The sequence below is a fragment of the Drosophila obscura genome, unplaced genomic scaffold, assembly GCF_018151105.1.
Source record: "Drosophila obscura isolate BZ-5 IFL unplaced genomic scaffold, ASM1815110v1 contig_37, whole genome shotgun sequence".
NCBI lineage: Eukaryota > Metazoa > Arthropoda > Insecta > Diptera > Drosophilidae > Drosophila > Drosophila obscura.
Window position 1 is genome coordinate 1,611,563 of NW_024542825.1, and position 66,495 is coordinate 1,678,057.

At 38.9% G+C, this 66,495-nt stretch overlaps 1 protein-coding gene and 1 long non-coding RNA gene across 2 annotated transcripts; one reads left to right on the forward strand and one right to left on the reverse strand.

The window, feature by feature from the left end:
- Positions 1-40,718: 40,718 nt before the first annotated feature.
- Positions 40,719-41,911, forward strand: LOC111079796. The gene has a single exon (XM_022375103.2). It carries the CDS (start codon positions 40,781-40,783, stop codon positions 41,858-41,860), a length of 1,080 nt encoding a protein of 359 aa, XP_022230795.2. The 5' UTR covers positions 40,719-40,780; the 3' UTR covers positions 41,861-41,911.
- A 15,176-nt stretch (positions 41,912-57,087) lies between these two features.
- On the reverse strand, positions 57,088-60,580 carry LOC121404724. Its single transcript, XR_005968160.1, has 3 exons — positions 60,460-60,580; positions 57,572-57,787; positions 57,088-57,519 (listed from the first exon to the last, which is right to left on the reverse strand). It is a non-coding gene; the product is annotated as an uncharacterized LOC121404724 (long non-coding RNA).
- Between the last annotated feature and the right edge of the window lie 5,915 nt (positions 60,581-66,495).

Consider the following 66,495-nt stretch of genomic DNA (forward strand, 5'->3'; position numbering starts at 1 on the left):
TGCAGAGCGCATAAATAGATTTAATCTGTCTAGAGAAACTCAATAAAGTTATAGCTAAAATTCTTCTAACTAAAAACTCAAAATCACGTGACTCACGCACCTAGCCCATCTCCAGGCCCAGCTCCAGCTCATATGCATGTCGAGGTCTGCGAGTCATCAGCCAGAGCAGCAGCAGCAGCAGGAGGAGGTGAAGGAGGAGCAGCAGCAGGTCGAAGCGGCTTCAACTCTCTGCGGCTGCGACTGCGGCTGCCTTACAACGTCATCAGTTTTTGAAGGCGTTGCCAAAGAGCAACCGCCGAGGAGACTGTGGGAACTCATATTGCATGCTGCACACATACAACTCAACCGAAAGAGCAGGGCTCCAGCTCCAGCTCCCTTACCATACCGATATCGTGCCTTTGAAATCTGCATTTGGACCGTCTCTGCGGCTTGGCAACTCGTTTGCATTTCTTATTTGCAACGTTGCAGCCAGCCTCCGTCAGATTGGCTGGCGTAATCTGTTTTAACTTGACTTGAACTTGCCTCAGCCCTCAGTCCCCCATTTCACATTGCACTTGATGGCCGCAGCCGCAGCCACAGCCGCTGCCTGCTCCATGGGGTCTGGTCTGCTCGCTTTTGACGGTAGTCGTGCTTTGGTTATAAAAATTGAAGCCGCCATTAAATTCTGACAGTTGTCAGCTCTGCATGGTTCTGGTTGGAGTTCGGGTTAAGTAGCTCTGGGAGCTCGGGTTTGTTCCCCCCACCACCCTAATGGCTGCTGTGCTTGGCCAAATGGCTGATGATCGTTTTGGCTAGGGATTTGGTTACAGGAAGAGCTCTGCAGCCCCGCCAGCAATTGGCAACTTCAAATGCCTAACTGGGCATTTAGCTGGTAATAGTTTTTGGGGGCATAATAACCAAAGGGGGCGGCTAGGCCAGGGGAAATGATTTGATCTTTAATGCACAGGCAGGCCTATCGCAAATTGTCCATTTCAGTGAAGCTTTTGAGCGCATACGAATTCTGTCATAATTCATAATTGATTGATGATGCGGCGAGTCGATTGTGGAGCACATTTTAACACAATTAATAAATCATCAATGGGCGCACGTGGCAAATGATTTGGGGGGAACAATTGAGATTTTTTTTAATAATTAGAATAATTTTTTAATTATTATGGGATCCAATATAAAATTTAGTAGAGCAAAAATAGCATAAAGAAAGAATTTAAAAATATTTTAATGGAAAATCTTTTTATATATACATTTTTTAGGTAAAAACAACACATAAAATCAGTTCTTATTTTACACCTCACACAGAACACTAAAACTATTTTCCCTTAGCCCCAAAACGTTTGAATATTTTGAATACTCGCCGATCTAGTGCTGTTTATAATATAATATATACTAATATATAATTAATAATTATACTACTTTTTGTAATTATTAAGGGATCCAATATAAAATGTGGTAGAGCAAAAATAGGATAAAGAAAAAATTTAAAAATATTTTAATGGAAAATATTTTTATACATATACATTTTTTAGGTAAAAACAACACATAAAATCAGTTCTTATTTTACACCTCACACAGAACACTAAAACTATTTTCCCTTAGCCCAAAACGTATATGTTTTGAATACTCGCCGATCTAGTGGTGTTTCTTTATCTTCCGCCTGGGCCTGTCACTCCTTTTGTGAGCTTTTTTTCAGGTAGCAATCAGAGCTATCACTCAAGCCTGCAGCAGCGGGCCGCTTGATGAGTTCAAATTGCTACTGCACTCGGCACCCAGACACGAACCCATCTTCATTTATCATTTTCAATAATAATCAAAAGCCATCAAAAGCGATGAATGAAACCAAAAAAAAATAAAAATAAAAAAAAAAGGCGTCAGAGGCCTCAGATCGTACCAGACAATGGGGCTGACAGACTGCAATCAACTTGTGGCGAACAAAAGATGCTGGCAAAGAATTCTACGTCTTACGGGGAGGGGTTATTAAAAAAGAATTTGCATAAAAGACAAACCGAGGGGCACGAGTCGCGGGCCACAAACCACAAGGATTAAGCAATAAATAACTGAGAGAGTGTGAGAGTGTGAGAGAGAGGGGAGCGGAGAGGTTGATTTTCTATGAAATTATATTCAAATTAGTTTGATGTTTGCCGTCTTTTAGTCTTTCTACGGAGTGCCTCAACACGGTTGTACAAATGGCATAATTATGGGATAGACACAAAGCACTTTTGAGATCACTTTGAGGGCACTTGAAATTATGCTAAAATGCCGAATGGGGTGGAGGAGGTGTGACCAAGATGGCTGCACAGAGGCATAGACGGAGGCCAGACCCAGACCCAGACTCGGGCTTGGCTCTAGCAGAGGCTGAGAGACTGAGAGACTGAGGCTGGAGTTAGACTTGGAGTTGGAGTTGGCGGCGCTCATCAATTATCCACGTGCTTACAGAGGCTGGCAATTTGTTAGATGTCTGCGGCGGCAGTCGAGAGGGTAACGGGTGGGGTGGGGGGGACTCACTTTTGACACCTCTGACGTGATTATAACACTTTTATGGTTGGTTATTAATGATTTTCATATTCAGTAGATGCACGGCAGCAGGAGATTTTCAAACGGGTGCGGGGAACTTTGTATTTTCTAGGCAGTGGAAACTGAGTTCCGCATGTACTGTGAAAAAAAAAATTGAATTAAAACCGAAAAAAACTAAACCAAATATTGCTGAAAATCTGTAAAAAATGATGCATTAAATTATGCATAAGGTCAGCGAAACGTTGAACTAATTTTCTTAGCAAAATATAAACATAATTTGAATGGCCAGTCTGAGCCATGGATTAGCCACAGTCTGGCCCACACATATTAGCCCTAAGGGCGACCAAACTAATTTCCATAATATCACAGAAAAAAAAACCATTTAATTGCTCCACATGCAATATCATTTCCTGAGCTGTGGGGGCCATGTAAATTTTCTTCACCGGCACCGAGTCATTTATCAGAGCAGAGCAGATATTCAAAACTTGACCATAGAATATTATTCATTCCGGTTCACGCTGCTGGCACGTCAGCCCACTATCTGTTGGCCTAAAACCAGCAAAGATATACATTTATATATATATATATAAATATTGCGTGCAGACAACAGACAATTTTATAAAAGGAAAACGAACAAAAAAAACAGACAGAAAAAAAGGAAACAGAAGTCGAGCAGAGACGACGACGACGACGACGACGACGACGATTGGCTGATGAGAGGGGGCGCTCCGATGATGTTAATGTTGCTGCTGATGATGATGTTTAAGACTGCGCGCGGACGGAACCTGCTGTAGGGAGGAAGGGAGGGCAGATGCACGGAAGTGCAGCAAACGTGTCTGCTGATGAGGCTAATGATATGAAAATGAGTCCCGGCCAGGCTGGGCCGGGCCGCAGATGACACGAAAGTGTGAGCGAGCAGCCATGTATGATGTGGAGGCATAATCATTTCATTTTATGAATGAAATAAAGGCCGCATAATAAATCAAAAGACACACACGTTGCCAAATAACTGAGCACATTTGAGAAGAGCTGCAGGCAAAGAGATCAAAAGAATCGTGAGCTGGACAGGAAATGGAAATGAGCTTGCATTATCGAAAAGGGGCGAGAGGGCAGCTCAAAGGACTACCGAGAAGTACTTAAAAATCAATAACGAAAATGGAATTTTTTGGTGAGGGGAAACACAGGAGTTGCCGCTGTAATTCGTGATCAATCAATAAAAATCAAAATGTTCAAAAAAAAACCTATACAAAATTATGCTGAAATAATACACAAAATACAAAATCTGCAATTGGCGTGTAAATATTTGTTAAATATTCGTACAATATTCGTAGAAATATTCCTTAAATTTTCGTAAAATATTCGTAAAATATTCGTGCAATATTCTCCTGCCTTGCCACAATTTCTCGAGCGCCCCTAGCTTGTTGCTGCTGCATCCAAAAAGTATCCAGAAAATAATCATAAAACATCAAACTTACCGCCTGGATTTTGCATGCTGTTGCTGTAGCTGCTGTCATCATTATCATTCTCATCCTCGTCTTCGTTGTCGTCGTCATCGTCAATTGTTTCTCCGCAGGCTGTTGATTCTGCTGTGGCTTTTGGCGCCTGCAATGGTGCTGATGTAGCTGTTGTCGCTGTTGCTGCTGCTGATATTGCTGCTGCTGATATTGCAGTTCTGTGTTTCGGTGTGCACGGCATTTCGTTGGGGCTGGGCACCATTGCTGAGACGGCAACAGGATCGTTTTGCTTTAAGGCGACTAACGAGGCTGCCAAATTGACGTGTTGCTGAGGCGTGAAACCAAAGACCGATGTTGCTGCCGCTGCCGCTGCTGCTGCTGCCGCTGATTGAGTTGTTGGCTCGCTTTTAATTGTTGTTGCTGCGGTGTGCTGCTGTTGCTGTTGTTGCCAATACTCGGCGGCTATCAAATGCTGCAGACTGTGCGTAGGCAAATGCTGGCCAAACAGATTGCTCAGATGCTGCAGCGGCGAGCTGCTTGCCACATGTTGCTGAAGGAGTTGCTGCTGCAGCAGCAATTGCTGATGATGATGTTGCTGATGTTGCTGCTGCTGCTGCTGTTGTTGTTGTTGCTGCTGCTGCTGCGTCTGATGATGATGATGATTATGAAGGCTGCTGAGCTGATGATGATGTGGATGATGATGATGATGTGGATGATGGTAGAGCAGTGTGCTGGCAGCAACGCTTTCGTTGATGGCCTCGCCATTGATTTTGTATTTGGTTGTTGTTGTCGGCGTTGACATTGTTAGTGCTTCCGCTGGACACAGCTGTCGTTCGTTGTTGCTGCTGCTTCTGCTGCTGCTGTTGCTAGCCTGATTTGTATTGCAATAGCTTTTGTATTCAAGTAACATGCCGTTTTTGCTGGCAACCTGCTGCCGCTGCTGTTGCTGCTGCTGTTGCTGCTGCTGCTGCCTTTGCTGCTGCCGTTGCTGTTGCTGTTGCTGATAGTAGTTTACTAGCAACAATGGCATAATCAGTTCTTACAGCTAACTGTGCCAACAGCAGCAACAGAACAGCATAGAGCACACAGTTAATCACTTTCCAAGCTAGATAGCCAGCAGTCCAGCGCCCAAAGAAACCTCCAAAATATTTTACTCCAAAATGATTAGCCAGCTCCGATAGGGGGGAATACTCCAACCCAAATGTTGGTCAAGTGGACACACAGTCGTCGTCTGTAATTAGGCAAAGAAGATTAATTAGCCATAAAGGGTGTGCCTCTGCTGTGTTAGATCATAAATTATACAAAACACACAGAAAACAATTGTCACCGCAATAAATAATAAACCTTAAAATTTAAAACTATTAGAAACTATATTTCGCTGCTGTTTGGATTTATTTATTGTACATTAAGAAGGTCGCAGAAGGTCTTTGGGGATTTAATAGGTGTGAAATATCAGCAAAATAAAATCTTAAAAATCGAAAATTAAAATCAAAATGATAACCAAAATTTTGTTAGACACGAAAACACTTCCTTCCTCCTGATGAATACAAAAAAAATAAATAAAAAAGTCTACCCTTCAACACTCTTAGTACCCCTACAGTAGACACCCCTCCCCCCACCCAGGGAATAAAAAATCTCTTCCGCGCAAATAGTAAATTCTGGTAAGGCCAAAAGCCCCAACAATTAGAAATTCAAAGACCTCAAATCGCATTTTCAGCTTAGAAAGAAAAGAAAAAAAAAGAACCAGACAAGCAGACTCAGATTTATGCATACTCATCATTCGGCACGCAAAGAGTTTGATGGACATGTGAACCCGTTTATCTACAGGTTCAGACCGACTGCTGAGCTTCTGCTTTTCTCACTTCTTTTCTGTATTTTTATTTTTTTTTGTCATTTTAATTAGTTCAATTTCTGTGTTTGGGTAAGTTTTTAGTTAAATCTTCTCTTTTTGCGCCTCGAAATTTCACCTGGCGACAAGAGCAATAACATGACGGGGCTGGAAATTAAAATCCAAAAATGCCAACTCATTCTTACTTTTGGTTAGCTTATCGGGAGCTGGTAGGAAAATGCAGAGCGGAGAGGGGCTAAACGGCAGACAAAGTCTGTCAACGGTAGCAAGGCAATTGAACTGAATATTCATAATCGCCATCCGAAGATAATAACTACAAATAACTCAAGATGCACACTAAGGGAAAATAGTTGAGCCAGGAACTTGTTGTGCTGCTGAAATAAATCAAATGATTTATGAGAGAAAAAGTGAAGATATTCCAATTGCAATTTTATTAAATTCTGATTCAACCCCTCCTCTTATTGGCATCTTAATGCACCTCCTAATACTCGCATATGGATAAATATCGAAGAAAGTAATTTTGTGATCAAATTTGTACAATTTAATTAATTTTAATACCTACGATCCTTGCAGATGAGTTCTCTTTTGCATACAAATTCCATCTGCTTCCTTTGTATGCTGAAAATATTACCTCTACAATTTATAGTTTTTAAATTACTTTTTGTCAGCTTAATTCCACATTAATTTCTCTCAGTGCTGCAATTGATACTCGTATAAAGTTGAAGACTTCGACGCTTCGTACCCAACTACTTCCAGCTCGGCTGCCCTCCCCAACTGCGTTCGGCACAGACTCCGATCACCGCAATGTAATTACAAGTCATCTACCTGATGTTTTTGACCATTTAAGCCACAACGAAACGAAGAAGAGACCCAAGCGGTAAAGAGAAAAATAGTTGAGGAACAGTAGCCGGTAGTTGGTAGCCGGGGGGCTGGTGGTAATCATATAAAAATAAAATAATAATCAGACAATAAACACCGACAGAAACAAATTTCCATTCATGTTTGGGGCATAAACACGCATAATTGCTAATGCCATTTAAATGTGGAATCGACCCAAGAAAAGAACACGTTGGGTTAACCCCCAAGTCATCTTCTATTATTGAGAGAAAAAAAGGAAGAGGGCTCCCAGTCTCCAGTCTCCAACTCCAGTTCCCGATCGAGATAGCTGAGTGCAGCGGAAATGTGGAAAGTGACGATGGTGATTTCTCTTTGCTCTATTGTTCAGAAATGAACCCCGTAATCGTATTACGAAACCTATTTCGATACCAAAATGAGAACAAAACTGTTCTCGCAGTCAGTTTACAGTTTAAGCAGGCAGAACCTCCTCTCTCCTCCCATGGAGCAGAACTATGTCAGCAACTATATTTATACACATTTGATTAGAACTATGAATAGTTGTCATTTATGGTTGAAAACTTGGCATACATTAAAGGAAATGATTGTGAAAATGTGCAGTGGCAAGCACAGTAAATACCCTCCAGCAGGGAGGGCTTAAAATATTTCCAATAAAATATTCAAATGAATTTGGAATTATAAATTCGAAAGATTGTTCGTTAGAGACGCACAAAAGTCATACAAAAATTGTTATATTTTTTTATACATCAAATGTATTTTTTTAAAATTTATTTTGATGTTTCTAAGAGTGTTAGAGGATTATTGAATTATTATTATTATTTATATACAATTTTTAAGAGATGCAGTGGGATTTTTTGTATCTCCAATATACGAAAAATAATTCGATAAATTTATATATGTTATTGACCTTTGTCGACTTTTTAGCTTTCAATATCGTGATAATATTGATAAATAAAACTTAGGTACATATTTTTCACCATGAAGATGGTTCTCTTCTCGAAATTGAATGCACATTTTGGGCACTTAAATCGCACATTTAAAAGCTCTTAGTCTGTGTTCACTTTAATTTGAAACTTGTCATAGCCATAGCCATCGCCCAAGCAGCTAGCGAGTACCTCAGTTACACACACAGTCCAAAGTTATATGTAAATATTGATATACAAAAAAAATGCATGCAATAGATCGGCCGCCTTACATATGGTTACAGAGCGGATGACCTTTACCCACCCAAGCAGACAGACAGAGAGACAATGCCTTGGCTTACATTTTGCTGGGTTTTGGGTGTGGGGTGTCTCCCCCTCGGGCCAAGCAATTCCTGCGAACCCAACAGGTAATCAATTTCATTAGAAATTAGATAAATATTGGGCAAATAATTTTCTATATATGAAATAAACAATAAATAGAAAATAAACGAGTATTTTTAGCTATGCGACTTAAAATGCTAATTGAAGTTTAGTGGGAAAGTCCACGTACTGCGTACTAAATATTAACCAAAATTAAAAACTTAATTATACTTAATGCACAGCCAAATAGAAGAGGTCTCTCTCCCATCGATTTCTGTCAGCGGCTGCATTTATTGTTGCGGTATTTATGAATAATGGGGCGCCATTCGTAAAGTGCCAAATGGGGGGGTTAACTGGCGGCTCAAGTAAGCTTAGCTCTGGCCCAAAAAAAAAAAAAAAAAAAAAATACAATAATACTTAATATAGGAAAATATGGAACTCCCGCAATGAAACAATTTGTGACTTAGCAACTAAGACAAATTAAACCCCATTGCAGCTCAATTATAATTAGCAACATTTTTACTGATTGCCCCTGTCGTCGCGAGTTCCAAAGTTCCAAATTCTAAACAAATTGGTTGTCACCCTATCTAGACATCATTTCCACCTTTTTTTTTTTGGCACTTGCTGACTTTGCCATGCCATTGAGTCATTCCCGATATATGTACGTATCAGGCCGTGCTATCTTGAGTAACTAGCCTGGTCTTACTGTAATTGACTAATGAATGCCATTCATTGTTCCTGCGTTTATTATTTGTCAGCAAACTCTGCTTTTGGGTTTTGTTTTTGTTTTTTTTTTTTTTCGTTTTGAGTTAATTTGGATTGTTATTGGTGCGATTTATTGGCCAGGCGCTTTCACAAGAACAGAACAGAACGCAGGTGCAATCGAATGGCAAATCACGTGGCAGTCAGTGCTCTGCCAAATGATCGATTTATTATATACATAGAAGAGTCACTTCAAGTGCGGAAGTTGAAAGGAAAAAGAACAGACATTGGACTAGCTCAAGAAGTGTTTAATGGAAGTCATTTAGATACTTGTAGATTGCAATATTGTTTGAGGGTGATGATGTCAGTTGCTGTATAAACTGGGAAGGATGATCTCATTTTAAATTACAAAATTTATAGCTGATAATGCCATACACAAATCAAAAAATATAATTTAGAATTAATGCTACATTTATTTCCTTGGAATAGACACCCTAAAAGTTGTGCCAATCTATGAAATCTTTCCCAGAACTCTGCTCAATCAAATCCTGGAAAAAGGGGAATTCCCTTCCCCAAAAAAAGACTGCCCCATTCCGAAGATTGTCACCCATTTCATATCGCCTGCAAATCAACCCATGGGGCACTTGACTGGAGAATACTAGTGTACTATCACACCAAGACCTTACCCAACTCGAACATCGAAGCGACATGAAAATCAAGCCGAAATCCAGAATGAACCGATTGCGCGGCGATTGTGAAATTTGCGCACAGGCAACAAGCCCCCCAAACTGAACTTTGCTCGCACCAAAAAAACATCAGCCCATATTCCACCCATAGATTCCATTGTTTACACCCCCATTCAAAGAACTGTGCAAATTCCCAGAATTGTGGAGCTCTAGAGAGCCCTCTCCAGAGCCAGCACGCAGAAACTCAAGTGTCCAGAGAGTGCCGAACGAAGTGCTGGAGTGCAGAGCGCAATAAACGAAATCAGGTGAATTTAATAAACTTTAATCACGAGCCTTCAACTTATTTGTTAATTTTGGAAATTATATTTTATTGGATCGCTCCTATCGCGCTTCCGATTGTATCTCGGGTTAAGAGAGGTGTTTGCAGGACTTTTGTTTTTTTTTTTTTTTGACGAAAAAATTACTTTATCAATACCACAGAAATCAATAACTCTTATCGTCCAGTCGCTGAGTTGACAAGCCATTCATATGTACATTTTTATAAAGATAATGATTCATATTTCGTATGTAAATTAAATGGAAAATTTCATGGCTTGATAAGATTTCGGTCAGTTATCTCTCATTGGCTATGTATAGCAGAATGAGCACATAATGGCCTTAAAGCGACTAACCTGTATAGTTTAGCAAGCCAAGAACATGCTGGAAAAGTGTGGGAGAGAGCTCTGAATGTGATCCAAAAAAAAATCGGCACCAGTGGGAATTACAAATATCTACTGAAATTTCAATTATTATATAATTTTACTTTATTTGTTATTTTTCTTCAAGCTCTGTTAAGTGTTAAATTAGCTGTTTTATTCTATTTGTTTTACTGATTAAAACTTATTATTTGATCGAATTTTCAGTTCCTTTGAAACTGTTTCCTCTATGATAAGTAATGATAAGTTAATGGTAGCTAAAAGCAAACATAATTGTTACAAACTGCCTTATCTGTATACCCTTTTATATGTACATATATTATATTCTCCTTGCTCGCAAAATAAATGTTCTTTTACCAACAAACTATACATTAATAGATCCAATTTTCGTATATACTAATTTAATTAAATTAAAATAAATAAATATTTATTTATTTAGATTTAATTTATTCCCTAAATCATTTCTAACTGGTCAATCCTGTAAGTACAATATATAAATTTACCACAGCGTGTCTCCCCATACCCTATTTCAGAGCATACAAGTGTCACCCTGGCGCACTTCACCCATCCAAATTGTTACCCATCCAATTGATTAGTTTTTTTTCGTGGGCCCTGCGACCGAGTCTGTGTCTTGGGCAAATGCCAATTGTCGAACACGTCAACGATGATATGCAAAGTGTTGAGGTTGGTTCCATGGCAGGTCTGGGGTCTGGGGTGACTTTATCTCTCACCTCACCTAACCATCCCCAGTTGTCTTATCAGGTGGCAGGCCCGGGGCAAACAAATTGAACTCATTTTTCTTTTAAACAACAGCTTCGACGCAATTCTCGACACGAGTCGTGTCCCCACATACTATAAATATTCCAATAATACCTAACCTGTCTTGGTCTGGTCTTGTCTTTGGTCTTTTGGTCTGTGTACTGTTCCGTTTGGTTCTGTTCTTTTCTGTTCTGGCTTAATCAGTTCAAGAGGCGCACCGAATATGGTAAATGGGAAAATGCAGTCAAGATAATGCCAGCTAACGTACACACCAAAGCGAAGAGCAGTGTAGAAGAGGCCATAGAAGTCTGGTTTCCATTCCATTTTTATCTAATTAGGCTAAGCAGGCATGACCAAGAACAAATATTTATTATTGTACTGTAAAAATAATCAATCACTTGATCGTTACAGCAAAATGGTAATGGTATCTGTATGGCTGTATCTATACGGTTATACGGCCAACCCAGATAACGGCATTTGAATAAGAGAAAAATGAAAAAGAAAAGAAATAAAAGGAAATGCACTTCCAACTTGTCCACAGACACTTGAACTCAAAAAAAAAGTGTCAGCGCCCCACAAGTGTTATGCTAATAAATAACATATCGCGGCGATCGCGACGATCGCGACGATCGCTCCATACCCTGCCCACCTTATCACTAAGGCAACAAAGTACAGACACACTCGTGCATATGTGTATTGATATAGATATAAACATCAAACAAATCGAGAAGGTGCCCACAAGACGACAATATTTAAAGTGTAAATCGATCGGTTTTTTCTTACACTCTTGTTTATTGTATTTATTTCAATTTCAATATTATTTATCGCCTGTTGGTGGCTGGCTCTTTGCGGCGACATTGCGAAAGGTGTCGTCTGGGTTGGGGAGGGGGTATGGGTATGGAGGAGAGGTGCCACTTCAACTCTGTAGAGTAAACTTTGAGGCAGGTACACACACAGCACAGCACAGTCCAGTAAGTTCTGTTTGCCTTCAGGCTTACCAAGAGGGAGCAGGGCAATCAGTACCAGATGGAGTCAAGGGAATGGAGACCCTGTTTCTGTTTTCGACTCTAAAATATCTAAATAACATATGAGTTGTATATCTCCACATAAAATAGGTTTTCCTTAGCTCATAATAATCTAATGACTGTTGAATTTTTATCTAGTATGTATTGGTGTGGTAAAACGCACGATCGAAAATCGGAGCAACATAAATTAAAGACGGTTTGGTTTCATTTATTAAAGGCTGTTCAAGATTAGAGATTAGGATTGTGAAATTAAATTCGTGTTTTTTCAATTGTGTGATTCACGATTAGGGGTCCATGAATTCTGGGGAACTACTATCATAAAAAAAGGCGGTTCGCAACAGAAAGATTTCGTTTTTTCGAGAAATTACTTCAATTAAAAATTACAAAGTAGGAAAATTTTGTAAAATCTTCCTTAAAATGAGTCCATAAATATTTTTTCATATTTTTTATGTTGTAGTCAAGTAATATTTACATAAAACACCCCTTTGTGTACTCATATAACCGGGTGTTATTTATCTAAAGACTTTGTTAACGATTAGTAAAAAATATCATTAACATATCAGTAAATATAGTATAAATATAAATATATATGATATATATATATATATATAAATATAAATATAAATTTACAACCAAAACTAACGGCAAAGGGGAATAAAACTACTCGTATAAATTGCTAGAATTCTCCAACGAAATTTCACGTATCTCATTCTCATTCGTTCTTCTAATGCGAGAGATTTTAAAGGAATTAGTATTATAGAATTTCCCACTAAATATTAATAGACTATTTATACAAATCAGAAGGTGTCCATAAGTAACGAAAGGTTCGTTAGTTCTTGTGAATGGAATACGAGGTATACACAAAAAGCGGATTGAGATCTTCAGATGTATTTAATAGTTTAATAGTATTTCATTATTCTATTTTAATATTCTTTTAAATTAGTAGTTTAATAGTATTCTAATAGTATTCTATTTTAATATTCTTTTAAATTACCTTTACTATTATTCTTATTGGTTTTATGAATGGCAACCTTAATGTGCCAAACAAAAACTCTGCTCACTTTTCCGCATATCCAAAAATCAGTTGATCATATTGTGGTCACTTTTGCACTCTTTGCCCCGAACAATCTGTTGCAAATATTTGTTTTAAAATCACTTGGGTGAAACTCCACGAGGCAGATGGATTTTCCAACAAAAATTTCGTATATTTTGGTTGTTGTTGAATAACTATCCCACAGGGCAGAATTTGCGTCTTAACCTGCAACCGACAAGTCGCACAAATGCCGTCGTTAAAACGCAGAAAATGCGGCACAAAAGAGGCAGCCAACAAAACGCGCGTCGCGCAAGAGGCAGGGTCCGAACGGGGTGGCCGTGGCCAGAGCGGTGTGGATCGGATCGTATTGTCTCGAATCGGTTCGGATCGGATCAGAGCAGAGGCATCGCGGACAGGCTCCTCTGGCTGTGACTCTGGCTCTGGAAGGTTGGCAAAAAGTCCGTGGTGCTGGCAGAACGGAGGAGACGCGAGAGCGCGCGCACTTGAGCTACAACCACTGAACGCTGAACTGAACTGAAGCCAGCTTGTGGCGAGTATCTGAAAGATGCGCGCGGATCGGCGAAAAGCGCTGCAACAAGTTTTTTCTTTTATTTTTTTTTCTTTTTGCGAAAACGGCACAACAAAATCTATAAAAACAAAAGGCAAATAAACAAACGAAACGGCAGCAACTGCACTCAAACAATTGCAATTTTGTCGCTGTATGCGTACCACATGTGTCCCACACACACGCGAGCGAGCATGCAACATATTGCAATTGTTGCGCGCCACATGTAAAGAGAACGGAGAGAGATAGAGGCAGCAAGTGATAAGGTGCTCGTTCTCTCCACTAATACCTGTACAAAAAAGCTACGATCGCTCTCTCTCTCTCTTCGCATAAAGTTGCTCTCTGCTCTCTTAGGTTCCACAAAAGCTGTGTCAGTGTGCGAAGCTCTCGTGCGAAAAAGAGATGGCAATGTGCTGTTGATTTATGGCCCTCGATACACACACGCACACCATTGCTTTATTCAAATCAGACTGCCTTCTATCTCTGTCTCTCCTTTGCTCTGCCCATGCTTCGCTTCGCCTTATTTAAATTTATGATTATCGCTGCCTTTGCGTGTGTGTGTGTGTGTTGCTTGTTTGCTTAATCCAATTGGAGGTGGAGCTGTTTGCCTCTGCTGCTGTGCTCCTCTAGCGCATGCATTGCGCTCTCCAGCTCCATTGCCGTATCTCTCTCATAGACACACACCGACTGCATATTGGATCGCCACAACTGTCACAGCGTCGTAGGGTGCGGGGGATTTATTTTGGGCTCTATCCAATTGGATTTGTTTTTTCGAAACCCGTTTCGCATTGCATATCTGCTTGGTATAGTCGGGGCTTTGGCTATTAACTAGCTAAGCTAACTCAATCGTTTGGCATAAAATGGTATTTTTAAACTGATCTGCATTAGGCTAAAGTTGGGTGGGCTAGAGCTTTTTTTACGGTGGGTTACAAGAGTAGCGGTGGCAGCAATAGCGAGGCGGCAAAATGCGCGTGCGGTTTCTCTCAACTAGAACTTTCGACTGACTCATTGCTACGAAAAGAAGACGAGCCAAAAGGGAATTGGAAGATCACGTTCCGAATGCAAAAACGGAACGCGTCGCAGTATTCGTGTGCAGCTGCTGTTTTCGGCTATGCATGTGAGGTCGTTACAGTTATGTAACAATTAGCAGCATAAAAATAGGTGCTCAAGCGTTAGAATACAATGTTGAGCATATGAATAGGGAACGAAAGACTATGAACAAATATGAAACTATACAAATATTAAATGTACTTCATATTATTCTCACAATTATACACATGTATGATTTCTTATTGATTTTGATTAATTTCTCACAAAGTAATCCACTTCATAATGCTCCATAGCTCACTCCTTTTTTACAATTCTACAAAGCAAAGAAAGATCTTAAAAAATTGATCGTTCGCTCGCCAAATCTCCCTGGACAGCCGTCTGTCTGCACCCTTTCCATCTGAAAACACTTCAATAAAATTAATCAGCAATTAATCCACGAAAATATTTCAACAGTTGCCAGATACGGTACCCCCCTCCCTGAGCTTCCATCCATTGAAGCTTTCAGCTTGGCTTGGCTTGGCCCCCCCGAGGCAGGTTCACTTCGGTTCGATTGGGAACAATGCCTTTGTTGTTGGGGTTTCTCTGCTGGCTGACTGCGCTGGCGCCGCAGCTTCTGTATCGCATACGCACGATCGGGAACGGGACGCCCTGACACAATTCCGCCAGCAATTAAGTTGATTCACCTCTTCAGGCTCCAGGCTCTGGCCCCCGTTGGGCGTTCAATTTGCCGGCCTTTAAGCAAGCTGTCAACGAGCGATTCCACAGAGAAGAGATCTGCAGCTCTGCGACGACCTGGGTGCATAATGCACCCCGCCCCCCTGCCAATCGAGAGACCGCACAATTGTTTACCATATGGAGTCCGGCCAGGCATTCCGAGCTGTCCACTCGGGCTTATTAGCCTGTCGTTTGCATTTCTGCGCTGTATTTTTGCGGTATTTCTGCTTTGTTGAAGAGGCGCCGGGCCCAGGCCCCAGCACCCCAATCCACGCTCCAGCTCTGAGGACTGCCGGTCAATTTGAATGCAAATTCCAGGCATTGCGCGCTTTTGGTCATTCAAATACTGCCGCGCACAGTGGGCATCGAATTGGGGAGAATATGAGGTGGGGTAGTAATATGCTAGAAAATATAATAAAATGCGTATTAGAATTTTAAAAATTAGAAAATTATCTTAAAAGTCTCTTTTGTAATATTCTAGAATATAATAAAATGTGTATTAGAATTTTTTAAATTAGAAAATTATCTAAAAGTGTCTGTTAATTCGACTAGTGATAAATTTCTTAAGGATTTATTCGATGGAATTATGTATGGATTGTGAATACATAGTAGAAAATAAAAGGCAGAAATAAAACACTCAAAAATAATTACTAGACAGGAAATTAATATTTTAGTTTTAAAAGATTTAATCCGACAAGAAAATTAAATAAAGTAAATTTTCGCTTTAAAATTAAATTAAAATATTTACTTACGCCGCATACAACTGCTTAATGAAATTGTGAAAATTACTTACTAATAACTTCATCGATTAAATAAAATTTAAATTAATTTTCTTAACTAAATAAAGGATGTGATCATAGCAAGAGCTCTATAAGAATATAATCATAAATAGATCAAACCCCAAAAACCATTCCCAAAGCTTGGTTCAAACCACTGTGCCATGATCATTGGTTATCCTGGGAGCAACTGGTCATCATGGTTGGTTTGGTTCATGGAACTCGGATCTATGTTTAAATTACCATTTAAATGTTTTTTGTTTTTTTTCCATCCGAGGCATTTTTCATCACAAATGTTACATTCACATTATGCAGGCAGCATAAAATTGCAAACACATATTATTGACACATCATTATCAATCAAAGCTATGCTCAGTTGAAAGTCCGCAATGCTTCCGCAAAGAAAAGGCCAAGCGCAAGATGGGACTGCTCCCCAACTGCGCCCCCCCCTCCTCATTACTCTATGGATTACAGCTAAGTTTTATGACCATGATTTATGGCAGAATTCTTCATAGGCGGCCGTTCTGGTTTGATGGTCCAGGGGCCCGGGCTCGGTCTGGTCTCGAGCCCAGTGCACCATGAAGCAAGACTCTTCGCCAAATCCGAAAAAGACACAGTCGCTGACACGCACAGGAGGCCCAGGCCGCTGTCTAGATGCGGAGCTACTGTATCTGCTGGGTATATCTGTATCCGTTGAGTATCTGGCAGATACGCAGCGCGGCGCGGCGCGGCGCTCGCTTGCGCACTAACTTTATGCTTTATGGTCTAATCCCGATGGTTAGTTTTGTTCAACATAAACTGCTCGATTTCATGTTTTCCATTTAAATGTCATAGAAAGTTGTTGCAAATCTTATTTATTTTTCTCTCTCTCTCTCTCTCTTGTTTTGCGCTTTGCTCGTGGCATTCTGCTCATTTTCTACATGCATATTTATTTGCCATAATTTTGGTTAGTTTATTGAATGCGTTTGAATGCCAAATGCATTTGTCTTGTTTAATCTGATAATAATTGGCGGGAATAGTAGCATTAAACACACCAATTGATGGCCAGTGTCAGAGCTAATGCGAGTGCTTTTTATTTGATTATGTTTTTAAGACTGGTATTTGAAGGGAAAATATTGGAATATATATTGTATTATATCGAAGAGTTTTTGCCTCAAAATAATAAAATGATTTTGGAATTAATAAAAATAATATAATATAATAATAATAATATAAAAAAAAATAAAAAATAATAAAATGATTTTGGAATTTTATTCTGTTCACAGAAAATGGCATTCAAGTTAGCAAGGTTTTTACCTTTGCAATTAAAGAAAATTCTTTTTACCCATTTTGACGTGGCATTTTAATGTGTAATACATTCAATTATATTTTCATGGGGGCCCCCATTTAAGGCTTAAATACATTGTAACACAACTAATAATAATTATTATAATAATAATATTCATCATTCGGAATGCCTTGATTGTTGATTGTTTGTATGTACATTTTCTTTGGTTTTGATTTCCCCGAATGGCATCTCATCCATATGGAACTGCGTGGCAGGCCATTTCTCATTTCTCATTTCACACTTGCAACACGCCAGCCCAGAGCACATTTTTCTCTTTAACGCATTTTAGCCTCTGCTGCTTAACCCGCCTAGACTTTGCATTTAAATTGAAAAGAAAATAAATACAAACCAGAGAGAGAGATGGGGAAAACAATTAAAATTGATATGAAAAGGGTTGTCTGGGCGCACGACGCCGCGCGTTGACAAATTGTGCGATTATGCAAACGGGCTTAACGAAGAAACAGACAGTTTTTTATAACTTTAATTGTCGCATTACAACACCCAGCCAGAAACAACAACAACCAAATATTTAAGTGCAGACAACAAAAGGCTGTGTAATTAGACGATGTTCCACACTCCTCGCCTGACTGTCCCAGGGAACTTCTTCTGGAGCATTACAAATGAGCCATTGGCGTGCGATTCTCTTGATTATTTTAATTTCGGTTTAACGCTCTCTCTGTGTTTAATTGTTTTTTAAGCAAATCTAGCCGCAGGCCTCAGCCGTCTGGGGGGCACTGGAGCTCCACCTTCGAGTCGCGTTCAACAAGTTGAATTTCAATTAGCATAGCCATAGCCTCGCGTAGCGTAGCACCCAGCCCAGCCCAGGCACTACATGTACATCGACTCCGCCCCTCTAAATTGTTACGATAAATTCAACCATTACATGTGGATTTTTTTCTCCATTATTTTCAGATCGGTCTGCTGTGATAGGCTGACTGCTCAGCCCCGGGACTGGCACTTACCTCAGATTTCCATCTGTATACAGACTTATTGTATTTTCAATTGCTTTTCATTTCAATAACTAATTATTGCAGAGAGATTTCCAACAGTTTAGCGGCATTGTTGTTGGGTGGGGGTCGTTGGCGCCAATCGTTGTTGGGATATCTACTTGGAAGATCTTTCTTAATTGGGCTTTAGGTTGGGTTTTCAGATGCACTTCCTAATTGCAAGGTGAGACTTCAGTCTGGAGTTCAGATATGTCAAGTGGGAAATAGGCAATTTACAAGCACAATACATAAAAACCCAAAAAAAAAAAATAATAATAATAATGCAATACACAAATCTGATATGGCATCAAAATTAAGTTGGGTGCACTCTGTGCTTTGAACTAAAAACTAAGTGTTGCATTTTTATAAACAAAAAAATGTGCAGCAGAATTTTGAAACACTTTTAAACTATAATTGTAGATTAAGGAACTAAGGTGATTGGAAAAATGTTTTATCTTTTTTGTGATTAATAAACTTTTAACAAATATTTTTTTTGAAGGCTAAAAAACTGTGCAAAATTTTCCACACATCTTCTTTGTGGTTTCTTCTTTTTTGTGTATTCTTTTTTAACTTTCTGGCAGATCTAACTTTTAGTTGCATTACATATTTCGTGTTAATTTTTCCATATAAAAATGCTTAGCCTATGCCTCCAGGAACTCGAAACTTTTGAGCGCTTTGCTGCGGGCAATAATCTCTAATCTGCTGGCACTTATATCATACTCTGCTATGGTCGGCAAAACTCTTTGACTGATCCACAAAGTCAAAAATATATATTGTAGGCTAAACAACAACAACAAATGAAGCAAATGGCTGCATTTAAGAGACGCAAAAATGTTGTACAACAAGCGCCAAGTTTGCCGCAGACAAATCAAAGTCGATTTGCCGTTTGCCGTTTGCCGGTTGTGTGTGTACCACTTTGGACATATATGGTAAAATTTGTGGGATGTTTTCGGTGTGTCCAATGCACCCCCCTCTATCTGCGAGTGGGGGGGAGTGTTGTCAAAGGTGTCGTCGTCATTAGCAGTTGCAAACTGGCAATAGAAATAAAGAGAGAGAGAGAGAGAAATAAACGAAATTGTTGTTAGATTTAGTTGATTATGAAATTTAACGCACTCACACTCTGGCCAGCCACACACTCTTTGTGTGTGTGTGTCTCTTTCTCTCTGTGTGATCAGCGGATTGTGTGGCGTCCCCATGGATTGCGATTTGCACGGCCAACATTTCCTCACGCCAATAAACGCGCAATTATAATAAAAATAATCACAGGAGGCGGCTGTTGATCCTCTCCATTTGGTCATAACCGGCCGGGGCAGGGGCAGGGGCTGGGGCCGTGGTCCAAACCGTTGACCAGGCCAACTCCAAGTCTTTTCCGTTTGATCGTTGCGATGCTCCTCGTTGCCTCGTTCTCGACTGGATTATCGCCTTTTTGAACAACTTTTTCTTCCTTTTGTTCTCGTTCTCCTCTCCCATTCCCATTCCCCTTTTGCCATTGCGATGCCAAAGTCCCATTCCCCATTGCCATTCGCTCTCCATCTCATTGCGACGACAATTGGCGAGTAATTGCTGCTGCATAATAATTTTTGCAGCCAACGTTGGTCTGGTCAAGTTTTTGCGCCTCTTTGAAGAAGTTTTTTTTGTTTGCTGCGGCCAAACCCAAGCCAAGTCTCTCCCCCCCCACCAGAGAGCCATTTAATCCGTTTTGGGTTGAGTGAGTTTCCTGAATTGATAGAGCAAAAATATGTATATAAATCTCACATGTGAAATGGATTTTTTCTTAATTTAATAAGGAGTGCAGAGCTAATGGCTATAATGTATGAAATAAATTAACAAGGCAATTAGATATAAATACCATTACAAGGTGAGGGAGCTCTGCTCTGCTCTGCTCCAAAGCTTTACGCTTTAAAAGGTGTGTCCAAATAAAAAGTGGCAAAAATTAATGCACAGAAAAATTGTTTGCTTTAAAATTAGCATTGCCAATGAAGTGGGGCTGAGTTTTAGGGGCCTAGAAGGCTGCACCAGGCATGGAGAATTTTAATTTTTGGTGTAGCCAGTTTTTGTATAAATCAAGAAAGGTTATAGCCATATTGATATTAATATGATATTAATATTTATGTATATAGAGAGTGGAATATTGTGTTTTTTATTCGTATATTAATAAATTAAATACAAATTTTACTTTAAAAAGTTGTTGAACAAATACAAATTTTACTTTTACAAATTGTTGACAAAACTTACTTTGAGAAACTGTTGAACATATTTATAGCACTGTATATGTACTTATGCAATCTATGCATCATTTGGTTTATTTATTTATTTATATTTATCATTATGTTTATTCGGTAAGAGAATAAGCTTCAGTCTAATCGAAGTTCAATATGTATTTTTATTTTAATATTATTTGATTATTTATTTTAGTAGCAACAACTGACTTAAGGTGCCAAGAACATTAGCAAGTCAAACCCATTTTTATTTAAAAAGAATAATCAGGTATAATATATATATACAGCCGTGTTCATATAAATAGCACAACAAAATATTGAATTTATGGAATGCTTTTATTACTTAAAAAATAGATTTAAAAAAAAAAAACACATTTGGCTCAAAATTTCGAAAATTTGCCAATAATTCATAGAAAATGATAAATAATTCATAATAAATAAGACCGCAAATTTAAAAATTAATTTGCAATAGTTTTGTTTTACAATTTCTTCCACCTACAAATATATATTTTTTTACATCCATCTTAAGCACCTTAAGCACCTGCTAATTAACTTACTTCCAACCATCGTTTATGCTTAATCAGTCAATAAACGTCCATTAGTCTTTCTTTATCTGCAGCTAACTGTCCATCAAACTCAAGCAACAAAATGGAAGAAGAAGAAAAAAATAATTTTCCACGGTCATCAAATCAATATTCAAAAAGCCTCCACTACCAAATTGGCAACAATCTGTCAGATGCATTTCATAAAACTCAAACAGCAGTGCAACAAAAAATAAAAAACAACAAACATACAACCATAGACTATGTTACGAGCAGTGTAAAAAAGTCGAAAATTGCTTTATGAACACGTTTCAATTGCGTTTTGCCATCTCTCGCCTCGGCATGTTCGATGTCATGTACTCCATGGCTATGCTTTAGTCCGAGGCAGAGAGACAGAGAGAGACACTAGAGAGACAGGCCTGATGAAATCGATCATTTTCCCACGATCACGATCATACTGCCTGGCGACTGGACTGGACTGGACTGGACTGCTGTCACCCGGCCCCAAGTCTCAATGACTAACTCTAACTGCAAAACAAGTGGACGGGAGCCAGCCGGAGCCGGTGGCTGGGACTGGCTATACGGTCCGAGCAAAAAAAAACTTGACCAATAGCAGGCATTACTTGATTTGTATGTGCTGCTATGTAAATGCTATAAAAGGATTTTGATTACGACCAAATGCCTGCCTGCCTGACTGCCTGCTGCCTGGCCTGGCCTGGCTCGGCTCGGCCAGGGAACGACACGGGCACAAGGCCCAAGGTGTCTGAATTCTATTGGGATGTGGCAAAGCCTCACTATCTCTCACTGCCTGTCTGTCTGTCTGTCTGTCTGTCTGCCAGAGGCGGAAGCTGCCTGGCCTGTGACTCTTCTCTCGGCATGACTGGACATCTTTTTGTGCCTCGCTGCCTCGTCTTACCTTATTCTACTTGGCCGTGTTCATTGATCGATATCTGCTAGCTGTGAAATTAAACGAATTTAAATTTGATTTTCCTGTCGCCCTTTTAATGTCTGTTGTTAATTGCTTTCTACCGCTAGATATGGCAGTTCAGCAACCACAGGGGTCACGTGGAGGGGAGCTAAGAAGTTGGGGAATAATATTTATTTTTTGGTGTATTTTTTTTTAAATATAAAATATATCACGCTCAAGAATCTGCTCTGCTTTCTGTAATTTCTTTAATTTATTTACCATATTTCATCTGTAAAATTTATTTATTACCTCTAAACCTATTAAATATATATAACCTATCTATAAACTATATATAAACCTATCTATATATTTTTATCGTAGAATTTTGCAATTATTTAAAAATAATAATCATTAATTTGCGTAAGAAATATCTTGCCAGTTATTCCTATATCAGCTTCTTTACACAGACCATTGAATTAAATTCGCCTAGCAATACATTTGTTCATGCATGTAGCCTAAGACCTTTCAAAACTTATAGAACATTTATCATTCAGTTCCATAAATTCCCATTACTTCTATTGCACCTTCACGCAGCCATCACTGGCATAAGCCATGAATAAACATTTTTCCCTTGGGCCTATGGCCTATTCTAATTAGCAACGTGCTTTTTCTGAACACCCATTCCTCAAGCAGACACCTCAAACCTTTTGCTTTACCCCTGGTCTTACGCACTGGCCATGACTGGTAAAAAAACGAAATATGTTGAGCAGCTTAATTGAGGCGGGTCCGACTCCAGTCAGTCAGTTCTTTGACATGTTTTCTATTTGTCTAATTTGTCAAGTTTGATTTCTGTGCAACGGAAATGATCGTACAAAAAGTTGCTGGCTTATAGATTTTTGGGTATTAACCATTGGATTTCCATGGAGTCTCTTGCAACGGGTTGAAAGCGTGGCCAAGCAAAGTAGGGGAAAATATGTGCGAGTATATTTAAAATTTAAATTGCTGCCATTGGGCGCGTGTTCAAACAATGCTTATTTAGGCTCTTAATTGAGCCAAGCGCACTTCGATATTTTTGTTGTTGATTTTGTCACGGATACGTGGCAAAGCATATAGGCAGAAGTTTATCTGTGGGCTTAGAGCTTGTGCTTTCATATTGGAGCGTGTGGGGATCAATTCAAGTGGTAACCTAAGAAGCTTTTCAGTATTTGTACATACGCTTTAAATTGAAGTCTTTCGAAAATTAGCAGTCCCATAGGGGAGTCTTTTTTTAGCGAGTAGAGTTTTGGCCAGGAAGCTCCAGGCAAGTAGCCAAAAATTTGCTTGTCTGTGGCTGTGAAGTTCCAGCTATAGAAAAGGGTTTATAGTGTTATAGTTCTACACTATTAATTTGCATTTTACAATTTGTTCAAGCTAGTAAAATATATCGAAGAAATTTATTTATGGAATGGTTTTAAAAAGTGTTAGATTTCATCAATATATTTTATTTATTTTAAAATTCACTTCCAAGCTATTGGCTGGAAAGGAAACGGCATTTTGTTTCCATTGAAATTTCTGTATATTCCTTTTGCTTGGCATTCCTGATATTGATTTTGCGAATTTTTCTTTTGTTTGTCTGCGAGTACATTATTTTTTTATTATAAAGACAACTTTATTTTTTCACTTTACGCCGTTTGAAGTCTCTTAACTTTATACATCACTTTTCACTTTTTGTTTTTTCTCTACGCTACACAATTTTTTTTTTTTCTCATTTAATTAGAGCTATTAGAGTGTCGCCTATTAAATTAAATATATATATAATATATATTAAATTAAACTTTTAAATAAAATCGAAAATGTTATTCATTTAAATTCCTCACCATTAGAAACATTTCTGTCCATTGTAGCTGGAAATAAAAATTTGGTTGAGCGAAAAAAGGTTTATCACAAATATTTCAACTACTTACATCGCTTCCAAATCAATCCAGAGGTTGTTATATTTCTTTTAAAAATGAATAGAACTTTTCTTTGGCGTTTTCTTCTCGAGTTCCTTTCCTCTTCAGCAACAAAACCAAACTAAATAGGCTCGATAAAAAACGTTGTTCCACCAACCCCTCGGTTAAAAAATGAACACCAATTCAACCCTTTACGTGGTCGGTCTCTCACTTCCAGTGGGTCGATTTTGCATAGCTGCTCGATATTTTAGAACACTTCCAACCCCTTCTATGAGTAGGTAAACCCCATGCCGTACACCAGATGGCGCTGTTGGACTTTTTTCTAGGATTTCCACTGCTCAGACTAGATTCAGAGCAGAGAAACTTTTGAATAATTTATATAATTAATACCCCGCTACGCTGACCACGCACAGCTGGCATTTGGTCTCAGGCTAAGAGAGATCGCTCAGCTGCTCTTTAATAAAATATTTTAAATAATTCCGTAATCTAAATGCAGTCATCGTCAGAGGCCAACAGCCAACACACAACAAGCCCAAGAACGCTGGCGACATTTTCCCCCACATATCGGAGGCTCTGCGGCTGGAACAGGATGCTGAGCAGCGGCCTGGCCTGGCACTGAGAAAGAAATTCTAAATACCAGAGAGTCACAGCAGCCAGCAGCCAGCATCCAGCACAAATCACAAATTGTCACGTTAATAGTGGTAGCGGCCATCTCCTCCCGCCTCATGGCTGCCTCATTATACTCTTGTACAGCGGGGGTATTACGATTTTTACTAGTGTTTTCTTTCAAAAAAATATAACAAAAATACTCAGCATCAATATACTCGTATGATTCGATATTGTTGATTTGTTTGGCTGTATTTTGCTATGCGCACAGAAGACAAATTTTAAATGCCAGTCAGTCGAGGATCGCTCGTTAGAAGAAAAGCAATCCAAACATATTTATAGCTCATTCAAATTGCATCAAATTAATGGTCAAATGAATACCAACCTGTACGTATATCATATGGAATAAACACATCTCCTCAAGAGTATCCAGATCTTCGACGTTCGAGGCTCTGAGCCTTCCTTTCTGGTTTTTAGCTTGTCTTGCATTTCGCATCCGTATAAACGCGATGTAAATTTTTTTGTGTTGTGCGCGCCATTGCATATGTCAAGACAACAACAAAATGTTGACGAAGGAGCTGGCCAAGGAGGTGCAGCGGGCAGGTGGGCAGCCAGCAGAGGCTGAGGCTGAGCACGACGAATGCTAGAGATGGAATCGGGCGAGGCTTTAGCGCATGATAGAAGATTTTTCGGATAAGTTTGAATGCTAGAGAGGTACCAAAGGGGCTTTCCAAATATATATTAATATTTATTCTATGCCAAATAAGTTAGTTTTGTTTCAACAATGCCCTAATTACAGTCAACTTTCAGTGTAGTTTTAATGTTACAGGACAATGCCCTTCCTGCAGTTTCTTGTTTGTGATTCCGGCCATACAAAATCTTCATCACGCTACCATCTCCAATGCACGAGCCTGATGGAGTGGCATTGGCAGCGACTCTTCCTCGTCTCTCAGCACGTTTCGCCTTGATAATTTATGAGACGCCTTATTAACATCAGTCAGCATCGGCATCGGCATCAGCATCGGCATCGGCATCGCATCATCATCATCATCAGCCTGAGCTGCAGATTCAGAGCCTCTCAACTCAACTCAACTACTGTACGTCTTGGTCTTTGGCATCCAACTGGCTTTCTCGGAAAGGCATCTCCGCTTTTTCTGCTGCTGGCTGCTGCTGCTGCTGGCTGCCACATTTTCACTCATTTTAATGTAATTTCTGCTGTTTAATTTGTAAATTATTTTAATGCAACTTTTGTCATAATTTATTGCCTGCCAGGGACAGATTGGAATCCGTGTAGCCCGCAGATACATTTCCTGCGCAGCGACGGGCTATACAAGCATGCAAATCAGTTGGCCAAAATCCAGCCAGAGTCTCGTCTCTCATTCTATGCAAATCGCTTTTGCTTGGGGTTGCATGGCGCGACATGGACTGAGCTGAGCTGAGGTCCGAGGTGGCTCGTTAGGTGGTCGGTCGGTCGGTCGCTGTGGAGCATTTGCATAAGTATGTTGACTTTCAATTAAATGCCAAAGCTTCGATCAGTTGTTAAAGGCATTCCAAATGTTAATTCTCAAGTGCATTCGATTGAAATACGCAATGCAGCAGGTAAAATGAAACATTTGCTGGCTGGTATGGTGAAGTGTGGGATACTCTAGGAAGGAAAGAAGGACAGCAGGAGGTATGGTAACGAAAATTAAAGATTGAGGAAAGAAATAAATATAGAAATATATAAAATAAAATATAATATAATAATATATATAATAAAATAATAATATAATAATAATATAACAAAATATAAAAAAAAAAAAAGATTTTACCTATTTAATTATTAAATTTAACCAAAATTAAAGATTGAGGATTAAAAAAAAAATATAGAAATATGTAAAATATGTTGGAAGATTTTACCTGGCCAGCGAGAGGCAATTAAATGATAAAATTTAATTACCTAAATTTAGAATTGAGAATGAAAAGTGACTGCAGCAGGTGACGTCTTAGCCCCTACCCTAGTCCATATACCCCATTTCCAAACACTTTTAAACAACATTCACAATCACATTCACAGGCATTCATGCTGAACAATCAGTTCAATGACAAGGCAGAGCAAATATATGTACGCTTACGATTCGATTACGATTCGAGTCAATTGAGGGCAGCAGAATGTTTGCATTTATTTAAGACAAAATCTGTACGTACTCGTAATTGTTTTATCCAACAATTATCAGTTGTGCATAAACAGGGCAGGGCTCCCGCCAATGATGCAGTCTGAAAGCCTTTCAGCGACCCAAAAGGACAATTAGCTGAATGATTTTTCACAATTCTTTGGGAAATTAGCTACCCTTGAGACAGCAGGATGAGACCATGACGAATCTCAGATAAATTGGCACTCTACACAGGCCACGAGAGGCGGCAAGTTCAAGTCCATCTGCGGCGGCGGCGGCTGCTTGGTCAAATTACAGTATTTAAAAATCTTTAATAAGCGCAAAATATGGAATGGCACCTGAGCTGCACTCCAAGAGGCTGTGCGGGGCGGGGTTCTGGCGATTCTTGAAAAGCGCCGACGCCTCAACACATCATCATAAAGCAGTAGCAGCGGCAGCAGCAGCCTCAATCGCCTCATTGAAAGCCGAACAGTAGCTGCTGCCTGATGCCAACATTCTTTTGGGCCAACTTCTGATGCAATATTTAAATTGATTGGGGCCTGCCTGCCTCACAGCCTGCACTGACTCACGCGAAAATGAAAGGCAGCCGCAACGAGCAGAGCGCACAAAATTTACATTTGTTAGAAATGGAAATCAGTGCGCGTCTCTTGGCATTCGTAATTGTTGGCGGCCATTCAAAGTGAAGTTTGAATCGTATTACTCAATTGTGAGCAATTTTTTAAGCGGAAAATCCGAGTGTATGCACAAAAGGCTTTTAATTGCTCGATTTTTTAGCCTAGCCAAACTGACTGTCAGCATTCCATTTGAACTTTGTTCATGGTAATCGTTACCAATCAGTGCTCGATTAACTGACTGACTGACTGACTAACTAGCCTCGTGATTTCTATATAATTATGCAAATTTTATTGCGATTTGCAATTGCAATTATTGTTACGTTAATAAGCAGAAGTCAAAGCCAACAGCAAAACAGCAAACAGCAACTGAAAAACTTGGCAAATTATTCAAACGCAGCTGCAAAATCGAACTCAAAATGACACACAGCACCAGAGACAAAGACAGGTAGATATGCAAACATAAAGAGTGAGAGGGAGAGCGAGAGAGATACGTTGGCGACATTGCAGTTGAAGTGTTGTTGCCACTGAGTGTTGCTGTGTTGTTCTCTGTCCTCGGCCTGGGGCCAGAAGTTGGCTGGCAGGCAGGCTGGCTGGCAGGCAGCTGTCAGTCAGTTTGACGTTTTTGACCAAATCGTGTAAAAACCGTTGAAAACGACAAACGACACGTCGCCAGCAGCTGAAGTCTGCCCGAACAGATGCAAGCTTTTCGACTTGAGCGAGCTTCGAGATGACAGCGTGATCGTGGGGGATCGGCACTGAGCTGGCAGTTGATTTAAAACTTTAAATTCAAATTCAAGTCAAAGATCAATAAGATGAATATTAAACGGGATTTAATAGAGTTCGATTAATGGACTTCTGTTTTACAATTAAAAAATCGAAAACTTCATTAGGAATAATTTAATATTTGAAAAACACATACATATACAGCTGCGAAAAAAAATAATAGCACCACTACAACACATTTTGTTCTTGATAAAAAAAAATGCTATTACTCTTACGATTTTTTTTAATTTTAATTTTTTTTATATTGCTTGGTATTCCCCATAAACAAAAACAGTGCTACCGCTCCCCAAATTTCTGTCTATATATTTTTTTTTGATTTAAAAACAAGCAGGAAAGGTATTTTTAGGAATATTATTCACAGACAAATTAAATTAAAGTAATATATAATTTGGATACAGATTTAAGAGGACTTAAATTAAACATAAAAAAAACCTTCTGATCTGACTAAGAACCAAGGGGTTCCAAAATACATATTACTGCATTACGAGTAACTGCATTAATCAGTTACTCGTTAAACTCTTAAAACAAAAAGTCAACGTTGAATATTTAAATAGAAGAATAAAGAATCGGAGCTGCTTCTGTGCCACAACAAAGAGCTAATCATTGGTTAGTTAGCCATAAACTTGTTTAAAATATAACTTACTAATCTATGTAAATAAAATAAAGAAAAAGAAAATACAAAAACAATCGATTGAAAGGTTTTACAATTCCAAATGCAATATATTTTGAGATATATCAATCAAACCCTTCACGTAATAAGTCACGATTTCATTCACTGATCTTGCTGTGAGCAGTGATCTTCACTGCTGGTTAATATAAGTTTTTGTATTTTAAATATATATTTTTAATAAATTACAAAAAAAAAGAAAAGCACGTACCCATCCCTAGTTTATCTCTCCCTTTCCCTCTGACAATGGCAGGCTCATTTTGTAGTTTTTTTACGCTTTTTGTCAACAGATTTTTGCCAGTTGAGGCTGTCGCACTGCCTCGCTACTACTCGCTACCCGCGAACCGATTAATTGTTGGCAATGCGCAAGCGCGCGCCTCTCCCCAAAAAAAGGTTTTTTGTTTCGTCTGTTTGGAAAATGTAAATTATTCTTTGTGGCACTTTGTTGTTGTTGCTGTTGTTGTTTTTTGCAGTTTTCTGTTGTTGGTTTGCCCCTCAAGCTGATTTTAATGAGGTAAAACTATTTGCATTTTGATTGACAGCGCTGGAGATTGTCGAAATTGGACATGCGCACGGATGCATATTTGGCAAATGTGATAATGACGAAACAAGAAAACAAAAAAAAAACAATTTACTGGTTTTTTAATGTTTTTTGTTTGAATGTTATGCGAGGTATGGCATTTCTTTGATTCGAGGCCCGAACTTCGTGCAAAGTTTTGACTTGATTGGGCCAGGCAGTGCTGTGTGCTAAATATTTGAGAGCTGGCAATGCTTTTAATCGTTAGAGGGGGTTTGGCCAAAAGGACAATTTTTTGTCTAAAAGTAAAGGGGTAAAGTACTATTTTAGTTTGGAAAATTCTTTGTGCTAAAAATTCGTAGGTGGGAAAGAAGTAACAGAATGGATAGAAGGGGTGAACTTTCGTCTTTTTCTGTTTCTTTTTATGTGCGCTTCAGGCAGGTTAATAAATTTTGAAAACTCTGGCAGCATTGTGATAAAAATCTTTGTGTCAATTTATAAGTTTTTTGTATAAAAGAGAATAGAAATGAATTGGCAATTTCCTTCCTGGCAATTAAAATTAAAATGTGTAGCCGGGGACTAAAAAATATATTACATTTTTTATTAAATTGTACTTTAATTTTACTCAGTCTGGCATCACCAGACCGGTCTAAAAATTGAATTGTTGTTGTATTCGAATGAGGGGTAACAGTAAATTCACATCCTGAACTGGAATGAAAGGGGTTAAAGTGTTGCTCTTTTTATGAAAGGGTTGGTCATTGCCTTACCTCTAACCCTACCATAGCCACCCTAAAAAACATCGTTCACAGTCCTTCCAGCTGTAGTCAGTGGTTCATTTTCCCTTTTCCGTTTTTTATTCGTGTCGCGCACATCGAGTGCGCATATTCAAATTTGTTGGCTTTCCTTTGCTTTAAATTGGAAGCCATTCCACGAGGCACATAATTTGTATAAAAGGCAGACAGGCGCCAAGGTATGGCAGTCAAACGTTTGTTGACGGCGCTCGCGAAAGGTTATGGCATATGGATTACTCCTCTGACTTGGATTGGATACTCAACGAAATGAATTTGGATTACACTCATCAATAAATGGACTACCCTCATATTAAGGATTAATAATAACAATTTTAAGTGGTTTTTTATTCGTTAAATTGCTTTCCTCTAATTTTTAATTGAAACTATATTTTTAATGCATTTTATTTTTATGTTTAGATTTATGTGGCAACATATTGGTGTACATTTTTTATTATTCCGTTTTATCTGATTTATTATAATTTTTGTTAACTTATTTTATGTTCGGCGCATTTTTATTTAATCCCGCTGATCGCTTATCTCTTCTAATTTACTGTAATTAGCAATGAAAACAGTGAACAAAATTTTAAACATAACTTGGAGTTTCGGTTTCTGCCTCGTTGAAGTCAAATACGGTGCAAATGCTCGCACTCCTCCACCAAGACCGCCTTCGAATCGAGATCGCTGCAGCTGGCAAACAATTTGCGTGTCAAATTGTGAACAGAAGAGGCAGCAACAGCAGCAGCAACTGGCAACTGTTTATGCATTTTGTGCAGCGAGTGCAACAAATTTAATTGTGGCGATAGACATGCATTGGCAGTAAAAACCAAAAACTAATAATGCTGCAACAAAAAGATCTGTAGAAAACCTTGGCTAAGTGGCAATAAAAATGCGCAACACCGAAAAATTTCAACCCAACGACCATGCAATGATATCTTTGGGTTTTCGTTACGTTTCCATCCTTCCCTGCCCTGCGTGTTGTTAATTATGCTCATTAATTTCCGCTGCTGTCGCTTGCCACAGCAACACCAGCAATAGTTCTTTTACTTACTGAAAATAGTAACAAAAAGGAAGAGCAGGTAGTCGTAGAGTTGTAGATACTCTTGCAAAAGCATTGTTATCCATATTATATGATACAATAGTCATTTTATTTTGATCAGTAAAAAAGAAGCGATTGCTCAATACTTTAGGCAGATATCTATTAATTGAAGGCACTATTTTACATGCGAGACGGGCAGCGCACCTTCCCGTAGATCTATACCCTCTTTGAGGGTACAGCCACCAGGAAATAAAGACGTAAACTCGCATTAAGGCAATGCAAAAGCTACTCGGATGCGCAAAACTGCACTCAAACCGACCTTTTTTTTGCACCTCCCTCTCATAATTTATTTAACATTTCTTCTACTTGCATTTCTTTATTTACTTTTGCCCGTTTTTGTATTTCATTTTCTATTTTATTATATTTTTCGCTTTGGCTAACGATTTGTTGCTCTTCAGCATAACTTATGGCCAGAGCGAAAAATTCAATTTTTTGAAAAATAATAGCAATAAATTCAGGCATAATTTTGTGTTGGTATAATTTTGCCATTTTTTATGGCACTGTACGGAGTTAGTTTGCTTCTTGAGTCTTTTGTCAGTGGGCTCCATGCAGTGATTTATGTGCCACAGTCATAAAATGCTGCTCGAGTAGATTTTGGAATTTAGTTTTATTTTCGAGTTCAGTGCAGAAATGTTGTTTGCAATGCGATCGGAAAATTCGTTTGGTTTGGGGCAAAATACTGAATAAAAAAAAATCAAACAAAAAATCAAGCGATTAATGTGAGAGAATATAATTTTAATATATGTAATAAATAATAAATAAATATAAAAATACATAAATAAATAAATAACGGACAGAAAAAAAAACAATTTTGTCATTAGTTTGCCTGTAAAAAAATATTTTTTCTTGATACTGAAATGGAGGTTAATCCAAGTAAAAAACCTTTCATTTCCTGGTTTATCATCCAATTTGGGAAAACAACAAAATTCCATTTACATGCCCAACCCAGAGCCAAGAACAATCGCCCATTAAACTGTAACAAACTGATAAAAAATAAACCAAATTAGCAAATTCATGAGCCAAAATGTACACACTTTAAAATAGATAGATATATAAATAAATTTAACTACGGTTGTAGCCCATCAGCAGAACATCTCTGACTAAATCGAAAGCGGCATGCAACAAAAATGCAGTCTAAAAATTGTCTATGCATAGATAAATTGTTAAAAAGAGTTCACAACCAGAGAGACAGAGAGAGAGAGAGGGCAGGTAGCGGGAAACCAGATCAGGTCAGAGCTAACCCATCATTAGACCTCCCTAGATGTACAATCTCTGCACTCCAAATGCACCACGGAGTACGAATAAATCCGAGTAAGACATAACATTATGCTAACTATGGAAATCGACGGGAGCCGTTGATGGAATGGAAATTGATAATGACTTGTCAGGGCTGTACTTGGGGACTTGGTAAGGGGCATACGGAGAGCTGTCTGCAATTAGCATTCGATTCTAATGCGACTTTGACATGCAAATGATTTAGCTCACGCCATCCAAGCTTTGCCGCGGAATGATTTATATGCAAAAAACCTCTGAACACATTTCAAATTTACACTCCAGCAAAGGGTTACGCCCCCCCATTCTACATCAAAAATGGTTGAACGCTCTGAAGCAGAATTTTATGGGAATCAGGCATGCAAATCCACAGAGGCTTAATCCCAGCGCTTAACTAATAAACACATTAAAACCTCATTTGTTTTTAATACATATAAAATAAAGTAAAAACTAACTTTACAGCGCACTCAGCCATTAGTTGCCAACCTATTATTAAGCAACATAATAACATGTTTCTGGGAATAATTTAATAAGTCTTCTGGTCTACTCTCGGTGCTGCGAACTAGTTGGACTTCCTTGCAGGCCTCCCCTTCGCGTGAGATTTGTGCTAGAGATTTTTCCTTATAAAGTGGAAGCCACAGTCCAGCTAATCACTTTTACAGATTAAGTTATGTCGGGGGGCGTGTCCGCATCAGTTAATGATATAGCGTTCATCTGAAGCTGCTGCGTGGATTTGCATAGTGCCGGAACTTATTGCAGTTAACGAGTGCAAGCCCGATTATCATGTGGATTTTTTCCAGTTGGCATTAATTGCTACGGATTGTAAATTGCATAAAATATCAAGATTAATACAAGTAATTCCGGGATTAGAAAATTAGAAAAAAATCTTAAGAGAAAAAGATCTTTGCTTAGATATGAAAAATCAGGTAAGAGAACCGTATCAAATAATTATTTTAGAGGCTATAAAAAATTAGATTTTCTTTACGGCTGTAAAGTGATTCTTTAAGATAAATATTAACATTCACCGCCGGCGGCGTGAACCTTAAGAAAAATTAACATATTTTCTATAGCAGTTTAAATTAAAATTAAATTAAATTAAAATTATCTTTATTTTTTTTTTTTTCTGGATTTGGTTGGAAAACCCTCAGTCCTTTGGAATGTAATGTTCCTTACAGAAAACAATTAAGCATTTTAATAATTTTATTATTAGAAATTGTATTCATCATTCTAGATACTATTATCTCCCATTTATAAACAATATTCTCAGCTGTAGGAAGGCCTCTGCTGTTTATTATTTTCCGTGAGCTTTTCTTCCTCTGGAAAGTGTGCTTTCAATCTTCTGTTTTATGACCAAAACTCATACCCCCGGAGCATGTTTCATAGCGCATTTCCATCCATCTTACAGCGCCCCTATCTAGAAACAGTTTTCCTGCCCCATCCATCGGAGTGTTATATGTACAACAGAATCGTCTGCCAAGGCCCCATAAATATGCGTAGACATTAAGCGTTCTTGCGCTATACGAGGAACTCTATGGAAATAATCGAGCTCGAAAAAACTTAACTCAAAAGTAATTAAAAGCGCAGTCAGATGGCCAGCAGTGAAGTTCGTGTGGCACGGTGCATCATGCAAATTTACTAAAGTGTGAAATATTGCAAATGCATGCAGACAGCAGACAGCAGACTGAGGGGCCCGATGGCGATGGCACCACAGGTGGCCACCACCTGCTGCTGGTCCTCCAGACTAATAAATTAACACTCTATTTTCATACAATACTTTTGTTGTTGCTGTTTTAGTTGTTGTTGTGTTCCAGATCGCATGCAAACTGGAATAGAGTTTTCCATCGACTACAATTAGCTATGCATATGAAAGCTTATTTAATTTTTGTTCCAGTTTTGCATCAGCGGCACGCCATAGTCTCTGGGTGGGTTTCGTGGCTGCAAAAATAATATATAACTTTTAGTGGTATATTTTTATTAACTTTAATAAACTAGAAAAGGCGATTAATTGTATTAGCTGAGGGTTGTAAATAATAATAGAAAAATATGGGCAAAGAGTTCAGATACCAGGTATTACCTGGTAAAGGTACAAAGGCACGAAGGATAAAGGAAATGGCCCGACAAATATATCCATCAGATTTGGATATTTTATTACTTATTATTATTAATTTTTATTTATTTTTTTGATTGCAAAAGAATGTCCCTTTCCTATGCCAGCTATGATCTCTACAGCCTTAATTAAATCTCATGGAAACACTTCTAAAAACCTCTTCTGAAAACATATTTCTTTCTGTGACTAGTGCATTAAGAATAAGTTTTACTTGTAGCACTAAAAAAAAATAAAAAAATAAATAAAATAAATATAAATATAAATACAAATATAAAAAATTGTTGTATATTATATATTTTTATATTATTTTTCTAGGTACATATATTATAAGTATATTATATTTTATAATATTCCCATTCTATTATTTAATTCTTTTTGTTGATCTTAAGCAAATCTTAGCCATTTCTCGCTAGTTCCCTTCCTGTGCATATTCCTCGTTGGGGCAAAAGAAAAAAAAACGAAGTGAAATTAGTGAAGCTTATCGGATGACTGCAGGCTGACAGGCTGAAACTTCCGCAACTCTTCGTCTGCCGGGGCTGTGCTGTGCTGTGCTGTACTGTGTTGACAATGGTTCTCAGACACAGTCCAGCAGGACAAACAATGAGCATTAGACATATGTCTGTTCTATCCAACGTTTCCATTTCCAATCTCCACTCCACTCCACTGCTCTCCTGTACTGCCGTAAATAATAAAAGAAATCGTCTTAGGCACGCATCTCAGGCGACTGATGGACATTCTCAAACACACACACACACACAGCGATACATATGTAGAGGACGGGACAGGACAGGACATTTGGACAACGGATGCCCCCCCCCCAACAGGACATCACTTTGAATATAAAGCAAGCGAATAAAACACAGAGCAACGAATGAATGCATGAATGAAGGAACGTGTGGCATAAAAAACACTTCAGAGAGTGGGAGTGGGAGTGGGAGAGGGAGCAGAGAAAATAAAAAAGAATTTCTTATTACACTTATTTTGCTTATCTGCAGCAAAACATTCCCATTCGTTCACACTTCCCCATAGGACTTGTTTCCCACTCTCAGTCGGGCATGGGGGTCCACAGCTCTGAGCTCTCAGGCTTTGGGTTTTCCTCACTTGCTTCCCTTTAATGTTGGCTCCGGGGGTGATGGCTGCTCGCACCCACACATGAAACTCGGACAGACACAAATCCGCTTTTATATTTTCAACTGTCAATCGTCTTTGCAATTTCGCCTTTTTCCATCCCCTGCCCTCCTGCCCTCGTATCCTTCGATCCCCCTTTGTAGGTGTTGGAATTATAATCGAAGTCCAGCAGTTGCCCCCTGCCCCCTCTGAAAGCCTTTCCAAATCGCATTCCTTGCATTATCTTGGCCACACACACACACACGTTAAGAAAGTAAAACTTTTTCTACTCGATTTTACTTGGTTTTTATTTGCGCTTCTTTCTCGCTGCCTTTGGGCCACACAAATTCTAAAGTGAAAATTCCAACAAAAAGTATTTCTTAATGCCCTTTTTTCACTTGACTGACAGGCGGGAGCAGTGTGGAGTGGGAGACACTGAATTGTCTATTATTTGTATTTAGGTTTGGCTTTTCTCTTTCGTTTTTGAAGTTTCCCTTTTGCAATTTGTTGCATACTTTGCGGAGTTACATTTGTTAAATTAATTTCAGCAGGCAGATGGTAATCAAGATCACTATTTGATGGGCACGAGTGCTGCCTTAATCTATTAGGATTTGAAAGCAGGGAAGGTAGCAAAAAAAAAACACTTTGCGGAATTAGCTGGAATTTAATTAACTTTAGTTGTGATTTTGTGTGCTGTTTTTTTTTAAATGGATTTCCTGTTAAATTCTTAAAACTTTCACAACGGGCTACAAATATTTCTGATTTATAGTTAAATACAAAAATTACCAGTATATATCCCTGAATCTTGTTTCATTGCAGGACATTCCATCTCAATGTTGCCCCCTGCTCATTTCCGCCATAAACTTATTCAAATTGCTGCATATTTAGTTTTATGACAGCGCAGCACATAAATCTCTAGACTGAAGCTGGCATGGTATTTCCTGGGGCCAGCCAACTAAGGGTGGTGGGGTGGCTCGATGCTAATGAGCCGCGTCCAGGTCGTGGCCGGATATGGCTTGGCTTTTCCTATGGCTTTCACCTTTTTTTTGTGGTGGTGCGCAGAAAGTTGTGCCAAAGCGCCAACAATGAATCATAAGCAGAGCCAACAGAGCCAGCAGACCCGAGCCACCCATCCAATCACCCAACCAGGCAACCAGGCAACCCACTCGCAGCCTCCAGTGAAGCGTTAGAACTGCCAACTTTGCACAAAATCCATACAGCGGGAATACAGTTGGTGGAGGGGATGGGGTGCCAGCACACACACACACAATATATCTCAGTTTGCCTTGCATGCATAATAATAACAATCATAAAAATTGCGTGGCTGTGTGGCCAAAAAATTATGCATACAATAATCATGGTTCATGGCTGATTTTGCTTTGGCAAAAACTTTTGCTCGGTGGCAGTTTTGCTCGGCATTTGAATTTATGACTAATCAAATGGATATAATTTTTACTAGCCCAAGATTTATGTGCGCTGATTTGTGGTGTTTATGGTGTGGGGTGGAAACGGGGGAACCACAACCCCTATGTAAATTGAAGCTACCCTTAATTTAAATGCAAATGAAGCAGGGTGCGAGAGAAGGGGGTAAGAGCGAAGAAGGGTAGAGGGATAGAGATGCCTGTGCGCTGCAGGGTGTTTCCACTGTTCAATTTTTTATTTAAAATAAAAAATCACTTAAAATGGCTGTTGCTCAAAAATGGAGCTTCCAATTGTGGCCATCTCTTTCGCACATTAAAAAATGGGCGTCGGCTTTTGAAGGTGGTGCAAGAATCAAACTTTATTTGGGGTTGAATTTTTTGGTTTTGAAAAAGGATTTGAGGGCTTCTCTGCTACTATTAAAATGGGGAAATGAGCGGGGCTTCATTTACTGGAAAATAAAATGGAGGTACTCTGATACTAGTCCATAAAACACACGATTTTCAGTTACATTTTTGCAAAATTCACATCGAACAATATGAGAAATTATTGGTAATTGGTAATATAATATAATAATATATATTATATAAATATAAATTTTTATATAATATATAAATATATATAAAATATATAATATAATATAAAAATAATTTTATATTATATATTTTATTATTATTATTATATTATAATATACCTATATTGTATTATATATCATTTTATTATAATTTAATTTTTTTTTTCATTTATTTTATTTATAATTCATAATTTCACCTCCTTCCTATCAGTAAAATGTCGAATCCAGCGCAACTTCTTTCTGCAGCTTTTTAGTCTAACCATTCCCTTTTGAGTACCCCAAAAGTTAATACTTAAATTTTTATTGGCTGTTGCTTTTCTTCGTTTCAAACTGTAGGCGTGTTACCGATTTTTATTCACTCCGGCGTCGCGTCCCATGGCAGGTGCTCCACTACAAAGTGCACACAGTCTGCACTCCAGTGCAAAATATACATATGTACATTCTATGTAGATATATAATAATGTAGCTAGACAGAGCAAATAAAATCGATTTTATGTCACTTGCCATTGCCTCTGGTTCCATGTGTCTGTGTGCAGTAAGCAAAAAGCGAGAGAAACCCAAGTGGAAAAATTCTCTTTGCTTTTCTATGGTTTTTCCCCCTTTTGCGAGGTAAAAGTTTTTTCCTAGGGTTGGGCGGGGGTCGCTTTGCATGTGCTGGAGGAGGGGAGGGTTAGTTCTTGCTTCGGGGCAAGAGCTGAAACAGCATCCAGACTGTGCGTGCACGATAAGAAGTAAGAAAGGAGAGAAAGCAACGACACATGTGGCACGGACACGAAGGGGACGGCAGCGGCAGTGTTGCAAGTCTACATGGGTGTGTGTGTGTGTGAAATCTGTCTGCCTTGCAGCAGGATATCCGGTTGCCAATGTTGCTGCACAGACAGACAGGGGGGGTGGTTTTTTTTTTTTTTTTTTTTTTTTTTTTTTTTTTTTTTTTTTTTTTTTTTTTTTTTTTTTTTTTTTTTTTTTTTTTTTTTTTTTTCTTTCTTTTTTTTTTTTTTTTTTTTCCCCCCTTTTTTATTTTTTCCCCCCCCCCCCCCCCCCCCCAAAAAAAATTTTTTTTTAAGCATAAAAAAAAAGAAACATATTAAACTATTGGTATGGGTTTGAAAAGGCATTCTATAATCGAATCGAATCTCTGTGGTTTGGGGCTCGAGTCGATTGGAGTGGAAAAGTTTCGTTTTGTGTGGTATTTAAATAAAATTAAGCGGAATGAATATGGATGCAACTTGCAGTCAATGGAAAGTTTTGCAAATTGGATTGTCAGTATATATTTATCAACTATTTATTTAATTAAGAAATTTAAGCTGATGCACAAAAGTATCCAAAAATGTCGATTACTTCTTAGTGCACGGCGTTGCATATCTTTTGTTCGTGTAAATTCCTGCGAATTTGAGCATTAGTTTATGGAAAATTGTTCGTAAAATACCCATGAATATTAGACGCTCTTGTCACCCATATTAATCACAAAAATTATAAGAGATTTTATCTTGGACATTTTGTGGAGCAAAAAAAAACCAAAATAATATAGAAAAAGATTTTGTTGTTTGATTTCAAAGTAGGAGTATGAGAAAAATAAATATTTTCCTGCCTGCCTGCCTAAATATGTAAATTCTATGGTTATTACCACGAATTAACTAACGTACAAAAAATTGTAAACAAAACTATTACAAAGGCATTTAAACATAATTTACGAGGCATGCTTTTAGGCGAAACTTTCAATTTGCGCAACTGTCCAAAGATGAGACGCGTTTTGCCATTGAATTTTATGCGCAACGAATAACGTAAGAATTACACAAAAAAAATTGCCAACTGATGAGCAGCTTTTAGTGGTAATGTCTCAAAATGTCTCAGCAGCGTCAGAGCGGTGCGTTCTGCTGACCAGCAAAAAAGCAAAAAAGAGAAGCAAAATATAACCAAAAAACAGCACATAAAATCTACAGCTGCATAAAAACCTCTTTCAATTAACATAAAATTAGCATTTCAATTCAATTTATTTTTATATACGAGCCGGGCAGGGGGTGGAGGCAATGTGGCCTGGACCCAGACCCGTGCAAATGGGTTGAAGTTATTTACGCGTTTTCGGTTTTGGGGTCCAAAGACAAACATTTACATTCCCACAGCGAGAGAGCGAGAGGACAGAGATATGCTGCCGCAGAGGGTGGGAAAATTCATGGCAGTATTTCGGGCTGTGTGGGTGGCGGGAAATGTAAGTGGTCATAATAATAAAAATAATGATGCCCGCAATAAAGCTGATTCAAGTCCTCTCTACGGCCGGACAGCTTCAGGAGCGAGCTGGTTATTGGCTCGATAGGCCTGGGACATTTGGCGCGGCGACGAGTGCCGTCGACGATTTGCGTAAAAAATGGGCAAGGTCCTTGCGCAGATAAAAAAGCAAACACCAGCAAAGGAAATGGTAGAAAAAGAAACAAACAAAAATCCGAGGGGGAAATGGGAAATGGTCAAATGGCCAAAAAGACTCACTGCCAAAACGAAAATTTTCTTGCGAATCAGCGTATTTTTCATGCTGCAGCGATTATTCACGAGCGCGCATTGGGGCTCGTGTCTCAACGGAATTGGCATGAAAATACACTTGGCGAAATTTAAAGGAGGATCTATGGAGAGATGGAAATAGACAAGAAAAGGGTTGCTAACCCTGCAAGTTCAATGGAAAAATATAAAAAGATTCATTAAGATGAGACTTGTTAATTATTAATAATGAATATAAATTAAATTATTATTTTTATAATTATTATTATTAATTGTAATAATTCTTATAATTTGTGATTTTAATTTGCTTAAGTTAAAGTTTCTTTTAATTGAATTGTGAACGTTGTGAGCTGCTCTATTTGCCGCGACTCTACTTTTATACCCGGTATTCACTCAGTATATATGGGAGCTTATGATTTATGTGAAATTTTAAAATATTTTATATTTAAATATTTGTTTTCCACGTACATATCTTTATATATATATTTTTTTTGTTATTAAGTCACTTTCAACCGTGATTAGTTGAAAGATTTATTTGGCCTTCACGTCTGACACGAGTTAACGCCACCTCCTATATATAAAACTTGCATATATCGATAGTCGATCGTTGAACAAGAAACATCTCTGTAACACAGTTGACTGGCTGACAGCAATGTGTCAAATTTCAAAGCGAAATCCAAACAAACAACAAATTATTCATTAAACTCCGAAACTTTCCACAATGTACAGCTCCGAATGCTGCTCCGTTGACGGGATCTCCAGTGGGGATTCTGGGGATTCCAGTGAAGGTGCGAACAAAAAACTGATGAAGATCCATGACAACAAAAAGAAGGCAATAAATTCAAATGCAAATTCGAAGCCACTGTCTGAACACTTGATGCAGTATTTGGATATGGGCATTCCTCCTGGTCCCTGGCTGCGCTGCCGACACATCCTGGTGCACTATGGTCCCCGGACACACGCACTAGCCAAGCACGCGAATCGCAGTGAGTCGCAGGCCCGCAAAATGATCGAGAACGCCCGCCGGCTGATAGTAAGCGGCCGCGTGGACTTTGCAGCCGTTGCAATGGCCATCTCGGAGTGCTGCTCTGCTCGCAAGGGCGGAGACATTGGCATCTTCAAGGCACTGCAAGTGCGGTCTGAGTTTCGCCGGCAAGTGCTGGCCCTAAACGTCAACGAGCTGTCGCCCGTTTTCAGCACCACGCAGGGACTGCAGCTCGTGCTCCGCACACACCCCACAGACGATAGTGTGCCAGCGACTGAGCGCGCCAAAAGTCGTCGCATGAGAAAGATTTCCAGCATAAATTCTATCGGATCATTCAAAGAGGGCCTTAAACGACATGCAAAGGCAGCAGGAAAAACAGTCAGCAGACGCAAAATACCAGAGGAGTCCAGAGGATCAGAGAACGATGACGATTACTCCTCTGATTTCTGGTCTCCTCAATCGTCGGCGATGCATCTGCCTGTTGAAGAAGCTGTTACTGAGCTGGATCGCATTGAAGCCCGTGAAATGAAATTGATGTGGGGCGAGCAGCTGGCAGACAGTGTCGATAATTTGGAGTACAAACAGCAGCAGCGGTGGATCGAGGACAATCTGTGTGAGCAGATCAAAGACATTCAGCTGGTGAAGTCTGGTGGCACGAGGGTCAAGATCATTGACCGTGATGACAATGGCGAAATTGTTGTTTCTTTTCAAAATATGATCATTACGAAAATGCCCAAAAACGAACAGAAAATGTTGCTAAAACCCACGCACACACAGTCACAGACACAGTCACAACACAAGAAGACCCTTGATTAAAGTGCAGAACTTAAAACAAAGCAAACGAATAAATTGTATATGCTTAATCGATATCTATTTTGTATTTTTATGCTCACACATACTGCGGCTTGATGGCAAATTCTTGGGCATTCTCTTTTGCAGCATTCGCTTGTGCGTCTCGAGTCCAGGCGTTTAAATGCTGCTTTATGTGGGCTGCCAAGCGAGGATTCGTTGGTTCGCTGTTGGGAAATTTGCGACAGCAAGTCCGCATCTGTTAGTTCATGGGGGGATATGGGGGGATGTGGTTCTTATTTGACTCAAGAAATATAGAGAGTGAGCAGAAAATACCGTCAGCTGATCCCCCGCCAATTTCCCTTTCTACATATTTGTATAGCAATCCCTTTTTATTTTATGTATTCATGGAATAATCTCTTGGAATATTGCTCATCGTGCTGCTGCCATAGAAATTTAATTAAATAATTTAAGAACATAACGAAATAAATTAAATGAAATTAAATTAAATATAAATTTTTGCTCTACATTTCACTGATATATTCACACTTCATATATTGCCCAGAATTTTCGCACTGTGTAGAGAACAAACCTACGCCTCATACCGATATTCGCCCAATCCCAATACCAAACACCCCAGCCCGCGTCGTACATCTCGAGCAAAGTGTCATAAATTCATAATAACGCAAATAAGCACCGGTCAGGGCAGCTCAGGGCAGGGCACTACCAGAACGCAAAACTTATCGGAAGCATCTAAATCGGTCGAACGGCGTGTGGTGTGTGTGGTACCCAGCCAAAGCCAAAGGACACCCAAGCCAGGAGCAGGAACAGGAACAGGCACAGGAGTGCCATAGGCATTCTGCCAATAACAAACATCGATGGGCTCTCCGCTGAGTGTGTGTGTATATAGCGGCAAATACGTTTTTTACGACTTTATGCTAAGCACTTTTTATGCATAAAAAGCAAAAGAAAAGGAGAACGAGAACGAGCGAAATATACCAGGCAAGGAAGGGACGGAAAAACAACCACCAATGGCGGAAGATGATGATGATGGGTGATGCGAGATGCGAGATGGGAGGGAAACCACCACGCAGCATCGGCATCAGCACCAGCAACAGACATAACCGTTATTTTCCTCTCGGACGGGTCCTTATTTATGCGTTTTTTAGTATGGTAAGCACACACACACACACACAAACACACACACAGTCTCATTCAAAGATATCCTTTCAGCGCTCGGGGGTCCTTGAGGCGTATGTAAAAAGCAAATGCGAATGCCGGACCGGAGCGGAGCGGACGGACCGGACCGACCGTGGCAAGTGCGCTTTTGCCTTTTATGCTTTGGGTAATATATTGAAAATAGCTGTCCAGTGTAATAAAATGTATCTTTCCCTCTGTGTGTGTGTGTGTGTGTGTGTGTGGGTATCCTCTATATGTGTACGTGCGTTTGTATGCATATCAATAAAAATGCCAAATGTGAAAAGCAAAAGCAACAGCCACGCCACAAACGAAACTCAATTTGCTTACTTGTGGCACAGTGGTCGGAAACGTGATTAAAAGTTGAAGAATTCTTAAGTCTTAAATAGCAGTGAACTATTGTTAACAACTAAGACTAATTCTATAACTAAGTCATATTAAAAAGATGGCAAAAATCACAGTATGTTTTTTTTTTGCAAATTATTTTGTTTTTGAAACTTTGTAATAAAAGGGAGCTAGCCAAAAGAAGAAGAAGAGCGAAGAGAAGAAAGCGCATGAAATGCTCTCTCACTCATTCTTTTAGGACCTGTAAATGTACACCTCCTTTAATACTAAGCCACACTGGAAGAGAGAGACAAAGAGTAAGAGAAATATGTTCTCGTAGCTTCAACAGAATTGAAAGCCATTGAGCAATTTTAACAAATTTTCTTTACTATTATTATTATTATTAAATGTAGCATGTAGTCATATAATTTTCAAATTTTATTGTTTTAAGTTTTTCTTTTAATTTGTATGATAAATCACAATTCTGTTTTTCTTCCATGCCACTGTGCACTTAGCCCGTGAGTGCGCTGACCAAGGACTCTCCCTCAAACTATACACTACACACTACAATATATTTGGGTAGTATGTGTCCTTCTTGCTTACATCCATTGTCATCATGTTTGTCCATTCGGGCATCCCCTTGTCCATGTCTGAGGCTATGTTTTTGAATTGCTGCTCAATGAAATTGCATCGATGATTATGTTGATTTTTTCTTTCTATTTTGCTATTTTTCTATTTTTGCTTTCAGCTTGGCTGTTCCATTTTTTTTGCTTTGCTGCAACAGTTTTTATGTTCATAAATAAGAAACGTGCATGGAAATGTCCAAGCTTTGAATAATTTATTGTATTGGAACAATCAAACAGAACAAAGACAGATGCGTCATGCAATCTTATATATTATGGTGTTTGGGTAGGGGTGTATGGCTTTTGGGGTTCGCAGTTGAATGAATGAAAATGTGCTGCGATATGCATAAATAGCGAAAGAAGATTAGACAAAGAGATGACCATGTGGCATAGAAATAAACTGAATGGAACTTTGAATATTACAACGAAGTGTTCAACAGCCACTTTAAACTTTGCCATGACATTTCTGGCTATTCCCTGCTTGCCTTATGAAACGCCAAGGCTCCCCTTAGTATGCCCCGTAAACCGCAATGAAATATTGTCAAATTCCCAGATTATTCACATTTCACCCCTCTGAAAACTGAATGAACATTTGCAACACCCCATACCACATATGCCAAGCACACGTAACTAATACAAAATAGATTTAAATTCCATTTTGGGCAGCATTAGCACTTTGGGTCAGCACACAACAGGACACAGGCCGCATAAGTCCCCCCCTGGAGACCGAATGGGAGGCGTTTGCACAAATTTATTCCTTAAGTGTTTCCATAAAAAAAAAGAAATGCATGAAAATTTGTGTGAAAATCTCATGCTGAAATTTTTGTGCGAATAATTTAGAAAATGTTTCAAAATAAATATTGCTCTTCGAGTGTGGAACGAATTTTTGGGACTGAGTGAGTGTATTTTGCTAATGTAAAACGAATTCGCAATTCATTCATTCATACAAAAATATATATACGAGCATTCCCCTTGCCCAACCCTCGAGCTGTACTTTATTTTCCTTTTTTGCAAAAAGAGAAAATAAATTTACAAATAAAATTCCAAACACACAACAACAACAACAACAACAAAAAGGGCAAGGGGTCCATGTGAAGGTGGAAACAATCTAACCACAAAAGTCCAGTAAAAAATTGTTGCAATGTCCAGCAGCATTTGGTAGGGTGTCTGGCTGTAAATCCCACATGAAAGATTACCCAGAGACAACCCCAGAGCCAGACATGCGAGGGGTTGGAATAAAAAGATGAATAAAATGTAAAAAATAACCTCAGAAAAAGAAATGTATGGCCACGGGCGAGTTTTTCCATGTTAACAGTGTTTTTTTTTCCGCCTCGTCTCGACCCCATGAGGGTACAGAACTTTGACATGTTATTATGCTGAAATAATTTTATAATTTATTTATTTTTTTGTTGTTGTTGTTGTTGTTATCCCTGTTTCATTTTTTGTGCCATTTGCCATTCGTTACGCCTGCCATGTGCCATGAGACCCCAAGCCCCTGACATCTGAGTAAGCTTCAGCATTCGCCATTTGGGGGAGCTTCTTTTATTCCTTGCGGTCCACATGAGGTTGATGATGCGCCCACACAACTGAATGCCACTGAATGGGGAATGCTGATGGCAGCAGCATCCAGGCGACATCAGGCATCAGAGTGACATTTCAGCATTTCCTGTTTTTGTGTCTCTTTTGAGGGCAGACAATTGTGAAAAATATTTGAGAAATATTTGTGTAGCTGAGAGTGGGTTGTGGAATGTAAGGGGTAATGCTACCAGTGGGTTAGGGCTATAAAAAAATTGCTTAAATATTAAAGAATATTTAATCCATTAAACATATATGAAATCGGGAATAAAAGACTAGGATTGACAGGCTTTATATATAGATTTTGTCGTGTCTAAGGCAGCTATTTTGGTGTACATATATGGTACTATAAACCCTCCAAAGGACGTAAGGCTAGTAATATAATGGATTTGAATAGATAATAATAAGATAATAGATAAAAACCCCACTAGATTAGGAACTAGCATTTAAAAAACCTAAGCCAATAAATATATCAGCTTAATTAAGAGCCTAAACCTACAGGTATTTTCTTCTGCATAATTAGAAAAGAAATATCAAGAGTCTCTTGCAATACTATTTACCAAGAAATCCCAGCCAATCCCAGCCAAACAAATGTTTGTATTAATTTTTAAGCGAATATAAAAAGTAAGAAATAAGCAATAACATTTTCGAACCCCATTCTAAGTTGCCTAAGTTTACTCGACCAATCTCAGAACTGTTGCTGCTGCTGGTTGCTGTGTTGACCTCTGTGTTGACCCTGCTGTAAGTTCCAACCATAACTTTTCAAATTAAATTACCAAACGCTGGTCTGGCTGAATGAAAAACCATTCCATTCCATTCCATACGCAACATTACGCAATTGAAAATCGAATTGTATTTTTTTTTTTTTTTGGCATTTCAGGCCGCAACATTTTGCCGACAAATTAGATTTTACAATTCCAGATATCCAGGCGGACAGGCCATAAAAAAATTGCATTTATGTGGCAGGCAGCAAGAGAGAATCGAACCCCAGAGTACAATAAAAACGAGGAAGGCAAAAACCCTGAGACTAAGGAGAGGCAAAAACTTTTCCTGATTACATTTACTGGCGCGAGGGCAGGCAGGAAAGTTTAAGTGGCTTGCCAGAAATTTACATAAAGTCAATCAATCATGGCATTTGCCCAACGCCATTTTGCATGTGCGGAGAGTCCTTCTGGGGTCCCAGACACTTGTGAGATTTCATTAATATCAAGTTGTGTGTGTGTGGGGGATTGGCTGGGGGGGGCTGCTGCTCCTTCCTTATATCGAGATTAGCATTTCGTCGCTGCCCCATGAGCTTGCATAATAAACGAGGACCAAACAAGGACCAAGTCTCACCGAAGGGTGTCATGATGAATGACTGCTGCTGCTGCGCTGTCCAGTACGGTCAGACTGTTCCCTCTTGTCTGGCATCTCTTGATCCTCCTTCATTGTCCTTTGCCATGGGGCCCATCATTTTTCATGCGTTTAAAAAAAGACTGCGGCCAAGGGAAACAAACAGAAAATGGCAACAGAATAAGAAGAATAGTTACAGTAGCCCCGCCCAGTAGCCCGCTGGTCAGTCAGTGGCAGCTGAAAAACTGTTCAAATTTGATTTACTCACTTGATTACTGGCCAAATGGAGTGGAGATATATTCCCCTGTCTCCGTATACAGATTTTAGCCCCCGAAGGCCTTTGTTTGCCCAATTGTCGAGTGGCGTGTAATTTGCGTAAAAATGTCATATTCATATTCCAGCTTGAATTTCTGATGTTGATTGATGAGCTCGGGGGCAACTCAAGTGGCAAGCGGCCTCCTCAAGTTATTTGAAGAGCTAAAAACACTTCAATTTTTGCTATAGAAAGTGGCAAAAATTTGGGATTATTTGAGGAGAACTTACGGACTTAAAGTGAGAGTGGAATTAAAATAATACAAAATATTTTTAAATGTATGAAAATTCTTTGAAAATAAAAAATAATATATAAATAGTACATTAGCTTAATGAATGCGAATCCCAAAAGCCACACAAAACTTTGGAGAATTATTTGAGGAAAATATAAGAGCTTAAAGTGAGGTTGGAATTAAAATAATAAAAAATATTTTTGAATGTAAGAAAAATTCTTTTAAAATACAAAATAAAAATAGTACATTAGCTTAATGAATGCGTTGCCGTAAGCAACCACAAAACTTTTTATATAACTAAAAATCCCTAGCTATTTTTTATGCCCCAACCTACCCAATAGAAAAGAAAAACCAGCAGCTAAAAATCAAATAAAAATCTACCCAGAGTCGAAAATGAAAGTTCTACAAGAGGGTCCTTGTACATTTGATGTACTACTTTGTGTGTGTGTGTGTCAGGAGCAATAACAACAGGAACACTTTTGACCCTAAGAGCAAAGAAAAGGCAAAGAAAACAAGACACATGGCAAATGTAATTTAAAATTTAGAAATGAAATGAAAGAAATAAAAGAAATGGCAGGAACTTGTGCCAGCTCCCTACACACAAAAAAAGGACACACGCCTGATTGGCACGCACATGACACGAACAGAAATATATAGTCAGTATATACATACATACATATATATTTTATATACAATACAAAGTCATTTGTTGGCGCATTTCTGTTTCAACTTTCTTCTTTTTTTCATTGCTGGCTTTTTGTTCATTTCAAAATAAAAAGGAAGCAAGCCAAAAAATTTCGACAGGTCCTTGCCAGCAACAATGTAATGAAATTGACTTATATATAAAGTAAGTATATATATGTATATAGCTGAGATGTGTGTGTGAGCTGTCTTATCGGCAGGCCAAGCCATCCTTGTGCTCATCCTCTGGCCCGTTTCGATCCGTTCCCAATTTCAATTCTCATTCGCTCCCTGGCAGCATTCGCCACTCGTGTGTCTATTCATGTCTGTGCTAATTTCTACGCATTTTCCTCTGCTTTTGACTTTTTCCCCCACTCGCATACTTTCTCTTGGGGGTGTAGCATTACCACGTGGTAGGAGAGCGCGGGGGTGCAAAAATAAAAATCCAAGTTGATTACTCAGGCATTCAAAAGGCATTTTGATTAGTCGCAAAAGTGGCAGGGCTGACAAGTGGAGCTGCTCTGCTGGCTCTGCTGCCATTTTACTTTTAATTTGAACTTTGGATTGGCATTGCGATTGCGTTTGAGGCAGAAAAAAGCTTTTCATCCGTCCGGATTTCGCTGTATTGCTGCAAAGTGTGTAAAATGAACATTCCGCCTGAAAAGGTTTGCTTACAAATCAAAGAAATATTTTGAGCACAACTGTACTTTCTTTTTCAGTGAATTCTTTATCCGCAGGCCTTTTGAGGCAGCTGTACCTACGAGTATAAGTCAAATGTCTGCCTTTTGAGGTAAGAAAATTAATTTAAAAAAATTAATTTGTAGCCACTAAAATAAATCATTCACATTTTCCCTTCACAATTATAATTTGAAACCCTCTCTTTTTTGCTCTTTTTAAATATTAAATAATAATAAAGATATTAAATATATTAAATATTAAATAATTAAATTTTCCCATTTTTTCCCTAACAATTCTAATTTTAAACCCTCTTCTTGGCTCTTCCCATCTTTTGAGGCAACTGTACTGTACTGTCTATGGACAACGTTTTACCAATATTTATTTAGCCCATTTTGGGAATTGTAAAAAACTCACAAACTTTCGGTTGATCAGCATTGATATTGAAGTTTATTTTGTTGTGCTGTTGGTCTTTTATATTCAGCATGGCATATATTGGCACAAGACAAATAATCGTAGCCCACCACGCAAACCCCCCACACCCAATTCCATGCTCTACGCTGGTCTTGTGTCTCCTTGCAGTGTAAATAAAATGTTGCAAAAATTGTTGCCTCTTTTTGTGTGGAGAAATTGTCAGTTGGAGAGAGGTTTGAGTTTGAGTTGGACTCTGAGGTTCGTTTTCTTGTGTTCTACGGTTCGTTGCACGCTGCCACTGATTGGACACATGTCGGCTGTGAAAAATCTCCAGGCAGCGGAGGAGGTGGTGTACGGACAGCTTTGAATGTGGCACGTGTGTGTGTGTGGGTTTGGTGTTTTTCTTTTAGTTCGGGGCTGCCATATAATGAGACATTTATTTAAAAAGAACAATTTTGAAGGGCCACGGCCACGGCCAATACATATTCTGACATATTCCGGCTCCAGGGCTGACAGTTACCGATACTTTTAGAATCCCAAACCAAAGCCAGAAACGTGTCCTGCTTTGCTAAGCAATTTTCGACGACGGCATTGAGCCATTAAATTAGTTAATGTTGCAGCATTTGTCATTTTAAATATATCGCGGATAAATGTATAAATATATATACATATATAAATATAACATAATCCAAGCAGATAACTAACAAAGAAAACATATTATTTTTGGGATACTTTTAAGCGTGTTTGGACTTAAGCAATATTTGTTTTGGGTTTAAAATAAAATAAAATATATAAAAAAATATATATAAAATAAAATAAAATCTAGCAATCATAGTTTTGTATTTGGTTTATTTACAATTAAGTAACTCAACATTTTGCGCCCAACCCAACACTGCCTGCTGCCCCTTTGCACCCTTTTAGTCATCGTTGGTAAAACAAATTCATCTATCATCTCTCATGCAATTGTCGCCGCCACTCTCCCCTCCCTGGCTGACTGAAACATTCATAATTTTCAGAGAAATTAGTGCGAAATCAATCAAGCACAATATTCGTATTCGATTTGTGGATTTGCCGCCTCATCGTCGCCCCGTGGACGCCATGGCGAGTGTTAATGAAAGAGTTGAACAAAAGAGTTGAAAATTCGCATATCGTTTTGGTGTATAGATTTTTGTGTCATGCTCATCGTGGCCAAAGTTTTCTCGGTAATTTGAGCATTAACCCCTTATCGCCCGCGCAGTCAAATGGGTGGCGGGGGGGCGACATTCATTAACTGCCCCCCCACAAAAATGTAATTAATCTCTTTCGCTCTCCCTCTCTGAATATACATAGCAGCAAGCAACCCCCTTGGCTGTGCTGTGGCAGTTGCATGTTGTAAATTAGATTTTCGTTCGTCATGACAACCCCTCTTCTGCGCTGGAGGGTTGCAGCAGCAGCAGCAGCAGCCTCTACTCGTTTGAATGCAAAACTGTTTTTGGTCATTAACCTGTCTGAAGCACTTTGCACGAAACTTTGCGATTTTCTTACCCCTGAGATGAGAGTACAGCGAAATGCTTTCAGCATTCAAAGTTTTCCAACCCTAAACTACACGCAGCGAGTTTCCTTTCCACACTGTCATCATCCATGCAACGGCAGCGGCAACGGGCAGCCGCCATCTTTGGCTTTGCTGCCCGCTCGCTCCCAGCGAAACTTCCTTAATGAACTTTAAGCAGAGTGAAGCAAGTCTGGGCACGGGTGGGAACCACACACACAAAAGGGTTAAGCAAGTGTTAAAGGATGGGCTGGAAACATGGCGTGGGGGCAGAGAGTCATCAATCATATTTGCTGCTGCATAGCTGAATCATTTACGCTGCTCAGTTCTTGGTTTACTTAATGGGCTTGTCGCTAAAAGGGCGGGGGATTAAGTTCGATAAGGCAAAGCGGACTATGCCCAGATGAAAGAAAGTCTGTTGGAAATTTTGGATGTGTTTTGGGAATATAAATTGCAGATTTTTGTCAAAGAGTTGCAAGGGAAAGGAGTCTAAGCGGAGAGAGTCCTGCATGGGAAACTTAAAATTACAACTACAACGAGAGGGAATGCTGCAGTATTCATTTTGTATTTCATTTCTGTTTCCTCTTGTGCAACAGAAGTGAAATAAATATGGAAAAATTGGGAATTCTTTACTTAAAATTTTAAGCTTAAGATAATTAAAGAAATAAATTTTACATGCAGAATCAAAATAACTTAAAGGAGATTTTATGGGAATTTTTTGGAATTTTTTTCATTGCTTCTTGGGAATTTTTCAACTTTTTTCAACTTTTGTATATGCCAACCTGATCCCCTTTAACTCTCCTATTTTTAGATCCAACCTGATCCGCTTTAATTCTCCCATTTTTAGGCCCAACCTGATCCCCTTTAACACTCCCATTTTTTTTAGGCCCTACTTAACCATCCATATATAACAATAATAACAATCCAATAAGCATTTTAATGCATTGCAAATGTCATAAATATCAATATGAGAGACAGGCAAAAAGAGTTTCTTCCCTAGCATTTCTGTTCATTTTTTTTTTTTGTGGATATAAATTTCATTTTAATGGTCACATTTCAAGGCAGCGTCTAGGCTGGATAACATGAATGTCCTATTTAAAGGATTAGCGCATTGAGTTATGAGCGCACAAAGCCCAATTCGGACATTGTCACCATAAAATATGTCTGTGAGAATTTGCTTTTTAAGTTAATTTTATTTTATGTGTCGTTGCCAGTAGCCCCGTATGGGGCCCGAAACGCGTTTCGTTTTTTTAATGGTGATTTATCTGAGGGGAGAAAGTGAAGGAGTAGGCTGAAGCTTTTTTATGGCCACATCAAAACGGACAAATGGCCAAGAGGGAACGCTGGACCATTAGAGACAAGTTCAAATCGAAATCGGATCTAACGTGTTACATATTAATTGCCCATAATTTATGGCTGGCATTAGAACAACTTTCACTGATTTGTGTGGCTATTTTCGATTTCAATTCGTTGCGGTTTCGTTTTCGATTTGGCAGAACAAAATTAGGCGCAGCAGCAGCAGCAAAAACAATTTCAAAGCTCATTAAATGTTTGTCGCTTACTCTCTATTTTTTTCGTCTAGCAAAACACTAAATGGATACGTCTAGTCGTGGATCACAGCCAAGTATGGGCAGGGGATCATTTCCGCACTGCATTTCCTCTAAAAAAAAAAAGGCTGGCTGCCATTCTGCTGGACAAGGGTTGTCAGACAGCCTTCTGGTGCTGCTGCTGCTGCTGCTTCCCTTGATTTCGTTGTGGATATTTATCATCTGTGAATGAGATGAGCTGACGCGCGGGGTTAGAGGTCGTGCAAATACTCATAAGTGCCACAAATGTTGAATGATTTCTGCATGTCTCAAGTGATGCTCTGTAATCCATTGGAAGTGCTTCGCTTTTGAAGAAAAGTTGGCATAGAATATTGCAGATATCCAATCAGAACGGCAGGCAAGGAATTTGATTGTTTTTTCTAATATAAGAATATTTTTAATATTTAATTTTTTTTAATATTTAATTTTAATATCCAAATGGATATGCTTCCACTACTTAAATTTATATAAAATATTTATTAAACATTTTTAAGAATACATTTTCCGGAAATAGAAAAATTATTTGAGTGCATTTTATTTTCGTAAAAAGGTTTATCCCATTTACAGCAAAAATTCGCTATATATTCTCTATATAATTCCCTGAAAATGCCCTCCACTGCCAGTATTTCAAAGTAATTTCCTTTTGACAGCTTCCCTGCCTGCGTATTACATTTTTATCTTGCCACTTGACAGAAATCTATTAGATTCTGAGTCAAAGATTCAACCAAGCTGAGGACTCTCCCATCCAGTCTCTGCATCAATCCTGCCGCCCCCCCCAGACCCATGCACGTCGCTTGCATTTGTAAGTTTGCACATTTGTTTCTGCCTTGCCTTTGTGTCTGGGAGAGTCTTCTACATATTCACAATTAATATTCAAGCAACCTTTTTCCCCCCCAAAGGACTCTGCCAGCGTGCCAGCCCAGGCCTGATCTACTTTGGGATTGCTTCTTTTAGTTGGCTTCACGCCCCGCCATTTGATGGGGTGCGAATTGCGATTCAGCAGGGTGCGAGATGCGACTTATCCGCAGTGTCCCGTCCTGTGCTGTCCAAGGAGGGTTTTTGCCATGTCTTCGAGTTGGGTTCGACTTTGGCTTCGGCTTCGTGTTGGTCTGCTTTCATCCCATCCATGGCTGCCCCCGCATTAAGTGTAGACATTATTCATTTTTGATGATGAATTTCCATGTCTCGCATGTCTAGGGTTTTTCTCTCTCTACCGATTCTATTTGTGTGTGTATGTGTGTGTGTGTGTCCAGTAATAAGTAATAAGTGCAGAGTGTAGCAAAAAGAGAGACAGACAGAGAGAGAGAGAGAGAGAGGAGCATAGTGTCCAGATATGAGAGGGAAAAAGAGGAAAAAATAAATAAATCCAAGTGGGGAGGCACATGAAAAAACTTTTAGTTCTGTTGCTGTTTGGCATACAAATGAGTTAAAGTTTCATTGTGCTGGGGGTTGGGTTAGTTAGGGGGGTATGGTAAGTCCCAAGCAATGGTTACTGTTGTTCGGGCTTGCCTTTTATGTGGGGGGAGCGCTGCGAGTGTCCTGGCTGAGTTCTGTTGCTGATAGAGAGATGTGTAAGTGAATTTTATTCTCGGTCTGTGGGGGGCTTGGGCTGGGGGGGCCTCACTACTCCTGCTGATACTCATAGCTGATATAATATAATGCATAAATAAAATTTATTTTCTGGCTTAAAAGCTTCTTCAATTTTTTATTTAAATAAAACACATCATTCCACACACATTTCCAGCAACGATTTAAAGAGTTTTTTAAGCTAGAATTTTTCAGGGTAGTCGAACTATTCAGAAAGTTTATATCCTTTGTCCAAAAAGAGAAAAGAACGTCAAAAGTGTGCCATAAAATATCATATGAATAATATATATATCTATATAAATAAATAATAGTATTTTAATAATAATATAAATATATAAATATCATAATTAAATGCCATAAATCGAATGTCAATGCAAACTTCAACTTTAATATTGATTGCTCATAGGGATCTGGCAGGAATAAACAAAGGTAGAGATGTCTGCAAAATACATGAGTTTCCTGGATGTCCTTTCAAAGCATATCAGTGCTTTGGATGCAGTCAAATATTTTCCGAAAGTTGCCCAGAATAAGTGCACTCAAATCATGTAACTTTGAACCAATTCCTTTGTAAATTCCTTAAAGAAAAATAAACACATATTTTTTTGGGCTTTGACCACCGTAACGATGGCAGATTGGTTGCTCACAGCAATCTTGCCATAGAGACCAGTAGCTCTAGTTTTTTTTTTATATTTTTTTTTAATTCCGATAAAATATTGGTTTTACGATTGATTGATGATTTTATTACTATTATTATTATTTTGATTGATTTTATTTTTTTAAATTGATCACAGAAGGTGTTTAAGCAAGGACTTTCACGATTACAGCTCGGAAGATTGCTGATATTCGTGATACACCTTTCATATTAATACTTTTTGGTGGCTAGAAGCAAAGACTACGAGTATACAAAGACTGTACTAACTGTGTCTTTGTATACTATACAGACTGTACAAGTACAGTCTTTGTATACTACATATATAGACTGTACAGTACAGTCTTTGTATAGTATTTGCTTCTAGCCACCATAAGAGCGATCGACCTACAAGTTTATCAACAGCTTCGTACTCCAAAGCCAGCAATCCTTTTTGGGTTTCAGCCATAAACTCTTTTCATGTAAGAAACCAAAAAAAAAAAAAAAAAAAAACGAAAGTCTCCATCCCTTTTTTGCCCGCTGCTTTTATTGGTCAGAGCATTGTCTTCCACGCCTCTGACATTTATCTCGGAATCAAGGCAATGACAGAGCCTAACCATTTGTAGCTCGACTCCACTAGCTCATGCTCTCTGCCCTCTCTCCGCTCTCCTCTCTCCCCTCTCTCCACAGTTGTCATCACTTTCGCCACGCACCGCCCCCCATTTGGCGGCAACGTTTTGGAGCGTGTAAAACTCATAAAACACATTAAATCCAATCGAATAATCGAAATGTCACATTAGTTTCTAAAATATTACCAACCCACACGTAAGGAAGTTCCCTTCCGAGCCACACACGCCTCTGCGTTTTCCCCCCCCGCAAAAAGTTAACGAGAACACAAATGTGACCAACAAAACGAAAAGAAAATATCCAAAAGGAAAGACAACAACAACGAAAAAGAAAACTCTTTTCAAACATCTTCTTCGGTGTCTTGCTGCTGGCTGGCAAATGCCAATTTTGTCGTTGAACATTTCCAAACGATTTCATATTCAAGCAGGAGACACAGTCCCCCCCATCAGCAGTTCCCTTCCGTCCTGCCTTGGCCCTCTACCTCTCTGCCTCTGCTTTTTATGCCTCGTCGTAGTCCTGTGGGTATAATTTTAATGGTCAAATCGCTGCTGGGGAATTGTCTGCCTCTCCCCTCTCGCCACTGTGGAAATGGAAATTGCTTTTCCATTATTTCCATGTGATTTTGTTTGTGTTTGCCGTGGAATTGGCATTGAAATCGCATAAAAATAAACATTTCGCATTCGCAAATTCCTCGTAGAGCCGCAAGATTTATTTGCTCGATGAGCCTTGGGATATACTTATAGGATCTGAATGGTTCAGATGCATTTGAAATGAAAAAAAAACCAAACAAAAATTGCCATCTTGGGATTTGCTGGACATTGTTTTAATGGTGTCCTGGCATAAAATTTATTGCTGTAGGAATGGTAAAATATCTAGGAATAAATTAGGAAATTTCTAAAATTTATTTTCATATATTAAATATTTGAATAGCAGTCAATTTCTATCCCAGTGTGACTGAGCACAGTTGAGGTTGGGTTTTAATATCGAGAAATTATTTAAAGATCAGCAGACGATCCCCATGGCATCATTTTAGTGGTGAACAATGCTATGTCCTGCTTTATAGTCGTGCATTAATTTTGGTTGAGGCTATGAAGCAGGGCCCGCACATCCCTGCATCTGCAGATGTCGCAACCATGCCACAATTCGCCGAAGTCTTCCACTCCAGCTAGGGTACCAGCCACGCTAAGAGTCTTGGGGACAATTGCTGATGGGCTTGCTGTTTGGACAGATCTTCGACTGGGCCATGTAATTCCAGCATTGGGGCTTGCCTGCCTCTATGTCCTGGCCAGTATGACCCTGGTGGGTCGAGAGAAGGCACTGCCTACTGGAGGTGCGAATTCAACGATATAACTTACAATGCTACGATAATAATTCTCATTTTGGCACTCACATCATGGCGCAGTAGCAGCTGCTAGTAAATCTCTTTCAAGAAAGCAGTCAACAGCAATCTGATTAAATTAAAATTAAAAAACATTTCTAAACTATATTTTACTACTTTACTACATTTTTCGTACAAATAATTTTGGACAATTATTATTATACTCTTAATTAATTAATTAATTAACATCGAATACAGACTGAATAAATAATAAGAATAACGAAGCAAGTATGAGTATGGATTAAGAAATCAAAGGCTGATTTGGCATTGATTTTTCGGAATGCTTTGATTTCATGAAAATGTCTTGTATTAATACTAGTTTCAAATATAGAATATTTGTGTAAAACGGAAATGAAGTATCTACAAAACCAATTCAATTAAAATGATGACCTCATAAAATGCTTAAATTAAAGATCAATCACTGCTACACCTAATAAAATATATTCTAATTATATTTACAATTTTTATTCATTCGTAGTTTAAGAAATCACAACTCACTTTTATTTATAAATTCACTGCATAATTTATTTTCCATATTTTTGTTACGTTTATCAGTTCATTTTCCATGTCGTTTATTTACTCCCGTCCAATCGTATTCATGCCGATATGCCATGTAATATTTTATCCTGATTGCCAAATTGTCAAAAATATTATTTATTTATTTATTTATGAATGTATTTCGTTGGGGAACGATTTCCCTGTCCCGTGGCTTTCCTTTACAATGGCAATTCGATTTACAGTTCATTACTTTTCATAATTTCTGCCTTGTACTGTCTCGCTCTCCCTCTCTCTCTCTCTCTGTCATTTCTCTGCCTCAAGGATTTGTGTGTGTAGGTGGATCCATCAACCCTCCAGCAGCTGTTCAAAAATCCCACGCAGCAAAAACGGAAAGTCTGAGGGTGGATTGGAAAATTTTCGTGCCTGCCCAGCCCAAAATCTAATTGGACGGCATTCGTTTCGTTTGCCGTGCTTGACATTTTTGCCCTCTAAAGAAAAAAAAATATATATATTCTATTTAAATTGTTGGAATCCGCTTACGATAAAGGACTCCCAAGGATCTGCGCCATTTTGTACGTGTGTTCTGTATTTAGTCTCGAATTTCTGCTTTCGTTTCAAAAACGAATTGTTTGCATCGGTTTAAGTTTTACACTAAGCCTAAAAGCTACTTAGTGGAGTCACACGATGGGTTTTCCACCGATGGCATTATTTTGGCCCCTCATTAAATGGTAGAAAAATAATTTGAAATGCAATTTTCTGTAAATAAATAAACAAAATAATATTTTAATATAAAATTTGATTTTATTTATTTACATGTAATGCCAACAGAAATTCCAGACAAAAAATCATACTTCGTTGGAAAATGTATCGTGTAAAAGGGCAGCTTAAAGGACCTCCACTAGAAACTTTCTATAAATGTCGAATGAGCTTGGAGAACCTTTTCCCCACGAATGAGAATTTATGTGTATTCTTTTTCTATTTTCTATATTCTGTGTACCCTGGTGCCCACTCCATTCCAGGCCGCCCACACCATTCAAGGAGTAGAGAGAAATCGATAATATGCAAATATATTTTTGCATCCCTAACTCACACACACACACACACATGAGAGAGCGTAAAACAAACATAAACGCGGGCGAGTTCCTCTGCAGCAGTTTTCCCCACACACTTTCTGGGGTTTCCTTTTCCCCTACTGCCCACACACACACACACACACTACGCATACATATAAACTAAATAACTAAATACGCATTAGCATCCTGTCGGATTTTCCTTTATTATTGCGGCCAAGATGCGTGGGAGGCAGGGAGGGAGGGTGCGGATGGGCAGCCGGCGACCGCACGTTGCACGCGCTTCGCTTGAGGCACATTGGGGCAGAGTCGAAACGGCAATGAACTCTTTTAATTGGCGACAATAAATAAATAATAAAAAAATAAATAATTGGTGATGATAAAATTAACTTCTAATTCATAAAATCCCTAAAATAGCACCAAGAAAAGGTTTTTTCAATCGTTTTTATTTGACTTTTATATGTACAATGGCTGTCCTGTTTGGGGGGATAAATTCTGCTCAAACTGCTAAATAGAAGGGACATCATGGAGCTGGTCAGCAGCAGCTGAGACTCTGGCCGGCATTCCCTATCTTCCCCTTTAAAAGCTGGAAGACTTTTTTCGATGCCAATAATTAATTCCAAAAATTATGTAAAATGCAGAAGAAAAGAGTGAAGTAAAAAATTAAATCAGTAAATGAAATACTGATTTCTTGTTATCTTAGCTTTAGTTCCACTGTGCAGACTACCAAAAAAAATTCCTAGAGACCGGGGCCCGGCCCGAATCGGCAACAAATTCAAACGAACGTGTATGCAGAGTGTGACTGAAAGCATTATTAATAGAGAATGTCGGCAGCTAAACTCACACTAACACACACACTGACACATAGACAGGCACACACTCACACACACTGACACTCAGACAGGCACACACACGCAAAGAGGATATAAAAGCAATAAGAACATTCATCTTCATAATTACAGGCAACGAAATGCAGAGAAAGCGGAGGCGAGGCAACGTAGGAAATTCAAATGAAACGGCAAAGTTTTGCATATGCTGCGAGAGTGTGTGTGTAGTGTGTTGTGTGTGTGTGTGTGTGTGTGTGTGTGGGTGTACGCAGACAGCCTCCTCTTGTGCCCTTAAGCATGTTCAATGGGATTTTATGGAAATGACAGTTAAGCTCAGGACACAGGACGTCGGTCAGCACCCTAATGAATGCTCAAGGAAACAGTTTCTCACTCGCTTTGCGCTCGGGGAAATGCAATCAAATGGAAATTGTTAAAGAAAAATGCCCACAAGGAGCGTTAAAGGGAAGTGGGTTGGGGTGGGAGAAAAAGGCATTCGCTTGACTGACTGCCAGGGAGCTGCAGCATGAGCTGTGGAGGTGTGTGGCGAGATCCTGGTGCTGCCTGGTGCTGCCTGGTCCAGGACTTTTAACGAGGGTTGCCAATGCACTAATTACGCAGAAACCATGTCCGGCAAAACCTTTCAAGATTCCACACAATTTCGTGCAGGGGCTGAGAGCTGAGAGCTGAGACTGAGACCTTGAGGCGTCTGTTTGGCATTTGTCGCTTGGGTCTTTGTTTTTTTTCTTCTTCCCCCTCACGAGTTGCAATTTAAATGAGATGTATCCCTGATGCGAGGGTGTTGCCTGCAATCGCTGCCCAGTAAAAAGGCCACACGGGGTGAGGAGCAGGGCCAGAGGAATTAATTCTAATCCAGAACACGTTCCAGCGCAGACGGGACTGGTCAGTGCGTCGAACGGGGCGAGGGTATGGCACACTGCGGTGTGGTGTGATGTCCTGTGTGGGTGGTTGGGTCTTAGCTGGTGGAGGGTTCGGCGCTCGAGATCCCGAGATCATTAGCGTGATTTCTTTTCCGGCTTTGACATCGCATCGATGAGAGATTGCTTGCATACGAAAAGGCGGAAATTCGAGTGTCTTGGGATGGTCTGTGATTTCAGCGACGCAAATTGTTTTTACCATTTTTTGTTTATTTTTTTTATCTAGATTGACTGATTCCTGAACAAACGACTTTTTAGAATGAGAACTTGAATTTTTTTTTTAAATGCGAGCCTCTTGTCTATTAAATATTAATAGTAAAAATAATAATAAAAAAAAAAAAATATAATATAATATAATATAATATAATATAATATAATATAATATAATATAATATAATATAATATAATATAATATAATATAATATAATATAATATAATATAATATAATATAATATAATATAATATAATATAATATAATATAATATAATATTATTATGCTAGGGGGCCATATACTTCTCATATTCTTCATCAATGTCTGGAAAAGCGCTGCCGACTGAAAGTTAAAATAAAACTAAAAAATAACCCGAAAAACTCACCAGATTCTGATTGTGTTTTGGCGCCAAATTGTTCAAAGTCGCTGCAGCCTGCACCTAAAATTCCCAGTGCTGTAAAGTGTTTAAGCGCAACTGTTGTGGTGTGAAACACGGCTATATTGGTTTCTGAATCGGATATGCTGGCGTAAAAATATTTCAAACCGAAATGAACAATACTATCGATATTTTCGCAAAAATATTTAACGATAAAAAATTTATAAATCGTAATAATGTTTTTTTTCTGTTTGACTCTTTTAACGATAAAAAATTGTAAAAAAATATCGTAATAATGATATTTTTATATACTTTTACCACCGCTAAGAAAAGTGTTGCAAATGGCCCGCAGATGGCTGTAAAAATTTCAAGGTGAAAAAAATTTTATTGATAAATAGCAACAAGAATACCGCAAAGGCCGACGGTAAAACGGCAAAATATCTGCGATCCGCACAAAGCGAAAAAGTTGCAACCGATTTGATCAAATGATTGAATAAAAGGTGGCTTGTGTGCTTAAAACGTATAGAAGAAAAGAAAAAACTGTGTATGTGCGTTTACGTGAGTGTGTGAGTGTGACGTGTGCGCCAAGAGTGTGTTGGGCTGGCTGTGAGTGTGTGCGCGATGGTGTGCTCTTGCTGGCCGTGTGTGTGCGTGTTTAAATGAATAAGAAAACGGAGCACAAAAAGCACTGATGGAAAATTTATATACGGCTGAAAAATTGATTTAATTTGCAAAACGAATAAGAGAGCGACGCGCCTAAAGGCTAAACAGAGCTCAAGTAATTGTGACAGAAGAAAGAAGCGAAAAAATGTTGGTCGGGGAAATGGAATTGATTGCCGGAATTGCAGGAGAGAGAGAGACTGCTGCCCCTCTTCTCATGGCAAGTGTGTGTGTGTGTGAGCCGCTAGAAAATCAAACCAGAAGCAAAAGAAAAAAAACGTTGTGCAAAATTTGGTTGAATTTGTTGTTTTTAGTGCTTTCCCCGGCCCCCCCTCCCCATTAACCCTATAAGTTGTTCAGCTCTTTCTTGCAATATTTTTTTGCACGCTTTTTCGTTTATTTAACGCGCTCTCTCAGCTCACTGCTCTTTCGCGCGCTGTACTCTCTCGCTCTGGCTGCGCTCTCTCAGCTTTTTTTTTGCCAGAGCCAACTGTCAAAACTGTCATTTACCTTCTTTTTGTACGATTCGCAAAGCGCAACCGAGAAAAAATATACAACTGAATTCTGTGCAAAAATTCAATTTGTTATAAACTATTAAGGAAAGCGGAAGTCACAGTTAAGCATCTGCATAGTGTGTGCCCATTTGTGTGAGTTACAAAGAAAAACTGTAATAGGCAGTAAAGAGTGCAAGATAAAGAGAGCCGCCACTCTGCCACAGCCGCCGCCACCGCCGCTGCTGCTGCCGCACAGTGCCACAAATCGATCTAAAAAGAAAACCCAAGGGGAAACCGCATGAAAATTATACGGAAAATTGGTTTAAATACGAAGCTGAAACTAGCAACCAAAAAATAGTTTTACTAAATAATAAACGTGTTAAATCCACTCTTATCCCACAAGGGAGAGGGAGAGAGAGTGAGGCAGAGAGAGAGAGAGAGACTTTTTTGTGCGTGAGTGTGTGTGTGTTTCTGCCCATCCTTCGCTGTGGACTTCATCCTCCGCGTCTTCTCTCTGCTCTGCAAATTCGTTCACTTTCGCTTTGTTGTTGTTGCTGCCGCTGCTGCTGCTGGTGCTGCTGCTGTGATTGCACTTTGTACCGTTATTTCAGCCTGTGCTTATAGATTTTCCCTCCATTCCATTCTGATTTCCAGCAGAAAACAGAGGAGAAACAAAAAAAAAATCTAAGAAGCAGAAAGAACAACAAAAGGCAGAAAAAACAACAACAACAAGCAACTAAACAGAAAAGCTTTGGATACCAAATATCGTGATACCCTCTCAACAGATCGATAGTGTTCCCCAATGTTAACTACTCATACATATATCGATTTTGATCAGAAACACTTGGAAATAATTGTCATCTGCTCGGAATGTGATTGGATAATCTTCAGCACAACTGTTCATATGGCAGCTAAAAGATAAGGTCCGAAGATGAAGCATAATATGGTACATATTTGTGGTTAAAATCGTAATACCCGCTGCCCTGCCCAGGGGTATATGCACAATGATTAATATGGTAAAAGATGATGTTTTGATCAACTTCACTCTTTCTTCCCTTTTTGTTTATAACGTCAGCTGTTCTTCTGTTTTGTATTCCCCCATTTCTTGTTAGTCAACCGATTACTATTTCCTTTCTTTTGTTTTATCAAAATTTGCATATAACATTTTTTGCATGCCTATTTTCCATATTATTCAATTGAATTTTAATGGCCAGCGGGGAATTTCGAATAGGAATGTTATTTGTCTGGAAATATGCATAAAGTGTGATATAAAATTTCTATGGAAACGAATTAAACAGGAATACATTTAGTTCGTTAATATTAAAAGAATTTTGTATATTCAAATGTAATTCTTTTTAGTACAAAATGATAATCCTTCCAATAGGATCCATCCTTTAACAACATAGTCGTTTATGAGAAGATATCATGTCTGATGGGTGAGCTAAATCTTTTTAGCAGATACTTACGAGAAAACATGTTTAAATAAAATATTCAACCTTAACATGTGATACTTTTGTATGTAAATACCCCTCCCTCAGCTGAGATAAATTCCTCTAGAGCGAATCCTAAAACTAGAACCTGTTCTTCCACTCCACTTACTCTAGCCTCAAATCGTTTTAGCTGCCAAACGGTTCGGTACCAAACTCTTTGAATGCCCTTGAGCTTCAGGCTTCCATCCCTCCCAAAATCGCTTCTCGAACGTCTTCAATTTCATCAACCGAAAATGAGAAAGAAATAACATTCTGTCTGGCAAAAAGATCTTTTTTTACGGGTTCTGTCCTTGGATTAAAAAAAAATGGCAACATTTTGGTGCTTACCACAGCAACATTTTGTTAACTGTCGCCAAAGATTTTTTGTTTATAATTCTGACATATAATTCGGACCCCTCAAGATGATGATTCTCGATATCATCCAGAGAGCGAAAGTTTTGTGTGCGTGTGTGCAGGCAGTCACGTCTGCCCTTCCCTCCCCACCCTTGTTGTGCCCCCTTCTATACGATGTTTGATGTGAAGTAATTTAGGTTGCGATATCAACAATATTTATTGTTATGTTTGAGGGAATTTGAGTAGGAAAAGTGTGGGGAAATTTGTAGAAAATTGACTCAACTAAACGTTTATTTACAATAAGTTGAAAGCTCTTTAGAACAGATATTTGAGTGGAAATAAATTATTGAAATTGGATAGAAAATTAAAGGTGAGGCAATTAAACCGCAATAAGTGAAATTGAAGGTGTTTTATAGGGAAATAAAAAGTAAACAAACATAAAGCATAAATATTCCTACAGATTTGAGCAAAATGTTGTTGAGTTGTTGTAAAGATGACTAATGAAAAGCTGCTGTAAGCCTACCTTACCATACCCCTAGAGAAGAGGCGTAGATTTTCCTCTATTATTTTCCTTAATTTGTTTGGTTATCGCATTTCATTGTGCTGGTGTTTTCCTCGGGTTTTTGTGTGCCACATTTTGCGACTCAATTGAATTGAAAAGTTTTATTTGATTTGGAAATTGTATCTGAGCGTGTCTCATGGCGTATCTCATGGATGCACTGTCATTGTAATCTCTTGCTGCTTGCCTCTGCCACTCTCCCTCGCCTTGCATCTCTGTCTCGCTCGCTCTCTCTCTCGCTCTCTCTCTGTCTACTTCTTTCGTTTCTTCTACTTCCTCTTACAACGCCTTTTTTTTGCAGTGTGATTCATTTCCTTTGGTTGAACTGGTACGGTGGGGTGGTGGTGGGGGGAAGGTATAGGGTTGGGTATTGGGTGGCCTTTTTCTTTGCGTTTTTCTTCTCTTTGGGCTTAATTAAATTGTTTTTGTCGCTTGTTGTCTTCTTCTTTTGTTCTCCCTCCTCTCTCTCTCTCTCTCACTCTGTACCATTTTGACCTTTTCCCTTGTGCTTTTTATCTTCTTTGGCTGCTGCCTCTGCCACTGCTGCGCTGCCGCTTCTGCTGCTGCTGCGCTGCTATCATCATCAATATTGATTACCGGCAGCTGTCTTCTTCCTCTGCCGCCACACAGAGAGCGCAGCAACGGAGAGAGAAAGAGAGCGAGAGAGAGCCGCTCGCTCCCTTGCAAAATTTTTGTTGTTTTTCTTTTTCGTATGCTGCTGGCTCACCGCCCCCCACCCACTTGTAGGCACCCATCAGGCTCTCACTTGGACGTGGCTCTCTCTCCGCGCGAGAGAGGGAGCACAATTATTGCAATTTGTTTAACGCGCATTCGCTTGCTCTCTCTCTCTCTCTCACACACTGTCTCCCTCTGCCTAGTATTTGTTGTTGTTGGGCGCTTCATCGATTTTATGCTTTTGTCGTTGCAATTAGTTCTCTTTTCTCGTTCTGTTGCTCGTTTTCCTTGTCTGCACTTTTAGTTCTCATTTTTCTTTCATATGGCACTCTTCTCTTCTTCTGATTGCTGACTGCCTGCTGTTGAGGCAGGGCAGCGGTAGCGGTAGAGCCAGTGGCAGTGGCAGAAGAGGAGCCGCCGCAGCAGAATTTCTCCATCTCCTGCACCTTGTCCACTTCTTACCTTTGCTGAGGTGTGTTTTAGTGTGTTGTGTGTGTGTGTGTGTGGACAATCTGGTTACAACTACAACGATACTTTGATTATTGGTAGTTCTCGAAGTGGGTTGGTAAGAGGAGAGGAGCGGCAGCAGCAGCAGCAGCAGCAGCACCAGCAGCAAGAAGTGTGTGAAAGGATAGGAGGAGGGGGGCAGAGAAGTTGATTTATATTTATAGGTTCCACTTTTAATAGTTCTCTGAATAGGTGAGAAGAGGATAGATAGGTATCGTGGGATAGGTAGGAGAGTGCAAGGAAATCTTTTAAAAGGAACACTTGACTTTTTTAATGAGACTATAATCCTTCTACATAATTTAATCTAGTTAAACGTTAACTATAGTTAACTAACTAACTGATAGCTATCAGTCGCTCCTTCAGATATAAATGAGATCCTTGAGTATAATTTTCCCAGAATCCTTGTCATATAAATCCTATAATCCTATATCTATCTATCTATCTTAATCGTATAATTTTTCCTTGAATCCTTGTCATATAAATCCTTCTTGTTTTTGGTAAAATATTAACCAAGAGAGGAGATGTAATATCTGCCATCAAAATTAAGTTCTACAGAGCGTTACAGAACTAGAATTTAGAACCCAATTTGTGTGTTTGATCTCTGTGGGTTTTTCTACAATCGCATTTTTTGATAAGCTCTTAAACAAATAATGGTTTTTGTGGTAAAAAACTATGAACTTCAATCACAGCCATTAAAGTGCGACTAGTTAGGTTTCCAAGCCTAAAATAATGAAAAATATCATATAGAAAAAATGTTTCCCTTTGTATAGTTCGAAACCTGCTCAAGCCAAATGTTTCGAAACTTTTGGGCTTTCTGTTAAACAAAACTTCAACTTCAAAATGGGTGTTCAACTATTCTGCAGATGAAGAAACAACAGTCTCCAAAAGCCAACCCAGCCAACCAACACCTGTGCTGCCCAAAGAACAAGGCCAATAGACTCTCAAAAAGCCAGCAAAGACCCACCACCACATGCAAAAAGACAAAAAAATATCCAGCATACACCTTGACTGAGTGCTACGACCAATGTTGACCTATAACTGGAATATATGCTTAATGTTGTGTTCCTCTCTTTTTCCAACCGAAAGCAATCTTTGTCGTGGTTTTTTGCGTCGTTTATAACTCGATTAGGCAAATAGGTAAAATAAATTATAGAAAGAGAGACCAGTGACAGAGAGAGAGAGGGGGAGGGAGAGCAACATCAAGGTCTTGACTGTTGCCTTCTGGCAGGGCACACGCAGAGTTCAGCCACACACACACACACACATATGCACAATCCAATCTGTTAAACAGTCCACGCAATTTATGAATGATCGTCAAAGCTTACGG

Bases quoted from the DNA above. Each gene is read 5' to 3' on its own strand.
- LOC111079796 (XM_022375103.2), top strand. From the start codon at position 40,781: ATGTACAGCTCCGAATGCTGCTCCGTTGACGGGATCTCCAGTGGGGAT.